Here is a 62854-nt window from a genome sequence, read left to right as displayed (position 1 = left end):
GTAAACTCAACCCCAGTGAGAAGAATACTCAAATGCTCGAAACACCAGCAATAACATTCAGACAGCATTGCCAAAAACCCTTGAATGAACAGCCTGTCTTCCAATCCCATGATAGCTTCTGTGTCCTTACAAAGAACCAGTACAGGCTGAAGCAGTTCTGCCTCTCTTTCTGGGATACAGAATCTTCCCTTCTACTATCAACATCAGGGGCCTTCCCTCCCCACACAACAGAAAGTACAAACCTTGCAGATATTCACTGGGAAAAGTCGGACCTGATGTATGGATTTCCCGTTTCTGTTGCTGACCTGCTATTTTCACTAGTCTTTGCTATTGTCCAAGAGATTTTAGGTCAAACAGATTTTGCAGCCATTGCTTTGGTATCTAGATATGGAGGATTTTATTAATGATTCAAAACTTAGTGATACACATAGGCCTTGGAAGTCTGTTCTGTTAGAAACAGCAACAACAACAACTAAATTAAAATTTTTAAATTTTCTTTTTAAAGGAAGTGACCCAGAGAAGCATTACAGGACTTAATTCCACAAAGAGGAACATATTTCAAATGCTTTTATTACTATTAATTAAACATATACAAAAATAAAAACTTCTATCAAATAATGAAACATCAAAAGCTCTAAGAGGTTTTAGAAATTCTCTGGCTTTTCAGACCATCAGAATCATCTACTGTTTTGTGGTGTCATGTAGAAATATGGGCTTCCACCTTCAAGAGTGAAAAGCCAAACTACAAACATAACTGTGTTCTGCCAAACAGAACACAGTCTTAGGAACCTCTGTGGCCAAAGGTTTGAAAACAATATTATGAATTAATGTCCAGTTCCATGTTAACCATTTGGTGAAGCAAATCATAAGGTCTAAAAAACAATACAAATTTAAAAGATGAACTTAGTGCAAGTGAATTATTCCATGTGGTATTTATGCTGAACAGAAAGCAGGCCAACATGGAAGAGATTTTGAGCAATAACTCAAAAGTGCTGTATGCTGTAGATTACAGGCTATTTAGACGTATGAGGTCAGAGAATAGCAGGTTTATCTACAAATGGTCCCTAGAAATCTCAACTGTTCCAGTGAAATCAGTAGCAGGTATGTTAAAGCCAGGATTTCCATATTAATTAAAAAAAAAAAATCCTACTCTACTCAATGTATCTTGTTTGCTAGATCTTGGAGTCCTTGCCATGATTTCTTCTGGTCTGACACTTCCAGCTGGACAGTGTATGTAGGCAGGAGGATCTGGCAGCACAGGTCAGTGTCCAGGAATTCAGCCCACAAACATCCAGGTGAGACATCATGGGCATTTTCTATGTTTCATCCTTCTTTACAAGTAGAGCTCAGCACTTCTATTGTCACTCACCTGAAACTTGCTCCTCTGCAGCAAAGCCAGCAAGTAACTCAGTTTGCTCTTAGTCTAAGCTTTCCTCAGGTAAAAACAAAACATTAGTGACCTTGTTTACTCCAGCTGTCAGTGGTTAGCATGTCTTCTAGCCAGTGCCCTCCAAGACTTTACCAAGACTTGCAGAATATTTACATTCCTTAAATGCAACTCCTCTTTATTATGTATAAATTATTTTCCTGGAATTAGATACTTTTTTGTTTACTTAATTGTTAAGCAAAGTTTCCTGTCTGACCATCCCCGAATCACTGTGGCAGGCACACTCAGAGCACATGAGCTGGAACAGAGGTCACTTCACAATGGGTGGCTCCAGTGAGCTGAGAGGTGCCCTGTTTGACTCCCTACCCACCCCACGCTCACCTAGTCACACCAGGTTTCCTTACTGGCTGGACCCCAGGTTTCCCATGACAGAGTCTCAGACTCCTGGAGCAAAGCAAACCCCAGGCTTTTATACCCTCACAGTCCAAGCATGTCCAAGTCTGGGGTCTTCCAGATGATCCATTGGCTCCTGCTGTGTCTCTCAGTGTCTGCTCACCTAGCTGGGCCACAGGGTACCTGCACCCTTTGTTGGCTCAATGCCTGTTCCTAGCCTCTTATTCTGGCTCCTGCTACCTAGAGCTCAATATGCAGCTCCCACTGCAGCTGTACCCCGACTACTTGCACTGAATGTATTCCTCAACATTATTCAGGCTCAAACTGTACACTGTTCTACTCGGAACACGTTGGACACTGATAAGGTCTCCATGGCAGTCAGCTATGGGGGTGATGTAAATTATGTCCTCTAGGATGTCCTCTACTCTGATAGTGTTCTTTAATACTGACGTCATTATATTGATCTTGACCAGCTTGTAAGTAACAGCCCGTTTCTGCCAACAGCCAGGCCAGTCAGCTCTCCTCCTGCCAAGAGGAACAACAGGACGTCCCACTCCTATTGCACTACCACGAGGATGAGGATGCAGTCCTGTGTGTCAGGTGGTGTCCCGAGTGAGACCTGTTCGCTTCTGGGCCCAGGCTTCACTGACAGCACCTCTGGACTTCTCCGAAGCCTGAGCAGCGCTCGGGCTGTGAGCACGTGGTGCACTTATGGCCGGCACAAGGCACATCACTGCCCATACCCTGCTGCCCCTGTCACAGTGCCCGTCTTTGCGATTACTCTCACCGCAGCAGATCTGGCCTTGATCTCGGTACCATCCTCACCCCCCACCCCTCCCCCCTCCCCTCCACTCCTCCCCCCTCCCCTCCCCTCCCCTCCACCCTCCCCTCCACCCTCACAGCGCTCCCTGTCCTCCTCCTACATCCAAGGAAAAGGGCTGGCCGAGGAAAGCAGCGGCTCTCAGCGGGGCCAGGGCTGCGGGCGGGACGGGTGAGCCCGCCAGCTCCGTATCCCCGCCGCCCGGCTGGCCATCCGGTCGCTCGTCCTCCCTCCCTCCCTTCCAGCCTTCCGCTCCGGCGGCTGGCGGCACTCCGGCCTTGGGGCGCGGGGCGGAGCTCGCCGCCACCGCCCCTTCCCTCTCCCTGCGCTCGGCGGCCTGAGGGCGAGCAGCAGCGGCGGTCTGTGCTCCTCACTCCCCGGTGAGTGCGGGCCCCCGCCGCCCCGCTTCTCTCCCGCCCGGCGCCGGCGGCTCGGGTGCCTGGGAGCAGCTTCTCCTGCCGCGGGGTGCCCGTTCCCGGCGGCCGGGCCGCGGGGGAAGGTTGTGGGGTGGAGGGGCGCCCCTCGGGGCAGAACCGGGACGGGTGCGGGCCCGGGCTGAGGGCGGGGACCGGTGGCTAGCAGGGCCCGATGGCAGGACGGGGGATCCTGACGTCTCCCGGCCCTGGCTCCCTCGGTGGAGGCTGGTAAGAGTCGTTGGATGCTGCGGAGGGAAGGCGACTCTGGCGGAGCAGCCCCTGCGAGGCACCATCTCGTAGCAGCGGCGGCCTGTGCGGCCCCCGCCGCGGCTCCGGGGCCCGGCTGGCGAAATCTCCAACACCCGGCTTGGGGCCGACTCACAGCGAGTACAGCGGGCAGCTTTTACAGAGCGGAGAAAGAAGAATAGATTTAGGTCGAGAAGAGCGGGCGTGGAAGAGAAGTTGTGCTGCTCTGTCTTCATGTAGGTGAAGCTTTAACATTGATTTTCCTCCTGGAACTGCTGGAGCCTTGTCTGTTGGTGTTTTAGTAGTATTTAAATAGTAGAGGATAGTGCGAAGTATACGTATCAAGCACACAGCAACATCTCTGTGCTGGAAAAAACCTCAGTAGATCTACAACATAAGTGGGACAGGGAAAGGATGGAAGAAAATAATTGGAAGGTGATGCCTATAAAGTATTGGATTTTAATAATTTTGGGTGACAAAATAATATGCTTCATGTTCATGGCACAGACAGCAGGTGCAGGTATTATGTAACATTCCTGGAGATCATAACACAGATGTGGGTATTCGCCTTCTAATTTTACGTGACTTAGGACTGTGGCTGTGGAGATGTCCAGTTTCAGTAACTAGATCAGGTATATGTTCAGATCAGCCCCTGTTACTGTTCAGTATGTTTCCACATTTCATAATATCAACACTGTTCCTGTTTATTTTTTAAGTGGAGGTTGTACTTTGATATTTAGTTTCCAGCTCTAAAGCTAGTAAAGGTGGGGGGAGGGGAATAAAGGGAAAGATGGAAAGATCTGGGCTTTAATATTTTTTAGTATCAGCAGGAAACTTGGTCTAAAACAGAGGATTCTCTCTCCAAACAATTGGAATTTAATTAATATCTCTGAGCACTTAGTGCTGTTGCAATTGTTCTGACTGGCTTTATCAATCTGCAAAACCGAAGTAAAGGAAGACCACCCTAGAGAAATACTAACACTGGAATGTTTATTTAGTAATGCTTTGCTTAAAAGCAATTGTGCTTCATCAGAATGTCCTAATAAACTTCTGGGGATTTTTACTGCTTCAAAGAAAGTAAGAGGAGTGTAATGGGCAGAGAGTAGGAGGTACAGCTGAGTTTTGTGCCTTCCAGGATCTGTGGTATGTGTGAAGATTTATTAGGAAAATTATCAATACTTTACTCTTCTCAGACTTCATAAGATAGAGGACATTCCTGGAGAAGCTTTCCATGTAAAAAGAAGTCTGATCACTTAGTGCTTTACAGAGTACGTAATGCAGACTATTGCTGACTTGAAAAGACCACAGGGCTTTAAAACTGCAGGTTTTTGTCATATCATATTTGTAATTTAGCACCTTTCTTTCTCTCTGGTTGTCTTTGGCCAGAGGATGATACACTCCAACTGTGATACTATTTGTTTTTATAGTAATAGTGGAAGAGCTAAAACAATAAATGCATAAAATTAGAGAAGAAATAACATTTGAACAGTAAGAAATTGAACAAATCTCTCTTGCTAGTGTTTTCCAGCATAGACTCTGTAGGATTGAGAGTAAGAGCTGGAAATTTGCTCCCTCCTTGTAGTAACAATCTACTTAAGCTAAATGGAAAGATGTGAATTGAAGAGTGGTCCCTTTGTGTCTTGGAATATAGGAAAGCTAGAGAGGAGTCTTAATTGTGTGAAAATTAGATAAATTTTTTGCAGGGATTTTGCCTTCACTGCTGCCTTAGGGATAGATTAATTCAGAAGATTTCCTCTAGGTATTTGGCACTTCCTTGAAAAAACTGGGACATCCCACAGCTGTAAGGTCAGGACTTCAGATGCTTCTGAAAGAGGGTGTTAATTTTGGTTGTTTGGGTTTTATTTTGTTTGTTTGTTTGTTTGTTTTTCCCTACCCTTTCTGTGTGAAAAGTGTTATGAAAAAGGTGATTTTAAAATGTTTATTGGAACTTAATTTGCTTCCCCAGGGAGCTTGGCCAGTAAACTCTGTTAACAGCTAGTTGGAGTTCATGAAATTGTATCAGACACACACACTTGTTGTCCTTACAGACTGAAGCTGTGGGTGTTTGAAAGCTGGATTCATCTACACGAATAGTTGAATAGCTGCTGAGATTGCAGGTAGAAGTTTTTAGTGTGAGAAAATTATCTTTATTTCCAGACAACAAATTCAGGATTTGTCTTGAAATAGTGTGAAAAGTTAGGACTCCACAGTGTCAGATTATTTCACAACAGAAGTAATCCTCTCATCAGTTTTTCATCCTGAAAGGATCCTTCCACCTACATATCTTCATTAGCTCTGAAACAGTTCAGATTTCACGTTGCAGAAAAGGAATTTTAAAGGTGCAAAGAGAGCAGTTTATGAAGGTGGTATAATGGTAATGGCATGAGTACAGACCTAATTCACAATACTGTCATTTTGTTTGCCTTTCCCATGCACCTCTGCTGCATTTCTTCACCCTTCACAGGAGTCTTTTAAACTTACAGACCAATACTGAGATGTCTTTTAATCCTGCCTTTTGACACTGAACCAAAATTTCAGACCAAATCTTTGTACACACACTCTGTATTCCACATTTCTTGCAGCACTTCCATGTTGGTTTTATATTTTTTCTAACTAACACTGAAAGCTAGTTCTTTGTTAAAACTCTTCCAAGCTGCATATTTATTAATGAACAGTCTAAAAGTACTAGTGTAGGGTAAAAAAGCAGCAAGCTTGTATAGAGGTAGAAAGTAGGTTAAAGTTCAGAGCTGCTCTCTCAGGAGGTGGGAAAAAAATTTCAACACTTCATTTTTCAGTGTTTGGTAGTCTCCAGATAAGCTTCCTTTTATTCTCAGGTGTAATGCTGCTCATTTTCCTGTAGCAAAAAAGGAAAATTAATCTCTACTTTTATCTGGGACACTCAGGGGTGAGTGTGCTGAGAAAGCATTCCCTTAACAATTACACCTGCTTAATTATGATCTGGATTTTGTTAAGAGTAGATTGCATTTCAGAGGCTGTCTGAGAGCACACTACATATGTGTGCTTGCCTGGATTACCAGAGGCTGGTGAGATCTATACAAGAGAAGTGTTTTGACTCTAAGCTGTAATACCTGTGTTGAGGTGAGAGAGAAGGTAGCATTTGGCTTTCTGGAGGGATGATGTGAAAGCATTTAATATCTACATTTTGGAACTGGGCACCTAAACTTCCAGCTTACTTGGAGTTGGCGTTACTTTAAGACCTCAATGTTCGATTTCACAAACTTGATCTCTGACCTAAACTTTCAGTTCCAATATGTGTGATACAGCATTGCTAACAAAGTGCAATGTCAGAATAGTTATGACAGCCTATGAAATATACAGATTATGGGACTATGCAATTAGCAACCTGTTTAGTGTGTTGGAAGTTTAGCACTTTATGGATCTGAATAAGTATTTTTAACATTGCAGTCAAAAATTCCAGGCAGCCAGAGAAAGCAGGAGCATCTGCAATCCAAAGCTCCGTTCTAGTACAGTGTTTCTCTGGAGCATTAAAGTTGAAAGGGGTTCCCTGAAACTTTGCCTAGAGATTGTTTTAAGAAACCTTCCTTTTTCTATTACTGCATTTTTTCCAGTGTGGAATACTGATGTAGTTTATACCGGCGGAATAGTTGCTCAGTCATCAGATTGTTAGTGGACTTCTCTTTAAGGATCTATATGTAATGATGGACCTTTCTGTGTAACGAAGAAACACAAAGATTCTTTCTCCAGTTTCTTTAACCACTGAAATCTCCTAGTGTCTGTTAGCAGCAATGGAACAGTGTATATTTGTTACATAGTGGCCTTATCTGCCACAGGCAGAGTGTTAAATAATAAGACCTGCTCTAAATCAAAAGAAGAAACCTGTGTTTATTGCAATAGTAGTTGCACTCATCTGTTCTTTCTACATCCACGAGTAATTATAGCATTTGATATTTTTATAAAACAAGACTCTGCTTGTTCTACTTCTAGTATTGAAGTCTATCCAAATGCTGGGGGCATGGGTGGGCTTGAGGTATTTTGTGCTTATGGTTTGTTTGGTTGGGTTTTGCCGTTTTTTTGGTGGGTAGGTGGGTTTTTTTGTTGTTGTGTTGTCATGTGTCTGGTCATGTCTATCTGTCTGTCGATTTACCCAATGTAACAAAAACATTTTTGTTAGGCAATCTGAATATTTAAACTAAAAAAGAATTCCTGCCACACAGATATATTTATTAGGATTTTCTTTCTAACCCGACTTGAATTATGGATGGATTTATTTAGCAAAGTTTTACTACTTTAAACACCTGACTGATACTGAAGATGTTGCCTTTCCATATCAAAAATGCAGCCTTTTGTCAACATGCTTAACATGGGCATTCTCCCTTCTTGGTTTTTGGGTAAGGTACACATGCACAGAACATAATGCAATTCCAATATGATGGAAGTTCCTACATGCTGGACCTGCTTAGAGATCTCTATTCATGGCTATGCCAACTATAACTTAGGTAAACTGGAATTAATCATCAATTTTTTCAGTGGAGGCTCCCTGTTGAGTAGAATGTGAAACCATGAGAAAAGCTATGTAAATTTTAGAAGCTCAGAGCAATTATTAATTGTCCTTTAATAAACATCAATAGCTGTAAATTAAGGAAGTGCTGTTCAGGTATATGTAACTGCTTGTAATGTCACAAAGTGCATGCTCAATGTTGTAATAAAGCATTTATAACTCAGTAGCTCTGCTGCAGCTTGGCTTAGATTTTTTAAGTTGCTTGCTTTTGCTATTTGGAGGTGCTTCATGCAAACTTGGCAGCTAAGTACAGATAGATACAGTGGCACTCATTTGAGTGGGCAAAATCACGGAAAATAACTTTTGAGCATAGAAGTGATAATTGGAATAGAAGGTGGTAAGATCAGATTCAGCCTGAATGAAACATGTTGCATTTTTCAAGCTAGGCCATGGATATTGCCTATGTCCTGCTTTATCACCAGGCAAGGAGTTTTACCATGGTGGTCCTGCCAGCTCACTTCTTTTTTTTCCCAGTTTTCAGATGGAAGTTTCATCACAGAAACATCGTATTTTGTCATATGTTTCTTCACAAATTTCCTTCAAGTACCAGCAAGTCTGAACCTTCCCCTTTTTCTGGATGACTGATAAAATTGCATCTTTGCTTACGTGTAATCTTTTTTACCACTTCTAGAGTCTAGGTAAAATGTTCAAATTAAACTGCTTCTTTGATGAGTGTGTGCTTCCCAGCAATGGCCAGGAATTTACCCATATTTCAGGAAAAAGAGCATTTACTACTTGAAATCTGTTTTAGTTAATATACTAGGTGTTTAGTTTTACAAAGAGATGTCTAAAATTAACTCCTTATCATTAATAACATAGACACCCTTTCATAATTGGAAAGACAGCAACTTAGAAGCAAAGGTGGAATAGAAAAAGCAGTTGTGGAAACATGTTTCTCCAAGTGAGATTAAATGTATGTCTGTACTAAAGTGCTGAATAACTATTGCTGTTCTGCTCCCACTTCATGGCCTGAAGCTTAAACAGAAATTTTCTCATCCAGAGACTTTTTCCCTTCTGCAGGTCGAACAATCTGTGTCTTCGGTTTATCACCAGGTACTTCTGTAATAAATGATTATTACTAATCATGAGTCTTTTGTAAACATTTGTGTTGTGTACTACAGAAAGAGCATGGTTTACTGTCAGCATGTATGTAGGAAAACCACTCCGTGTGCTACAGTTTTCTCTTTTTCTGGATGGCGAGAGATGAGTGGGATGCTCTGATATCCCTAAAACCCCAAAATAATACATATTGTTGATAGTATGGATCTGTTTACAGTCAATGAGTATAAGTGCAGCTGTTATTTAAAAATAATCTCTTTTTTTTTTTGTGATGTGAGATTGCTGTTTTTAGTATGACTAGCTGTGTTCAGTTTCACCTTCAACTCTAAAGAGAGTAGAATAGTATGTTATAAAGTGATGTCTAGAATAGTTTTCAGACTTTTTCTCAGGTATAGCAAGAGACCAAATACTTTTTTTCCCTCTATGATCTTCATGAGATAATTTATGTAAGTGCAAAATTGCATTATATATTATGATGTTTTCTTAATTACATTAATTTCAGTAAAATTTATTTGTTGCTGTTGTTCCAAGTTACAAAACTGCCTCTAAAGGGATCTGTTATAGAGTCAAGGAGTCGCTGTCAATAAAGAATGTGGTTTAAACTCAACCAAGTCCTGTTCTAATCATTGTTGTTGTGATGTGACCAGTATTGTGTTTATCTTAGATACTCCAAAATGTGCAACAGCTGAAGATTTGAAAGCACACATACAACATATGTTGAAGTCTCCTGTGAATGTTTTTTTTTTTTTTTAAATAAAATATTTTACTTACTTAAATCCTTTTTATGGAGATCCACATGAAACTTTAATATACTTTGAATGTATCTGATGTAGTTGATTAATGAATAAGAGATGTCAGGGAAAGAGGATGGACAGACAACTTTTTGCTTCTGTCCCCTTGGACTTGTGCATGTTTCTTATGTCATGATCATCAAAGGGTGTGTCCTTCAGGACACCATAGAGATAACCACAGACAGTACAGCCAGCAGGCATCTTTGCAATGATGTTTTAGTGCTAGTGAACTAGGTCTCACGGTAAAAGCTGTTTGCTGGCACACTCAATACAAATGAAGTGAGGAGTGTTGTAGTAGGATTTTGTTTGTTCAGAAAGCCTTTTTAGAGTATCAACAGTGCAAAACTTGTGTTTCCATAGAAATTTGAACTGTGTCATATATAGGGATGCAAACAGCAAGAGACAGCTGTTGTGGGCAAGGGTTCATTCTCTACCCTAAAGGGCAAAATGTTGCATTTACAAAACATAGCTTTCTTTTTTTTATATTTGGAAAATTATGGCCTTATCCAAATAAATTTGCCCCTCCTGGTATTCATGGTTGTAATCTTTCTGTACTTCTGCTTCTCTGAGGGACAGGGAAAAAACAGAAATCAGACTTTCTGTGGTGAGCTGTTGTGCAGTCTGGGTGAATTGAGGTGCATTCTAACAAGAGATTGAGTGTGGTGGCACAGTAATAAGCTACTGCATTGATGTAACAAAGTGAGTGGAAATAAATATTGATAGGAAGTTCAGATCCATAGATGATCAGCATTAGTGTGGGCCGGATTGTGGGTGTTCTCAGAATTTTAAAAGTGGGCACTAAGGAAGGGTTAAAATAAGGCTGTTTGTCTGGTACACATCATACAAGTCATGCAACCCTTTAAGAAGGTTCCAGTACCTTGAGATTACTTTGACCAGTTCCATTGGTCAGAGCATGGCACTAATAATGCCAGGGTTGTAGATTAGAATATCATATGGGCCATTTACTTGGACTTAGTGATCCTCTTGTGCCTTCCAACTCATAATATTCTGAGAGTCTGTGTCAGTAATGAGATGCTCCATTTTTAATCCTATTCTGCATTTTCAGGTTTGAATAATCCATGGGTTTTTTAATGTAATCTCCACACAAACAGTTTAAGGTTGTTGGGCAGAAGATCAAATGCTTGTTTTGGTATGTCTGAGCAGGTATCGATGTGGTCGTGCATTGGCCATGGTCAGCGTGTGTGACCCTGTATGCTGCACCAGTTCCAGGCAGACAGATGTCTGCTCCCCCATGTTTGCATATTTGCATTTCAGTGCCTGCAAAACATGAATAAATATTCCTTGCTGTAATCTCAAGTTAATAAAAAAGTTAACCTGTATCTAACACTGGTATACTCAGTGTGCAGAGTATTGCCCCCAGATTTTTTTTGGCAAATCACTAGTTCAGAGTTCTGTGCTGTGGCCACTTGGTTTATAATTTACTGTAACTACTACAGGAAATAGTAGTTGCTATGACTGAGCTTCCCTGTCTCTGTGAGATTTACTACAGTAATGCTGCTAGTTGGTATTTTTTCTAGAGATTTTACCTCTTTTCAAGTATTTCTGAATGGCTTCCAGGTTTGTAATGGTGTTGTTCATATCAGTGTGACCAGGCCTAAGAAAAGAACTTGTGATTTGGCCTTGGTCAGCCCACAGTTTGGCTTATTTATGTAACTCACTGATGAGAGGAGATCTGTACTGAAGCATCTCATACTATGAACTAAAAAAACTCTAGTCAGGGAAGATGGTGATGTCTGATAAAGTAATGTTAACATGTAGATAATGTGTCATAACATCTTGAATTTCTTCTGTGATTTTCCAAGGCATGGATTTGGATGGAAAATGTTCAAGCTGCAATTTTATACTGGGATGAGAATATGTGAACTGAGTACAGTGGACTCATGCTCATATCAAATTAATGATCTGCTTTATCTGTCAGGGGATATCCAAATATTTTCTATCTATGGCTACTCTTAGACTTTCCCATGAGAAATTGGTATGAATAAAATAAAGTTCTCAAAGTGGAATGCAGAAAGTAAATCTTAACAGGAGGGTAACTGGCAAGAAGAGGAAGGAAGAAATTAATTTTGATCATGCTCAGTTGTAGAAGCACATAGTTTGCTTAGAGGAATAGCTAGTAGTTCATGCTGATTAAAAATCATGACACCTAAAACTTTAGGGGCTTGTGTACAGGGTGAGTATCTGCAAAGCTGGGAAGAGGAGTTTCAGAAAATAACTTGTCAATGGAAATGTGAGAGGTGATAGATTTGAGGTTGTGTGTGTGTTTGCAGTCGGTTCATTTGCTGACCTTCCAGCTTCCCTGGACATTGAGCTTTTTATCTAGAATCATCCGTTGTTTTCTTTAAAAGAATTCTGGAAATTTTTCTTTCTCTACGTTATCTTGCTGCTTTACACCCTGGACCTTTTTTTGTTACCATTTCTGCTATTTCTCTTTGGGTATCTTCTAAATACATGAATTTTGAATTTTGAAAATACTGGAATACTTTAAAAATCCCCCATAAATATATTCCACATAGTAGTATTTCCTGAACATTGCATGAAACTAGCAGATGAGATAAATAAATTAATTCTTTGGCCTTGCTGGTTCCAGTATTTTTAACAAATACTGGAGTTTGTGCATCCTTTTGCGCCAGTCTCTGAGGCCTGTCATTTTGTGCCTTGTTGTGAATTTTCCTTGTTTGAAAAACTGGGGCAAGAGAAGATAATAGTATTTGAATGAAGATGGGAACAGTATTCTGGGAAAACAAGGGATCTGAAAATCAGGCCTGTGGTTATCTCTCTACTAAAAAAAATTTAATCGTGACTGGGAATGCTGCCAGGCACTGCAAGAGAATTGTTCTCACTGTTAAATTGTTAGCTTGATCCTTGACATGCGTTGGCCTAAGCCAACGCTTCCAGAAGAGCCTTGGGCAGAGTTCAGCTCTTCAACGTGTCGTAGGAAGTGTTCCATTAAGTAGTTTGCATATGGTTAACCTTTTCTGGACATTAAGAGATATTTCTGTATTGAATTTAGGTCCCCTGCTGCTAGTTGGCCTTGCTACAAGGAATATCTTAGGATTTTTAAATTTCTATATGTGAACCTAAAAGTCCTAGGTCCCAGAGGAATGCTTTATCCAGCAAACCATTAAGCCACAAAAACCAGTAAATCAGTAAGCAACAACAACAACAAAAAAATCTCGAACTAAAATGATGTTTACAATACGGTCTATGTAAATTTTCTTTTTGTGGTGACCCTAACAAACCTTTCTGAAATTAGGAGAGTTCTTTTCGTCTCTGATAGCATTTGTAATCTTAGTCTATAATACTTTCTGTCTCAAAATAATAGTGTTTTCTGGTTTTGTTAAATTGTTTTTAAGTTTGAATGTAAATGTCTGATAGTTTAGCTTTAGATCAATGCCACTTCTGTTGGTTTTGGCTGGGATACAGTTAATTTTGTCCCTAATAGTTAGTATGAGGCTGTGTTTTTGATTTGTGCTGGAAATACGTTTGATAACACAGGGATGTTTTAGTTCCTGCTGGCAGGGCTTACACAGAGCCAAGGCCTTTGCAGCTCCTCACCCACCTTTTACCAGCGAGGAGGCTGGGGATGTGCTCCAGGGTGTGCCTGGAGCTGGGGGGGGACACAGCTGGGACAGCTGACCCCAACTGACCCACATGTTCAGCATATAGAGCTGTGAGGAGAAGGAAGAGGGAGAAGTTCAGGGTGATGGAGTCCGTCTTCCCAGATCACCATGAGGTGTGATAGGGCCCTGCTGTCCTGGAGATGGCTGAACACCTGCCTGCCTGTGGAAGAGGTGGATTTTTGTTTTGCTTTGCTTGCAGGTCTAGCTTTTGCTTTATCTATCAAACCATCTCTATCTCAACCCATGAATTTTTTCATTTTGCTGCTCTGATTCTCTTCATTTTCCCACCAGAAAGGAGTGAGGGAGTGGGTGTGGGTGCCTAGTTGCTGCCTGGGGTTAAACCACAACACACTTAAGAAATGGGACTGTGTTGTCATGGTTTGTAAATCACAGAGGCACAAATGGCTGTCTAGAAAAAGCATAAAGAAGAGAATAATGAAAAAAATAGAATTTGTGAAATTGTGTCCACAGGAGGGCAACAAACACCGTGAAGGGGCCAGAGCCCAGGTTCTGTGAGGAGTGGCTGAGGAAGATGAGGTTGTTTAGCCTGGAGAAAAGGAGGCTCAGGGGAGACCTTACCATTCTCTACAACTCTCTGAAAGGAAAGTGTAGCCAGGTGCAGTCAGTCTCTTCTCCCAGGCTGCCAGTGACAGAATGAAACATGTTCTTAAGCTGCACCAGGGGAGGTTAATATTTGATATTAGGAAAAATTTATTCCAGTCATTGCAATAAGCTGCCCAGGGAAGTGATAGATTCATCATCAAAAGTTGTGTGCGTGTGGCACTTGAGGACATGGGTTAGTGGTGGATACGGGGTGCTCAGTTAACAGTTGGACTTGATGGTCTTAGAGGTTGTTTCCAGCTTTTAATATTCTATGGTTCTAAACCACTTGGTGTATCTATATTTTTCACAGTACTGCTATCTTCCTTCAGACCTTTTATCTCTGAGGATGTGTTACAAGTAAATTTGTGTTGGAAGGGGAATGACTGACAGTACCTTTTTCTCTGGTTCAGGCCTTTGTGTGTGGGATAGATACATTGTAGACTGTGGGACATGTACTTTGTATGAAGGACAGATGTCATGCAAATGTCCTTGAATTTTCTTTTGTTTTAGGGACACTAACTAGGATCTTCAACAACCATGAGCAATCCTTTCGTACAGATTGTGGAGCCACTGGACCCGAAACAGCCTCTGAAGAAATTCTTTAATCTGAGCAAATTGGAAGATGTGAGATATGGTACATTGACAACATAAGAGAAGCATTTTGTTAATACTGATGAACAGAACCTGAACAGACTTGGCCACACTGGATGATACTTGGTCTCTGGCGAGAGCTATGAATTCAAAAGGCGGATCTCGAAAACAAAATTTTAGCAAAATTTAATTCTTGAAATTTAGAATGACAGAAATATTGGCAAGATCGCAATAATATATTCTCAGCATACTGTGCACACAGCAGTCTTGTTTTTGCTGAGTGGGTGAGGGGAGCTAGGCAAAACTAAGAGCACAAGTCTTCTTATACTGCTAAAGGCTGGAAAGGATCTAACACTGATAAGTATGACTGAACAAATCAGGAAGATTTTTCAGCTTTGAAAACAGTAGTGGGTAAAGAATCCTTTCTGAGGAGGCTTTTTCTTTAGTTCTCTGATATTTCCCCAGTCTTTCAGTGGTACTGGTAAAAATCTTAGTGTCTGTGTCATTGACTTAGAAACTTGAGTATCTATACCTTAGAGTTATCTATGGTGGGTGTTTGGTGTTTCAAAAGGAAACAGGTGATTAAGGAGAATTCAGGGAACAAGAGGAGGAACATTTTCTCTGAATGTCAGCAACATATATCTATTACAGGCTCCCTTATGTGAGCAGTCAATTAATGTCAGTCTTGGTCAATGAAAAGCAGAGAAAAGTCTTAAAGAATGGACAAATATATATACAGTGTTACCAGTTGATCCATTCCAGGATTACGAGAGTGATAACCTCCAGATCCTTTAAAGGAAAAAAGATGCAATTCTCACTATCCAGCATAAAAAGGGAATAGCTTAGCAGGGAAGGGCAGGAGAATATTCTAAAAAAACCCAAAACAACAACAGTAACAATAACCCCCAAACTCCCAAATAAACAAAATCCCCCAAAACAAAACCCGCAACAACAACCAACCCAAATTGTTCTGAATTACTGTGTCCTGAATAATAGATGGAGGGTGTTTTTTACAATAGCACTAATGAGGTCTCACTGAGATTAAGTGACATATCTTGAGGCCAGCCCTGTGTAGAAACTTGGAACAAACTTCTCAAAAGATTTTAAAATGTGAATATTCTGAGAGGCAATCAAACGACTGAAACATGTGTGAGTTTTTTCTTCACACCCATTCCTTGTAGTAGAGCAACTGTTGGAGTTGTCAGGACAACTCCAATAGTATTTTGTGTCATCTTTAAATATTTCTGATTTGAAGTAAAAGAAGGTTGATAGATGCACAGTCTGACTTTCATTCAGTTTCATCTTCCATGTCCTGAGACGAAGAGACTGCATAAACCACTAAAGTTGTACCTTCCAACATGGCAGGTAGAAAACTATGCTTTTCCTGGTACATTTATATGTCTGTAGTCAGTGACAAAGAGAACAAACTGCTGAAAAAAAGGTGAGCACAGCATGTTTTCAGGGTTGCTGTGCTATGGAGGATGGAAAAGTCCCTCAGCAAAGATGTCTGCTGTGTCACAGGAGCTGAGATAATAAACCTGCTGAAAGCATCAAGTAGAACAGGTCAATTAGTACTGATCTCCTGGCAAAGCTAGAGGTGGGAAAAGAGGTTTGGATAATCAGAATAAAGCCTTGTGAGAATATGGGGACCTGTCTGCCCCAGGCATGGAACTTTGCACTTGCTGACGTATGCCCTAAGGTAAAAACTGAGTTTGTTTCTTGCCTCTTACCCATGCAGCTCGCCTGCCATTTTCTATTCGAATCCTCCTGGAAGCAGCGATCCGTAACTGTGATGAGTTCCTAGTGAAGAAAGGAGATGTTGAGAATATTCTTAACTGGAAAGTGATGCAACACAAGAATGTTGAAGTGCCATTTAAGCCTGCAAGAGTTATTCTGCAAGACTTCACGTGAGTCTGATGGTCTCCAAAGCAAGGAAGAGGGTCTTTTGAGAGTGCAACAATACGCAGCTAGGGGTGGAGGGGTGAGCTGAGGGGAAGAATAGCAGTGAGATATTTGGAAAACCCTTTTTCAGCTTTCCTGGATGTCATGCTACAGACAACTCTTGGAGAGGCAAACACTCAGAGTAGGGGCATTGAAAAAAAGTTTTCTGAGACAGCGAAGTAAATATATTCAGAAAACTTCAAAACAGGGGAAGAAAATGGGATTGATAAATTACATACAATTGAGGAAGTTTGGTGCTTAGAAGTTATTCTTTGAAGGGGTGGTATTGTCTGTTCTCTCTCTTTCTTTTTTTTTCCTCACTTTTTTTTGGTTGTTTTTTTGGTTTGTTTGTTTTTGTTCCCCTGGGGCTCTTGCTTTCAATTTTCTAGCTATTTCAGTTCTCATTTATAACTAATATAATTTCTTCCTCTTCTAAATCAGTGTTATTATAAATATATTTTTAAAGACTTCTCTGCTGTTGAAAAAATGAGCATATTATTGTCATGGTTTGACACTGGCGCAATGCCAGCGCCCCCATGAAAATACACCTTCCCAAATAAATGCTGTGAGATGTTATCAGGAGCAGAGCAGGCCCAAGCTTAATAACAAAGGAAAAAAAAACTTTATTAAACTACTACTACTACTACAGAAGACACACACACTAAATCCAGGATGAAGACCTTCTAAAACACCCCTCCTCCTCCCATTTTCCAAAACAACCACCATGAAACCTCACCCGGGATTCCTGATCAAATTACCACCCTTCAGATAATCAATACTCAATCTATCAAGGGAGAGAGAAGTATCTCTTGCACCATAGACACCCCCCCAACCCAGGAAACACAGTTACCACCTCCTGTGTTTCCCTGTCACACATGGCAACCGCACAGAGAAAATCTGCCAGTGTGACACTCTCCTTTCCATGTCACAGTGCTCTCACCACCGTGCATGGACAGACTGCTCATAGGGTTTCTTTTCAAGGATGCTTTGCAAAGGACCAAAGAAAAACAACAGTTCAGTTTCTCATTTTGGGACCACAGTCCCCACCATTGCATCCCCCTGGGGCCGAGGGTCCAACAGCTTTTCCTTTTTGGGACAACAGTCCCCCCCATTTTCTTCCTCCCCTGGGGCCGAGGGTCCAAGAACAGAGATCTTCTCTTCTTCTTCTCTGAAGACAGAGGGCATCACCACATCCTCCTCAACTTTTCTCTGTTCACTCCACTCCTGTCACTCTCAGCTGCTGAAGCAGGTCTCTTGGCTCACCATTGCATCCCCCTAAAAATGCAGTCTCTGTTGCAGGAGAATTTGGTTCAGTCTATGGCTAACAAGAAAAGTCCAGCTAAAAGCTACTCCATCATCTCCTCCTACTTAAAAATTTCTTCTTCTAACATCTCAGGTCCTGGACTGTCTCTCTTCCACTACAAATTGAGGAGGAGTAATATTTTACAAAGCACTCATTTCCCAGGAAAGGGTTAAAAGGTCAGACTCCCTGGACAGCTGAAATCTCTGCCCAGCATTCTCGACTCCCACAATGGGCATCATCCCCCCTCCTTCTCCTCTGCCGGCAAATTTCCAGGTGCCGTCAGGCTCTCTGTCTCTTTCTCTCTGAGGGGGGGACAAAGGCATCTCTGCTTCTCTCCACCCTTCCATCCGCAGGAACTGGCTCGGTTCCAGACCTTCAGCCCCCTCAGCCTACCTGGACAAAGCCGCATGACTTCCCCTCCCCCACCCAGCCTAAGGCTGGGCAGGGGAGAGTCTGCACTCTCTGACGACCGGAACCAAAGAGACAGTTCTCCTGGGAGTTCTTGCTTTTAACCTGCTGTGTTCTCAGAGGCGTGTCCATACTTTCAGTGGTCACTCCAAGTGCCAATATCCAAACCTGACCACTGATTGGTTTGACCCAACTTCCTGAAAAAAAAATTAACTTCCATGTCAAACCATGACATTGTTTTTCCCAGAAACACAAATTGAGATTCCTACCTAATGGACTCTAAAAAATGTTATTGCAGTGAGTCCTCAGGTGTGTCAGTAATAATCATATAATAGTCCCTGTTCAATGAGGAAAGTTAATTTTCAGGTGGAACAATAGCATCTAACTGTTCTAATACAGTATTTGACTTGCAAGTCTACTCACTGTTCTTTGTATCTTTGTTCTCTGTCTTTATAAAATATTTTAGTACATCCACAGTAAGCCCAGTGCAACTATGCTGCCAGTTGATATTCTTCCTCAACCGTAGAGTGTCTTAGCTGTCATAACCTCTGTTTTGCATTTTCACAGAGGTTTTTAAAGTGCTAGAGACCTAGTACAGCTCAGCTTAAAGACATTAGAAAAAATTGGCAAAATTCAAATGAAAGAAGTGCTGATTTCCTAGCTATTTTTCACCCATTAGCTGTTGTTAATGTTTTGAAAAACTGGAACAGAGAGGAAGCTGAACTTTCAAGCAAACATTGTTCCTTCTCTTACTGCTCTTCTTTCTTGCCCCCTACTCCTGCTGAGTTTGTGCCTATAAAATGTGCCTATAAGTCTGCAGAGCAACTGCATTCCTGGAAAATGAGCTCTTGGACAGGCCTCTGAGGACCTTTTTGAAAAAGGCAGCTTTGGCAACTTTCCAAAAGCTTTGCAACAATTACATTCATGTTGTCCTGGTTTAGAATTCTCTAATATTCTGTATTTATCTTGAGTTGTTCTAAGATGGTAGAAGGATATTTTGTCTGTTCCATATTGATTGTACAACATTCATAAGTTGGCAAAATAATTCTTCTGCTGTTTTCCTCCTACCCCCCTCTCTCAAAATCCCCGAGGTAGCATAACACAGAATTTCCTATTTTTCTTATAAAAAGCTTATCCAGGGATGTCAAACTGCTGAACAATAGCAATTAATTCTGTTTAGGTTAGATAATGTGGATCCTTTTTCCTGTTCATTTTTTGGTAATTATTCAGGATTTTCAAGGTAAAATTCAGTAGGAACTAAAAAGTCTTTTACTGCTGTTGTTGCATTGTTTCTGATATTTAAAAAAAATGTAATAGTGTCCTTATGGTCAGAGTTAAAAACATAAACCCTTACTGCTTTGGGATACTCTTACAGAAATGTAGTTTTTTTCAGTGGGTTGTTCATTGATGCCAGATCCTTATGAGCACGTCAGAGAACTCCTTTTCTTTTAGCAGCCAGCAAAATCAGATAAGTATGTAAGGGTTTTCCAAGCTGCTTGAAGATATTATGGTAGAACATCCATCAGTAGAAAACTGAGAATGTGTGTGCAGAGAAGCATCAGAAGCTGTGTTAAAAGAAAAGTGTGTGATCTTGTAGATAAGTCAAGCGTTGAAATGCCTGAAGTTCTGGTTGCTACTCATTATTTGGTTGCATTGAAAATGGAGCAGTGCAGTTTGCTTTGTATGTGACAGTAGCTGTTCGTTCTGTATCTCAGAATTGGTTTTTTTTGGGTTGTTTTTTTCTCTTTTTCAAATTGTTTCACCATGCCCATTTTGTTTCTGTTGTAGTGGGGTGCCTGCTGTGGTTGACTTTGCTGCAATGCGTGATGCTGTGAAAAAACTTGGTGGGGACCCAGAAAAAATAAATCCTATCTGTCCTGCTGATCTCGTGATAGATCACTCCATCCAGGTTGATTTTAACAGGCAGTAAGAATAAAAAAATGACTCTTTACTTCTTAATGGTAGTAAGTAAACTGAATCCAGTTACTGGTCATCAAGGTAGTTCTACTGGTGATACTGTTAGCATTTGTACAAAAACATTCCAGACATTAAGAAATTTTAAAATTAGACTGTATCAGCTGTGATGAGTTGGGGGGAGAATTTTCTCTATCTGTGGTGCATCTCTCAGCAGCAAAAGCCTGTACTAAATTATTAATAGAAATAGACTCATTCCAGGCCTGTGTTTATTGTACTTCTGTTTAATAATGCTGCATTATTATTAATCGCTCAGAAATGGCATTTTTTCCCACATGCACTTTTTTGACACTGTAAGGGTTTTTAGAAAGAACAAATGAGAATATTTCCTTTCTTCCTCACTTCTCTAAGAATAGAGGTGATCTACTCTAGGCTCAGTTCTGAGGAACTGCTTTCTGCTTCAGTGCCTCCAAGCAGAAGAGCATGAGACATTGCTTACTATGGCCCCTATGAGTTCTGGAAAGAAATATAAGGCTGTTCAGTCCTCAGCATGCTGAGACAAAGATACAAAGACTCGATAGGAGTCACTCACTAGACCTACAGTGAAATAAATGACCTCTGTATACAGGTCCTTCTATCCTCCAAGGTACATAAATATGGGCCTACTGAACTAATCTTCTAAACAGATCCTGCAATCACATATTTTATGATGGTTTCCTTCCATCTTCCTGAAGTTTTTTGGTATGCAGTTTTTGTTGCAGCCTTATTTTATTGCTATTAGGCTCGTTAACATATGCAAGAAAATAAAGATTTTTCTCTCATATAGAGAACATTGGACAGATTTATGCTTCAGTTCTTTCAAACTCTGCATGCCTAAGCTAGGCAGCTGATTGAGAAATTTAACACTGCTTTGAAACACAGAGGCTGCAGACAGCACTCTGTCATAGTAACAGTCTTTTTAAATGAAGTTGCAGGACAATTGTGTTCCAGTTTCCTTTACTGCCTTCTGATTTAGGTGTTGGAAAAGTCACATTTCGCTAACATGCAGTGTTGCTTTTCTCAGGCTACAACATTTAGACCTGCAAATGCAAATTAGTAATTCACATTTGAAGCAGATTTCGGGTATTATCTCTTAAGATTTCTTAAATAATTTCCATTGGTTGCCTGTAGTGATATTAAAATGGTGCAATGGATCATCATGCACATTAGCTAATAAATCTTTCTTTCAACCTTTGACAAGATATAAAATTCATGTGATAATTTTGGTTCTGACAGCTGATTATTTTCACTTGCAGGTCAGACAGCTTGCAAAAAAATCAGGACCTGGAATTTGAAAGGAACAAAGAAAGATTTGAATTCTTAAAGGTACTGACAAAAATAATCTTACTTGCATGAAGAAAAGTGCAGTAAATGAAAGTTTTTCCAGTGCTCATGTTGAAAATTTTTTACTCTAATTCCTTTTGTTTCAGTGGGGCTCTCAAGCTTTTAAAAACTTGAGGATTATTCCACCGGGCTCTGGGATCATTCACCAAGTGAACCTGGAGTACTTGGCAAGAGTGGTGATGGATCAGGATGGCTACTACTATCCAGACAGCGTGGTTGGCACTGACTCACACACCACTATGATAGATGGATTGGGAGTGCTTGGCTGGGGTATGTACAGCAGTGTATTGTGAGTAGTCTTTTGTCTCAGCGAGCTAGCTGTGTTTTGGGCTCTGGTGAGTTGATCCTGGTTGGTAGATCACCCCCACCCAAACACTTCCTTCCTCCTCCTGCTGGCACAATGCGGGAAAAGAACTGTTAGTCCAAATGCAAGATTAAACTGATGGGTGAGACAAAGTTTAAGTGAAGAGGGGTGAGTGTCAGGAAAGGAAATTAAAGAAATGGTGCAAGGACAGTCAGTCACCACCTCCAATCAGCACACCAAAGCCCACCCAGTCCCTGGGCAGTGGCTACTTTGGAAAGCCCACCTCCCTAATTGGTGATCAGTCTTATGTTTTATGGCGTGGAATATCTCATTGTTCAGCTCTCGTCAGCTGTCGTGGCTGTACCTCTCATGGTGTTTTTCCCACCCCAGCTTACTTGCTGAGGGATAGGGTAAGAAACAAAAAGTATTGATGCTGCGTAAGGACTGCTTAGCAATAGCTTAAACTCTGGTGTGGTTTGGTCACAAATCTAAAACATGGCTTTGTATGGGCTGCTGTGAAGAAAAGTGATCTCTGTGCCAGCTAGGCAGTTACACAGCCTAATCCCAAATGCAAGTAACCTGATAAAGTCTCTTACAGTTATATAAGACTTTGTAATTAAGATCCCCTTTCTGATAACTGCCTCAGATGTTTTCTGTTACACATGTTGTTGGCTTTGTTTGGGTTTTTTTATATTTTTTATTTTTTTATTCTGCATTTAAATCACAAGGAAGTAGATGAGGAAAATATTAAATTAAAAAAGGGAATTGAAGTATCACTCACCATCCAATTTTTCTTGTGTCACTTCGCTACTTTAAAAGTGTTGGATTATCTAAAAAGTACTGCAAATACAAATCTATTAGATGGAAGGTGCTGAAAATTAAATCTGAGTGACTTAAATATGGTTGGAAAGGATATTATGTATATATTATATAAAACAGAGCTGTGATGTTCTAATACCAGTACTCTGCACAATATTTTGTTACAGGAATAGATATAAATAATTTATTTTTCCTTCTAGTGGTGAACTGAAGTGCTTGAATTATTGAATGAATAAGTAACTATGGAGTGGAAGTGTTTGTAGTCATCCCATACAGTAGTGAAGACTTCAGCTGAGCCTATATTTTCCTGTGATATGGTGATAGGACCACTATTGAAACAGCTGTTGTACAAATATGGAACACACTGTGTTTTTAAAGAGTATTTGTTAGTTGTTAATGAATGTGCTTGTGAAGTTCTGAGCACCACATATGATAGGACTTTCTGATTTTAATAACCCACCTATTGTACTGCAGCAGTACTGATTGAGTGAGACTTTCTGAATCAAGGGTGAAAGAGTTCCTGGCTTAGAATACAAAGGTAAACAAGTTCAATGTATCTAAAGCATGACATCTTTGGGATTAGACACATCTGTTATTCTATATTTGGTTGTTGCATATGCATGGAGTCATCATTTAAATGAAGTTGTAGCACTAAAAGCTGTTTGGAAAAGTGTGACTCTTAGCCTCAGTTTTTCTCCAGAATATGAAAAGTATGGCTGGACACAGTCTATAGCGTATGTGCTCAAAATGCACACTCTTGGATCCAAGAGGTTTTTTTCCTAAGGCTGGTGAAGTTGAATTTGATTCGTGACTGTCAGTGGTAGTCAGTCAGTTATTTTGACTTACTTGAATATTTAAAAATGATTCAACACCCAATGAAAGGAGCCACATGATTGGATCTGTCACAGCATTATCTTCTAAATTAACACAGGTATATCACTTTGAATAAAAGAAATTAGAAATTATTTTTCAGAACCATTCTTAGATTAAGTGGGAAAAAGAATTGGAATAGTGATTTGGCATTCATAAGCAGTTATTTCAGGCAGTTTTTTCTAGCTTAGTATTCATTAAGCTAAACAAAAGGTAGGAGATTTCAGAGAAAAATATAAATATACGAGTGACTTTCTACAGGCAGAAAGTTATAAAACTGCTTAATGGTTTGGCTGCTTAATGCTAAGTTGCTAGATGATAAATGTAATGGCTTTGTTAGATTGCATATGACTATGACGTCTTGATGTGTTACCTTAATAAATTAGCAATATTAAGTTCTAGCTAGAATTCTGATAGTGAAGGTGTGCTTATGCAACGGTTCCCACCTACGCATTCCCAAACCCTGTTGGAACATAGTGGACATAAGGGAAGATATTTCTGTCTTAACAAGTACCTTTTATGTTAGCATTCTTTAATAACATTTTTTTTCTTTCAAAATAATTTCTAATTTTTTGTTTGGTGACCAACAGTCATGGTCTGCATATGTTTCACTCACAGCACATGTTCAGTGCCATGTCAGTGGTTCTTGGTTTGTTGTGTTACATGTTTAAGATATTAAATAAAACTTTTACATCTGTTATTGTAAAAGCCAAGCATCCTTAGAGTAAGTTGCTTAGATTCGCCTAATATCCCATCTAGTGGCTTAGGAACAAGAAGAAAATATGAAACAAAATGAAATTAAAAAACCCAACCTTGCAGGAACAGCAGCAAGATGAGGAATGCCTCTTAACAGAAGACTCAGACTGTCTGCTTTCTCTACGCTTTCACACCTTAAATAGAGTTCTCATCAGGCAATTGACTTCACGAGTTTGTCTCTGACATGTTAGTATCTTTCTGAATAGTCACATTGTATCCTCCTGTTGTGTGCAGGTGTGGGTGGCATTGAAGCAGAAGCAGTGATGTTGGGACAGCCGATCAGCATGGTGCTTCCTGAGGTGGTTGGCTATAAGCTGGTAGGAAACCCTCAGCCACTGATAACATCCACTGACATTGTGCTCACCATTACCAAGGTAAATTACCAGGATTTGATATTTTTCCATTATTGCTGAGAGATAAACACATTCTGTAGGACAGAGCCATTGTACAGAATGTTTAAGAGCCCTATGTATGCTTCCAGGTAGTAATTTTTAATTTTTAAAAAGCTTTATCGCTGTCTGTGGATTGGATTCAGCTCATTAAGGAAAATTTTCTAGGCAAATCTGTCTCCCAGAAGCCACACAAAATATATGTTGGGATATTTTGGAATTCAGTAATGTTTTGGAGCAACAGTGCTTTTTCCTCTGCCTCAAAAAAACCATGATGACTTGTTTTTTGAGGTCACTACTTAAAATAAGACAATATAAAATCTGGAAACCAGACAGTAAGCATTGCAGTCTTATTTCTTCCATGTGCAGGTGTTTGACTCTTGTAATATATTTATAATATGTTTACTGACTCTGTACATTGTCACTGAATTAAGAGTATTACTGGGTCAGCATCAGTGTTGTTGGAAGTCAGAAATCTGGTAGAGAAGTTCATCATGGAGTGCTGTCTACAGAGAGACCTTCAAATGGGGAAAGCCAACATTTTTTCATCGTTTTATTCAAATGTTATGTGTGTTCAGTTTGATTCATGTACTTGTGCAGTTGGTTCTCCCTATTTTTCCATCTTCCTGGGTTTACTGTGTGAAGGCTCCCCACACAGTTGTCTTCCTCTTAGAACATCATGTTGAGAAAAATGCAATTGTAAGACAGTCTAGTTTAAATGAAAGGAAGAGCAAGTTTTAGAAGAAATACAGTCCTATGTTGTACCTTATTATTGAAACTTTACCTCTCTCTGTCCTCATCTTCATGATTTAGTTTAGCAAAAGCTTCCTGGTTTCAAATGGCTGTAGAAAACTTCACAAGAGATTTCTCTGAATCAAAGGCTGGACTTCATAAGAGACATGCTCATGTCATTTGACACATAACAATGACACAGGCACTGTATTTTTATAACAGCATCTTCGCCAAGTTGGAGTTGTGGGTAAATTTGTGGAGTTTTTTGGTCCTGGTGTTGCCCAGTTGTCAATTGCTGACCGAGCCACCATTGCCAATATGTGTCCAGAGTATGGAGCAACAGCTGCCTATTTTCCGGTGGATGATATTAGCATTGGGTACCTGATACAAACTGGTGAGTATAAGAAGAGACCACATATAAGAAGGGGTGATTGAAAGGATGCCAGGTCTATATGACATTAGTAGTGGGATTGAATCAAGTGAAGTTTTGAGCTTCAGTTCATTTTTTTATTGGTATTTACTTATTAAGACTAGTTTTTGCACTTAGGATGCATGTTTAGGAAGAGCTGAGTGTTGGAATTTTGGCAGCCTGCCAAAAATCTGAACCTAGATTGCCCAGGTGACAGAAATAGGAAGCTAAAATTTTGTTTTGCAAAAGCCACTAAGTTTGCTCAATTGGTTTGTTTTTAGCGGATCTCTAATATTAGTCTTGAAAGAGTCTTGTAGTGCTATTGACAGCATGTCTGTTATGCACTTTTTTTGTTCTGTCAGATGGTGGTTCCTCTGTTTCCCTTCCATTTTGGTTTTGCTGTATCTGGCTTTCATTTTAGGCCGTGAAAAAGAGAAGGTTATGCGCACAAAAAGGTATCTTGAGGCTGTGGGAATACTAAGAGATTTCAAGAACTCTTCTCAGGATCCAGACTTCACACAGGTTAGAAACTACTCTGTTTTCTGGCTCCTTGCTTTGTGCCCTGTCCTGTTCTATTGTTATGATTGTCTGTTTTTCACATAAACTATGAAATAGTCAAGGGATTCCTTGTCCTTTGCTTTGGTCTGCACAGCTGTCTTATTTTAAGGCTCAGTGGAATGAGTCAGCTGGCTCTTCAGGTGTGAAAACTTGGATGTAGGTATAGACTGGCTCTCAAATGACCTCTAGCTGGTGCAGATTCTTTAGTTTGTTCGATGGAGCTTTGAGAAGTCCTTCCGGACTGAAGGATACTCTGAAGTGTAGCTATGGAGATAATGTGGATATTGTGTGTGTAAGCCCGGTTTGCAGGTTTTTTTTTCTGTTCAGCCAGTTATTTTACTGTGTGAATCAGGACCCTTAGAAGCCCTGTGTGGGTAACCACAGAGCACACAAGTAATTTTCTGTGCAAGAATATTAAGATCTTACTCTGTGTCCAGGAAACTCAAGAATATTCCTGGTTTTCCCCAGTATAAAATCTTATCTTGTAACTTGTGTTTGCGTCTGCATGATTATTCAAAAATCTTTGTAGATTTGGAAGGATGTAGCACATTGTGAAAACAAAGTTGGAAAATGGGTGAGGAATAGATAAATAATACCAGAACAATAGTCTGCTTTGTTTTATACCAGTACCAGTATTTCTTCACATCATTTTTTAACCTGCTTCTAGCATGTGAAAAGACAAATTAAAAAATAATCTATAATGCTTAGATGCTTTAGTTACATTGGGTTTTTCAGTAACTTTAGTACTTTTGATAGTACTGTGTACTGATAGTACCTGTGAGCTGGCAGCGTCTAAAATTAGAAATGTTCCTTTTCTTCTGATTTTCCCATTCTCGTTAGTCTTCAATAAATTCTGCAAATAAAGATGTGCAGACACAGCATTGATTCAACAGCAGAGGTAAGCATACCTGTGGCTTACCTGGCTTCAACTTTTCAGGCAGTGCCCAACCACTCTCTGTTTATCTTACTTTAACAGGTTGTTGAGTTGGATCTCCATACTGTTGTGCCTTGCTGCAGTGGACCAAAGAGACCTCAGGACAAAGTTGCTGTGTCAGATATGAAGAAGGACTTTGAGACTTGTCTGGGAGCTAAGGTAGGTACTAGGAACATTTGGGCAAACAAACTAATTCATACTTCTAAAAGCTGTCTGGTGTTCAGGAACTATGTTCTGGGGTTGTGTGTTGTTTGTTTGCCTACTCAAAAATAAATAAGGATATTTGACTGCCATTTCAAAGGTGACAGAAGCAACAGGTAGTTTAAAATTGTGATGTTGCTTCTCTTTCATGAAAGTGTTCATGTCCTGTTGGAGTAGTATTTCTTTCTGATCTTAGGTCTAACAGGGTTTTGACATAGACTAGAGATTTCTGAACTCTGCCACGATGGGGGGTTGTTAATAGACGGGACAACATACCTACTGCACTGAGTTCTGAGATAACTACCCAGCTCTTCAGCTCTCCAAGCATTCCAAGTAGCTTATGCCCTAAATCCACAATGTAATTTTGCACTAAGTATTGAATCTGTTCAGCAGAACAGAACTGTATGTGACTCTTTGATGCTGGTCGTAAAGACAGAAAACAATTACTGCATTCCGCATCATCCTGTCAAAAGTGGTCATTGAAAGAGGAGCTAGATTTATATTTGAATGAACATTCCTGGATACTTAAGTTTTCTAAATCAGTTTGAATACCTGATACAGTAACCATCCTTGTTAAAGGCATTACAGAACTCCAGTGATGTAAAAGAAACCTAAACTACAACAGTTCCCAATAATACTTGGTTTGTTACATTTTCCAAACTCCATTAGGTGATTTTACGCTTTCAGGTCTCTAAATGTAATTTTTCATGGCATGAACAGTGCCTACTTGCTCTTTGTTTTTTTTCGACTATCAGACCTTTGCCTCTCAAATCAGCTCCTGGTATATATTCAAGCTGTTTGATAATCCTGGCTTAAAAATTTTATGCTAAAATCTCAGGACTAGATTGTGTGCTAAGATTGTGTGTGATCAGGAATCTGTAACATCCAGGAGTAAGAAGCATCTGAGAAATCCAAAGAAGGATATATCCATGCAGGAAGACAATACAAATATGTTTCGCTGCAAAGACTGCCTGTTTTACCAGTAAACAGAGAAGAGGAGAAACTCCAGGAAAAAAAAAATTATCCATCATTTTGGTTGACCAGAGATGCAAGCCTTCACCATCAGACCTAAAAGCACAAGCATGGATGTGACTAACAGTTGCTTCTTACTGGTGAAAAAACAGCCCATACTAATGTTCAGTTAAAATGTTTATGTTAACCAGTCCTTTTGATTCTTACTTTCTCCTCCTACAGCAAGGATTCAAGGGATTCCAAATTGCACCAGACCGACACAACAGCGTAGTCAAATTTAATTTTGAGGGCCATGACTTCGAGCTTGCTCACGGCTCAGTGGTGATTGCTGCCATTACAAGCTGTACAAACACCAGTAATCCCTCAGTTATGTTGGGTGCAGGTAAGCTGATTTGCTTAATGTGCAGTAGTTTCTCTATGGCTCTGAATGCGTGTCCTAAAGACAACAGCAACACTGATGTAATTCAAGGTGTACAGTGCTGGTTTTGTCATTTGGAGTGTTAAAACTGAGCTTAGTTTCTAAGACTAGCAAAGGACTTGTGGAAGTGGTAGCTAGAAATGTAGGTTGACAAAAATGTATTCTTCCTGCACTGTCTTTTCTACAAGGCAAGCTGGAACTTAATTAAGCAACACTTTTGGCACTTTTTCAAATGCACAGAAGCTGATACATAGAGATAAGAAGAGGCTGTTGAAAGTCAGAGCCAGAAGAGGAACAGTGAAGAATGGTCTTTTGGTGCAAGTCTGAAGGTGCTCTGATCTGTCAGCAGAGTGAAAAACACACATTTAGCTAGAGGTTGTCCTCTAAAGTTATTACAAGAGTCCGGAGGCATGGTAGGTGTGAGTTGAGGAAGCAAATTGTATTCTCAGGGATTGCCAGCTTTCAGAGCCTTTTCATTTATATCTTAACTGCATCCAAAGGAAGCCACTACAGAACAGTCTGACTTGGTTGTATAAAATTTCAGGTCAGGAGATTGTTCATTTTTAATATAATTAGTCCAGGCAGAAAATTTGTCATTCCTAATGTGTGCTTCTGGCAACAAAGTAGGAATGATGAATGTCAGTTCAAAGGGTTCAGTCTATACTGGACAAGTTTGGCCCAGTTTTCCAGGTGCTTGGCTACATGTTTGCATATTTCTTTCTCTTCTCCGCAAACATTCACATAGATGGTATCTGTCACTGTATGATAATTGCTGTATAGAGGCTTACTAGTCTGTCAGACTGTTCATGTGGTGCAGATTTTATTCCTACAAAGGTCAGAAGGGATGTGCACTGGGCAGTACAAAGGCCCTTCACCAGAGCAGATTACTTCCTGGTTAAAGTAATATAATTTCTTCTTGTTCCTGTGTGGTGCTAGGAAGCTTTTGGGCTGTCAACATTCTCTGTCAACAATCACTTTGTGTTTGGCTTTTTGATGTGATATTTATCACTTGTTTTTAGACTAGCATCTATTTTTGCATACTTTACATATCTATCAGCAGCTCACCACCTCCCAGGCCAAAGGTCTTTTAAACTCTAGCAACAGGTTCGAAGTCCATCATAAACTAAGACGTGGGGCAAAGGAGAAGCAGAGAAGAGACCTGCTCGTTTTCTTACCATTTTGAGAGGAATTGAATTGAGTTCAAAAATTGAACAAGGTGAACCAGTCCACTTGCCTTTAACAGCATACCTCTTTCCTCAGGCCCATTCTGCATTATCACAGAAATATATCTGTATTTTTTTCTTCCAAGGATCAAGAAGTAAGTTTTCTCCAGGCAGACTCTGTTTGCCTTGTCTATTCCCTCAGTTCTAGGTGGATGTATCCCTCAGTTGTGCCTGTTGAGAATAGTTTTCTCTAGTTTTGGCTCTCAGACTAATGACATTCATTTTTAACCTTCTCTGAAGCAATAGGGATACTGAATGCACTTTGAGTGCATTCACTACTGTGTAATGCACAGCACCCTCAAGAATGTAGTCCTAAGGATTTGGTGTATGTGCTCAGATTTAGTGGCTACTCTCACCTTTGCTGCCTTTCTGTACAGCAGCATTTATGTTTTGACCGTAACAAGGAAGGAAAAAGTAATTTGGTCAGTCTCTGATAACTGTTGGTAAACAGCAGTGTTGAGAACCTCTGAGATACCCACAAGAAACACAATAGTTTGGCTTTCAAGATGAGGTTTCAAATGAAAGTAAATAAACATACAGTGTTCCCAATTAAGTAACCAAGATAAAAAAATCCAGAATATGAGCAGTTGTTTCAAACTACTGCTATATATCCTGTGCACTATGCATCTTATGAGTGCATCTCATGGAATGCAACTTCTGTCAATTTTCTAGTGGAACAGAAATTGCAGGCTGGATGTACAGTTCAACAGAGCACTTGTCCTCTAGCTGGTTGTCACAGAATTAGTGCTGTTGGTTTGCTGTACCATTTCGTTGTTAGTGCCTTTTCTGTTCCCAGTTATTTAATGGTATTTCTCTTAACATGCTTATCCACCAAACAGTCTCACTTCCAGGAAAATCTGCAACTATCCTCTGTATTTTTCAGGATTGCTTGCTAAGAAAGCTGTTGAAGCTGGTTTGACAGTGAAGCCATACATTAAAACTAGCCTGTCCCCAGGAAGTGGGGTTGTCACTTACTATCTGAGGGAGAGTGGAGTTATGCGTTACCTTTCTCAACTAGGGTAGGAGTGCTTCTCTTACTGTTGTCCTATGGCTGCTTAACTAAAAGCTTTGTCAATAAGTGATGCAATAGAATAACTATTTCTCTGTACAGCTTAAAAGATATCGCAGGTACCTTATGGTATGATCCTGCATGAGTGAACACATTGCTGTTGTGCTGGCTAGCTTTGTACCAATGATGAAGGCCTTCTGTAATTTCTTGAAGACTTATGTTCTTAAGCAGGACAATGGGTTATTTTCAAGACTAATTGTTTTGAAACAGTATAAATGACACTACATTGCTGTTCCTCTTGCTAGGTAACACATTTCCCATTCTGTGTGCATGGACAGTCACTGCAGTGGTAAAAATAGAGCATTTTAAAAATGCTGTTCTCCACAGCATTTCATTTGTTAAAACAGTATTTCTCCTGAAAGTAACAATTGCCATCTGCTGAGTGGTTAAATGTCTTAATCCAAGGTAGCTTTTTGTTCACCATTATTTTTATACTTTGTATAGGTTTGATGTGGTGGGTTATGGCTGTATGACATGTATTGGCAATAGTGGACCCCTACCAGAGTCTGTTGTTGAGGCCATTACACAGGTATGCAGTTTTTCCTGTGCAGTTCATTATGTAAGCTGTTCTCTGCTGTGTGCTGTTCTGAGCTGTTTTTATACTGTGTGTTCACTCTTCAGCTCTGTACAAAGTAAATTCAGTCTATATTCTTTTCTGTGGGAAGTGTTTTGGGATTGTTCAGGAGACAGTTCTGTGACTGGTCATTGTTGCAGTGCAGTGAGGGTCTGCAGACTTGCTGTGTGTGTGGATTCTGCAAGCACCTGACCTATCTTTGTCTCAAACTCCATCTTACAGGGAGACCTTGTGGCAGTGGGTGTGTTGTCTGGCAATAGGAATTTTGAAGGGCGTGTCCATCCCAACACCCGTGCTAATTACCTGGCCTCCCCGCCGCTGGTGATAGCCTATGCAATTGCAGGGACCATCCGGATCGACTTTGAGAAAGAGCCTTTAGGTAAGACAGTGTTGGGATGCTTCTTTTCATGGCTTATGAACTACACGGTTTGGAATTAAGCACTTCAGAAACATTTGGCCTAGAGAAGTGCTTTAAAGTACTTCTCTAGTACTTCTTCGCTGGGAAACAAATTATGAAATTGTTAAGAGTCAGAGATAATGGAGTAAGAATAATGCTCACACTTGGCTTCCCCCTAATTCCATATTTTTGGTCATATTTTTGGCTATATCTGGTTGATAGTCTTTCAAGAGCCAACTTGAGTTAGTAGATTTTCAAAGACCTTCAAGGACCTTCAAAAATCTGTTCCAGCATAAATGATTCTATAAATTATTCTGGAAGGCCATTGGAAGTCACAAAAGAAGGGTTATGTACAGGTATTACCAAGTTTGTGACTCAGTTTTCTGTCAGACCCTTGCAAGTGAAAGAAAGTGTGTCTTGTGAGTGTTACAAGGAACACATAGCCAGAGAACACAGTGGTAAACTTTTCTTTCTTCTTAATGAAAAAATTATGCAACAAAATTGACAATACCATTTTATACAGGAATAAATGCTTCAGGGAAGAAGATTTTCCTGAAAGATATCTGGCCAACAAGAAATGAGATTCAGGCTGTTGAGCGTCAATTTGTTATTCCTGGGATGTTCAAGGAGGTCTACGAAAAAATAGAGGTGAATGAATCCTCTTGGCAGTAGTTTGATTGATGTACTATGCTATTCTAAAGATAATGAAATTAATTTTTTTCATCTCTAGGTTTTGCTCTTGTTGTGATAGATATTCGGATGAGTTTGTTTTTTTTTTTAATCTTCTGGATAATTAATTCATTCTTTCACACAGTCATGTTTTGAAAATTGTTCCTTACGATATTTTTAATGTAACGTGTAGATAATGTGTTTTCGACAACCATCCCGAGCTGATACTAGAAGGTGGAATATTCCAGCTTCACAGATGTTTGATTTTTTTCAGCTGACATAAAATACCTTTGCATTAACTAATAGGATTGATACCAGAAGAAAGACTTGTACTTGGTAATGTCTTCCTGCAAATCCTTCTCGAGTTTTGAAACAAAATATTCTTACGGTTTTTATGTTAGGGAAGCTTCTTAAGATTACTTAAAAATATAGTAGACAATTATAAAGTGTTACCTGTGTACATAATACAGGTTATTCTCAAAAAATAGGATGAATGTCTCTTCTTTTGTAATGAAATTAGGATTTTCCTAAGTCTTTTAATAGATAGAATAATTTAAAAAACACACCCAAAAGTAATGTAGATAGTTATGTGCATTTTCCAAAGTGCTCTAAGAAATACTTAAGGCTTTTGCTAAAGTCTAATTTGTAATTTTACCTGGATTCTGAAGTAATTATGTTGCTTCTGAAAACTTAGAAATCAATGAAAGGATTTTTATGTTTTTCAGACAGTAAATAAAGCTTGGAATGCCTTAGATGCTCCTTCAGATAAGCTGTATACTTGGAATCCCAAGTCTACTTATATCAAGTCTCCTCCTTTCTTTGATGGTCTGGTACGTACATGCTTTCCCTTTGAATCAGGCCAAAGTGTGCAGTGATCTTGATTCATATTGAAGGAGAAGGAAAGCCACTTCAAGGGACCTGAGAGGATTCATAAAAGCCTATTGAGGCCTTGGTTCTTAAATGTTACACTTGGTTCTTAAGTGTTCTTAAATGAACACAATTAAATGTTAGAATTGTACTATTGTGTTCATTTTAATACAAAGGTGTGAGTGAATCTCAAAATAGTAAGAATTTCCTTTCACTTCAGGGCTCTTGAAAAGTCTCCTTTTCCTTTTAAGTTGAAATCCTTCTAAATGGTCACAAAGCAAGTGAAGAAAAACAACAGGAAATTAAATGCACTGTTTTGCCTGCTTGTATGTTGCACCAAATAGTTCAGTGTTTGAATTGCTAATTCAGTGCCATTTGAAAGTAAGTGGAGTCTTTCATGCATGCACATGTCTAGGAATTCTCGATTTTCATTCATGTATCACAGGAAGCCTTGGCTGGTATTGCCTGTTCTACTTTCTTCATGCATGAGCTTCTGGCAGACAGCCAGGGCACCGTATGTTCAAGAACATAAAGATTTTTAATAGGGTTGGATTTTTTCTTTCTCCTAACCTGTATAAAAAGGGAGCCTTTATTTTGCAATTTGCACTTTTTTGAGAAAGATAAAGGTATTATTTTTCATACATTAATTGTTTTGTTTGTATTTATGATGGCTTAGACTTTGGCTCTTCAGACCCCGAAAACAATAGAAGACGCTTATGTCCTGTTGAGTTTTGGGGATTCTGTGACAACTGACCACATATCTCCAGCTGGTAACATAGCAAGAAATAGTCCTGCAGCCCGTTATTTGACCAGCAGAGGGTAAGCACTGCTTATTGTTCTTGTCATACATTGGGAAGAGAAAACAAACCATAAGTGTTATGCCATGTTACAGGCACACATACCTTCTGTCTGTTCACATACACTTGTATACCCTGACAACTGCCTGGACGACATATAAAATGAGAAAGAAATGCATTTCTCTTTCTGCTACTTCAGCAGCTCTCACTAAATGTAAGAAGTAGACTAGAGTGTGTACATCTGTTATCCCTTTAGAGTTAAAGACCTTTTTATGGAAATAGGGGAAGAAGATGACTTACTGAAAAACTAGCCTGTACATTTATTCATAAATAAGGGAATCAAGATTTGTCTCCCTATCAAAGCAAAATGACCATTTTCTTTAGTGCCAAAAATGGGGTTTATATTAATTTCTTCTAGCACATAGAACTATTTCACATATCTTGGCTCTTAGGCACTACAGAACATCTAGAAGTTTAGGTTTCAGTGCAGCAGTAATAACTGGAAAATCTGTTGTGATTGGAGTCTTGTAAAATGTTCATCTTTTTCCATGGCCAGTCTGTCAGTGTAGTACTTGGGGTTCAACCTAGGGCAAGACTAGGACTTACCAAGTTGATCTATTCAGACTTCACAGGTAATATAATGTTTTTATTCTCTGATTTTAGCACTTCTTACAACTTCAGTGGTGTTTTGAGCAACAGCACTAATATAAAAAGTCCTAACTCACTAGACCTAATAATTTTGGAAAGAGAATGGATTAAAACAGCATCATATACTGAAAACCAACTGCTCTGGACTCTCTGACCCCCTGCTATCAGTTACTTGGAAATCTGAATAGTCCTACGTGGCATTACAAAACGGATGCTGTATGTTATGGTTGTGGTTTGGATGTAGCCCAGTGCAAACAGTCTAATTTTCTGTAGCATTCTAGTGCAATCTTTGTTTTCTCGTTAGACTGGAGTGTCCCCTTATTCTTATATTTCTGTTTGCAAGTGAAATTTTTCTTGCAGCAGAGAGTCTTGCTGCCTTTTAGATATTTAGCACAGTACTCTGGTGTTGTTCTAGATGCTATAGTAGTATGAACAATGAGGATCTTCAGGCATCAGCTATTAAGAAAAAAATTGTGCTGCATCTACTGTGAGTTATATCCTTGCATCACTGTTGGATACTAGGATTTCTAGGGCAAGAGTTGAGAATATTATGGAAGCTGCTTTTTCTGACCAAACTGTTGCTATTTGTAAATCATTTTTCCTTCAAAACATCTCAAAGGAGAAGTATTGGCTAATTGGATGCTACTGCCAGGGTGGGAACTACACACATACCTACCTCAGAAACACCAGTTTATTACTTTTTTTAGAGCAGAGTGCTTTTAGTCTAAAAACAACACAGTTTCTTCTTTTCCCTTAATAGCTTGACTCCTCGAGAGTTCAATTCTTATGGCTCCCGCAGAGGGAATGATGCTGTCATGGCCAGAGGGACATTTGCAAACATTCGCTTGGTCAACAAGTTTATTGATAAACAAGGACCTCAGACAATCCATTTCCCTTCTGGGGAAATTGTAAGTACACATGCTGCTGTAAACTGTGGCTCACTGTCAACAGAGTGGATTAGTGCTGGCTTTCCTTCTTACCAGCTTAGGTCATTTACTTCAGTACCTTTTACGTAAAGCTAATTGAGGGGGCAGGAGCTGACTCAGGTAAGCAGTCACATGTACCTATGCAATGTGGTGCTTTCAGGCATATCAGTGGAGAGTGTAACTACTGTAAAAGCATCAGTGGAAGGTGGAGATTTGCACTGGGTGTGAGATCAGACTAGAAGCCACAAAGTACTGTATGGTCAATATCCTTGAAGTGCTACTTGGTAGACGTTGTGGGCTTCAGTTGTTTATGTGGGAACACTTTTTCCTCCTTTCCCTGGAACTGTGATTCCACTTGCAAAAGGTTTACGAAGCGTTTGGTATTTTTATTCCAGCTGGACGTGTTTGATGCTGCAGAAAGATACAAGCAGGCTGGTCATCCTCTGATTGTGCTGGCTGGGAAGGAATATGGTGCAGGAAGTTCCAGAGACTGGGCTGCTAAAGGACCATTCCTCTTGGTGAGTGGCTTCAGTAATCTAGGAGGATAGTATTAACAGTGCATTTATTTGTCAGTAAGACTAGCTTATGACCAAATCCTGGGTAGCTCATTCTCACTTTTGGTAGCAAGAGATATTTTGAAATCTCAGCTGCTTCCAAGAGACACAGTAGAGTTGCAAAAGCTATTTAATATTAATAGATCTTGTTCCAACTGGAAAGCTTGACTGATCTTCATCTAGAAGTCCACAAGGCCACACTAGAAAGGCCAATTTCTTCCACTTTCAGTAACCCCATAAACTATAGGTCTGCTTTCAGCAGCATCCTTAAGCTCACTTAGCAAGGAAACTAGAAAGTGTACACTAGAAAGTGTAAGAGAAGAGTATCAGTGAAAATTAAATTTAGCATGATTTCACCATGGGAGCCAAATACAGATCCACATACAGTGAAATAACTGTCTCTTTCTTTGTCTGTCCATTCTTACACTGTTTACAGTAAGAACTTTGATTGAAGCTTTCTTGCATTACTAGAAAAATGTGCAAGAGAGTTGGTGTTTAAGTTCATCTAGGTTTTTGCAGTTTTCTTCCATCAATGAGTTTTTGTGTTAAATGTATTAACATGTAAAATTTTCAAAATTAATTAAACTGCATGCTGGTGCTTATAGGAGGGCAACACTGAATTAGGAAGACTAATGGAAATTACTAGTGGTGCTCTGCATAAGACATGTTAAAGTAGATGCAGGATTGCTGAGAAAATGTGTTACTTTTTTGAGTCAGGCTTCTTTTAAAGACGTGTGAAAGTTAATGTACAGTCAAGTCATCCTGGACAGTTTGCTGTCAGACAGACCTGCTGACTCTACCAGTAGCTGGTAAATGAAATGGAGGGGACCACAAAAAAACAAATTTTCTTCTTGTGAGTACAGAAAGACTGTTTTGAGCTATGAAATAACTCAACCTGTTGTGCATTTCTTAGGGTGTCAAGGCTGTGCTTGCTGAAAGCTACGAGAGAATTCATCGAAGCAACCTAGTAGGAATGGGAGTGATTCCTCTGCAGTATTTACCTGGAGAGGATGCAGGAACTTTAGGACTCACTGGACGGGAGCGTTACACGATTATCATTCCTGAAAAACTTAAACCACAGATGAATGTCCAGATTAAGGTATGAGACACCTAAGAGCTGAATTTTCTGAATCACTATAATTTTACTCAAAATTAATTGTCTCTTCAAAACATATGCTGTGTCATATGGCAGTAAGATTTGCTTAAAATAGGGAGAAGAATTGAGATGGTGAAGGAGATTAAGACAGTTATTCTAATAGGGGTTAAACTGAAGGAGGGTAGAATTAGGTTAGATACAAGGAATAATTTGAGATGAGGCACTGGAACTACTGCCCAGACAAACTATGGATTCCTTCTCCGTGGAAGGGTTCAAGCTCAGGTTGGATAAGGCTTTGGGCAACCTTCTCTAGTGGAATGTTCCGTGCCCATGGCAGTGGGGGTTCAAACTAGGTGATCCTTAATGTCCCTTCCAGCCCAAACCATTCTACGATTTACTGTGACAGGATATAAAAGCAGGATGCTCAAACTGTTTTAATTAACAGAAAGCCATCCTGAATTTTGGACCAAAATAGGACAAATTTTGGACAAAAAAGGACTCAAAAGTCCACTATTAATTTCTCAGTTATAAATGAAGCAGCAAATGCAAAGAGACTCCATACTGTGTTTGTTATGGTTTGTTTTAAACCACTTTCCTCTCAAGCAGCTTCTTGTAGTCTAGTGTGCATAGAAGTATTGATGCCTTTAGCTTTCTATCACAATTTTTTAAGATAGCAAAACTATCCTAGTAGTTTATTTTACTATGATGTCAAATAACATGTGCAAGGTTCTGCTGCTTGAATGACTTTCTTTGACCCTAACAGCTGGACACTGGGAAAACCTTTAATGTCATCATGAGATTTGACACTGATGTGGAGCTTACTTACTTCCACAACGGAGGCATTCTAAACTACATGATCCGGAAAATGGCATCCTAATCAAAAACAATTAAGCAAAAAGGTCCAGGTACAAACCTGCTTCTCCTGAGCACAATTAAACTATAGTAATCATGCATTTCAAAGTGTGAACCATAAAATGAACAATTTTTTTTCTGTGGATTGTATTAGAAGGCTTGTTTACAGTGCTGAATTTTTCTGTGTATCAGGAAACTGGACACACCCATATAAAGTAAATAGCATTTAATAACTGTTTTGTATGGCAGTTGGCTTGACTTACCTTAAAATACAGTGCAAAAGTCATTACAATACTGCTGGCATCTGTAGAACCATTGAAGATCATGTGCTGATCACTTAGTTTGGCTCTTAAGTTCTATACTCATATCAGTGATCTAGAAATTAACTGACAGTATAAAAACATTTTTATTCCTTCTTGATTACCTGACATTGACTTGCTTTCTTATTCAGTTAAACAGAATCTGAATCTAATATTGAAATTATTTAGCTGTTTATTAATTTTAAAAAATGTGAACTCTGTTTAAAATCTAAGCCTTTGTGGAAAAGTGGACTTATTGGGGATATTTCTAATAGATAAAATTAAATTTATTTTTAAAAAGTTTGCTGGTTCTGTCATTTTATCCTTAGTGTTGTGATGCAGAGCAAAACTTCGACTTACACTCTTCTCTTTGTCCCTGTAGGAACAGAATCATATGAGTCTTGACTTTCCATGCTTTAATTCTAGTTTCTTTGACAAGTTTGCATGAGCTAGAACGAATACAAATACTGTCAGATACTGGCAGTCTTCTGTAACCTAACAGAATACTGGCATAATACAATTCCCTCTGTTTTGTGCCCTCAAGAAAACAATCTCCGCACTTGCAAGATCCTCATCAGCAATTTCTATGTCAGTTAGCAACCAGTAATTACATTCATGCACTCAGTGCAGTCAGTGACTGCCCAATCAAAAATGCCGTGTGACTCCATTTACAAGGATAACAAACAACTCTTACTCAGAAATAAAATTCTCACTCTTAAGTGTATTTACAGCAACCACCACAACAATTAACATAGTGGAGAAATTACTTCAAATTTCCTAATGTGTTTTTTTGTGCAGTCAAGTCTGGCTGTTTCTGGATAAAAAACAAGTATTAAAATAGTTATGAAAGAAAAAACTTCAGGAGGGCACTGCACTGTACCTGAAACAGGCTATTGCTTGATTGTGACAGAGCTCCTCTAGTAAATCCATCAGAGGCCCACCATGATGTTGCAGGGTCTGAAGTGTGTCTCATGAGAAGCTGAGAGCCAGGACTATTTAGTCTGGTGATGGGAATGCTCAGGGATATCTCTGCTGTTTGTGTACTAATATCTGAATGGAGGGCACAAAAGAATATGCAGCTAGGCTCTTTTCAGTGGTGCTTAATGATAGCAAAAAGCAGTGGGCACAAACAGTGTGAAACACAGAATGTTCCCTGTGAACAACAGGAAACACTTCTTCACTCTGAGGGACCAAGCACCAATGGGAGGAGATTGCCAGGAGAGGTTGTGGTGTCTACATCCTTGGAGATGTTCAGATGCTGTCTGGACATTTAGACATTGTCCTGGGCAATCCCTTGGGTCACAAGATGACCTCTAGCTGTTCTGTGATTCTGTGAACAGAGTAGTTAATATGGTAGCAATCTTAGTAAGAAATGTGCAATTTCAGCTTCAGGATTTAAAAAAAAAACCTAGATATTCTCAAAGGCCAAATAGAGTGCTGATGTTCTTGCCCACCCTCCCATCTTTACTGAACGAGTGTATTGAAGGAAAGGCTTCTTGTATCAAACTGAATTCTTATTATTGTGTTACCCCATCAACCTTTAGTATACGTTTAAACTGAATTGCAAAGTTGTTTTAGTCTGAAATGCTTGTGTTCAAAGAATAGGAAAATACCAGAACCTTTCAAGTTCAACTTCCCAGTAGTTATTACTATAAACTGGAATTTTGGACTGATTATTTTTTTTTATGCCAAGAGTCCCAAAGCAGATGGTCCTTTCACAGAACAATTTGATACTTAAGAACTGTGTTTTTTCCATGTACTTTTAAACTGACAATTCTAAATTAGCCTTTTTCAAAAGTATTTTGCTCCTAGTATTTTTGGAGGGGAGGCATTATCTAAACATAAATCATCTTAATTCCTTGTTCTGTGTTTCCTTTTAGGTAAAAACTAAGTACAGAGGAAGTTACTGTAGGACTGAGATTCAGCCTTCCTGTACAGTGCATACAGCTTTCACAGTAAAAGCCATGGACTGAGGTGGAACATGAAGCAGTGCTTACAAAGTTCTTTTGCTTTTAAAGTCACACAACACTTTACAAGAACACCACAAGCTTCACTGAGTAGGATTTAGGCAGTTTAAATTAAATTTTTGAACTCATAAATTTAGGTTCATTCTTTTTAACTCTTAAATTAGGTGTGTGGGGCGGGGGGGGGAGGTGTGCTTTGGTTTGGGGGATTTTTTTATTAGTTCCAGTGTTTTGTAACATAATTCTTGCACATACATACCTTACCACATTGTCAAATACACAAAGGAACTTAAAATGCATTTAGTTTTGGTTCCAGAAATACTGAACACTAATGTCATTGAAGATGTGTGGAATCAGCGGGTGCTTTAAAATGTTCAAGTACAACATTTCATAACTCTGTAGGAATTTCTGGTTTTCACAGAGAAATCTGGAATCTGAGTAAAGAGGACAGATTTGAACAAACTAATGCCTAGACTCTGTAAGAATGCTAGATCAGCTCTGACAGGAAGCTTACAGTATTTCCAGTGTCTTGAGAGATTTTAGGTGATAATCCATGAAACAGGGCATCCAGGTAAGTGCTAATCCCCATCAAAACTGAACCTCCTCCCATGATCCAGGGTACGTTGTCCCTCTTAGGACTTGCTCAGTTCAGCAACACAGGAGGATGCCCATTCTGCAACTTGAGCAACAGCAACTTGATCAAGGTGCAGTGATACAAGAAAGTGCTACCATTTTAATTACAAGGATGAATCCCTAAGAGGGCTTTGCCCTACTGCATTTCTTACTGTTGCAGAAGCATTTCCTATTAAAGATAGATTTAAGAGATGTAGTATCTTCCTTACAGAAAAGTTACTGGACATTCTTCTTTCAATTTTATATATCAATGTCTAGAACATTAAAAGTAACACTTAAAAAAGTTTCAAAAGTAGCTAGAGTACTGCCTGAAGTGTTAGTAAGCCATGTTGTTTGCAAGGATATGCAATCCAGCAACATGTTAGTGGTACCAAAGAAGATGCTGATTTGCACCTCAATTCTTTGCATCCCAATTCAAAGTCAACTAACTAATCATTCAACTTGATCTTCTTTTTTTTTCAGACCAGGTTCCTCATAGCCATAATGATTTGGATCTAGACACCTAGGCATATATTTGTCCTTCTAGTGAAACTTCTGGTGAAGTATTTCATTATATAGCAAATATTGGTTTTAGTAGCTTTACCAGCCTTTTATAATCTAGCCAGATGCAGGTGAAGGGCCTAGCATAAAGAACAAAGGTTTTTATAGAAAATTGATCATTGATCATTGCTGCTATTTCAGCATAGCGCACTAGAACAATATATCCATTAAAATGTTGAGTTCAGCTGGATGTTTCTTCATCAAAATCCTTCAAAGACAAATTAATACTTTTCCATTTCTGAAAATCCATTTGTGTCCCAGTTTCAACATCCTCTAGTACAAAGCTTCTGATTTTGATCACGGGTAGTTTATCGAATATCTTGTACTTCACTATGATCCCCCAGTCATGCAGGCACTCAGTATTTCGGCAATGCATCTTGCTTTTTTTCACAAAATCATCAAACTGAACTGGTTTCCTATGGGGCTTTGTTGTATAACGCTCCTGGAATACGTCACCTAAGACAATGTGATGAGATCCCTGAAACAACACATGCCAGAAACACTTAATATTAGAAACAACATTCCTCATTTTTCCTTGTCATTCCCCTTCCCTTCTCAAATACATGTTCTCCCTGTTAAGGCATTTGCTGTCATCCAGGAGGCTCACCTTCCAGCCTCTTCGGCTCATTGCTCTTTTTTTTTTCCCTATTAATGGAATACCAGGTACTAGAAGGACCCAGGCCTGGGCTTATCAAAACGTATCAGTCAACAGCTTACATATATTTGAACTTAGTAAGCTTTTTAAAAACTGTGTTTGCTGTATTTGAGCCATGTCCATGAAACTAAGAGAGTAATTCAGACAATGGACAAGTTTGAGAGACTCCTGTTTCCCATGAGGGGTCATGCAATTACTTTGGAGTGGTAGAAAAAATAACCCTAATAAGATGAAGGAGCTATAGTTATTGTTTATAACATATATAATAAAAGATTAAAGAAATTAACAACCTTATTTGAAAGCATATTTACAATCTGAGCTTGAGTCTGAAAATGATAGATCCTCCTGGAAATGCAGTTTGTAGGGATTATTTTAAAAACTGAGGAAGTTATTTGCAGAGTACTAAGCAAAACCACTTACTGAAGAGTTTTCTGAACTCTTGGCTCTATTTGCACAGGTATAGGTGATAAGCCAGGAGCACAAAAGAGTGTAAAAGTCAGAGGTGCTTTAGATAGCCCTTGTTTTTTGTCAAAGAAATGTAACCCAAGTTTTCACAAAGTTGAGCTGTTCCCAACTCCTTGCAGAGGAGTAGTAAGCACCATCTACATTCCAAAAACAGCTGGTAAAAACAAATAAAAATTTGGGAAGGGCCTGAAGGCAGACACAGTAATGCTCAGCTGTGGCCTGAGGCCCCTCATCACATTGCAACTGCATTTTTCAGAGCATCACAAATAGAAGCAGCTTCAAAAGAACAAAAAGCAGAACTATAAAGGCTCAAAGTGCTTAGAAGAGCCTCTCTTCCATGATCACCACTTTCCCTGTGTAAAGAGTATTGCTTTCTTTTATCTATAAAGAAAATATTCATGTTCAGAAAGAGTACAATCATCATGTCCCTAGGCTATACATAGAAGCAATGTGAACTACACCTACAGAATAGAAAACAAAATAATACTGAAGAGCTGTAGGGCTCTTCTTGTGGAACCATGGTTTGCCCTGCTTTTCAAAACTCAAACTGACCTATAAGACAAGGAGTTTGTAAGCTGATCCCAGTACTTCTTGTAGATAATTTTCAGTCAACAGAAATTGTAGGAGAAGTAACAGCAGAGAGACTTCCATCTGATGCTGATCAGGAAAGTAAATATCCAGCAGTAACTCTAGAAGGTTATGTAGTTGAAGATCAGGGGGTTTTCAACAAAATTTGTCAGAAGGGCTTCAGGAAAACTGAAGTGATTCCTACCGTATCCCATATTTTCACACCTTGGACAATGTCAACTCAACTCATAGTGTCATATCATCATGTCATACTACAGAAGTAGTCACAACTGTTCCTGTGGTTTACTGATTTACTCAGAATTTCTGTTCTCCTCCAGTTTGCATAAAATAGTCCACATCCACACTGATAAACAATGCAGTTAGTTCAATAATGCTGACTTCCCTGGTGGTCATGGATATAGCTTCCCATACAGAAACATACCTTTATAATTCTGATGTCATCAGTACTGCAGACATATGCTTTGCATTTTCCACACAAAAGATTTTTTTTCCCTTCCACTATTTCATGTTTTATTTCATTCTTCCTGGAATCTCGTAGCATCTTTTCCTTCATTTGCAGGCCACGTATCTGTAATAAATAAATAAAAATCAAGATCATTATGAAATGAAGTCCCAATGTCAGCTTAAATGTGAGCTTAAATGTGATGTAACATCTAGGAACCTATTACTTAAAGCACACAAAACAAAACACACCTTCTGGCAACTCATACCAAGAAAGAACAGGGTACATTTGTCAATTTATAATGCAGGGCTAGAATGTGACTATGTGATGGACAGCATTTATGCCTTTTGCTCCTGCCTCCCTTCTAGCCCTCAACAGCCTCTCTGGTCTTAAGGCTGGTATGTCCATGTGAACCCTTAAATCATGTGAAATCCTATAGCACAATTAACGCTGCTGCTCTGGGAATCTCATGGTTTTGAAAGAAAGCTACAAAGACCACAGAAACTGCAGGTTGAGAAAGAAGCAACAAGGCACAGCCTGTAGCTGAGAACCAAATGCAGAAATTGAATCCTCTGAGAAGAAGCAGGAGAAACTGCACCAAGCCTTGGATGTAGGAGAAGAAACGTCACAAAGGCCGAGGGGCCTTGGGCACCCTTTGTTGCACAGCTCAATCTCTGAAAGCTTGTCTGGAAAGACTGGATGATCTGTGAATTCAAACAGTATGGGAGAACTGTGTACAAAGCTTTTTTGTTAGTAGTGCCTGCCACTGGCTTATTCCAGGCTTCCCTGAGCCCTGAGCCCTGGGGAACACCACTGACACCAGCCACCAGCTATATTTAGCTCCAGTCACTCCCACTCTCTGGGCCCAGCCATTTTTTTACCCAGCAATGAGTGCACCCATTCAAGCCATAAACAGCCAGTTTCTCTAGGAGAATGCTGTGGGAAATGGTATCAAGGTCCTTACTGAAGGACAGACACCAACCACAGCCTTCCCCACACATCCACTAAGTGGCACACTGTCACAGAAGAAAATCAAGCTCAGGCAGGACATGCCTTTCATAAAACCATCCCACGTGGGCCTGATCCCTGGTTGTCCTGTACGTGATGGGTAATAGCACTCAAGGTGATCTGCTCCATAATGTTCCCTGGCACTGAGGTCAGGCTGATGGGGCTGTAGTTCCCCACATCCTCCTGGTCCTTCTTGTAGATGGGTGGTCACACCGACCAACCTCCAGTCACCTGGGATCTCCTTGATTATCCAGGACTGGAAAGTGCTGGAAAGTGGATTGATGAGCTCTTCCACCAGGTCTCTCATTATCCTTGGGTGGATCCCATCTGCCCCCATAAACTTGTGTCGCAATGGTGTAGCAGGTCACTAACCAGTTCCTTTTGGATTATAGGGCCTTCATCCTGCTCCCCTATGTCCAGGGAGCTGAATATCCTGAGAACAACCAGTCTTACAGAGGCAAACAAGGCATTAAGCACCTCAGTCTCTTCATTTTTGTCCCTATGTTTCCCCCCATAACCAATAAAGAATGGGGATTTCTCCTTAGCCCTTAGTGGTGGTCCATATGAATATCCAGCTGGGCTTTAACCCTCCTGATTTTCAGCTGCAAAACATCACAATATCTTTGTACACTGTGCCCAAGATGGCCTCCAACTCTTACATCACCCATGAGTCCTTCTCTTTTCATAAGCAACAGGTCATAAATTTTACCTCATGCTCTTAAGTTTTTTGCAGTTACTGTACAGTTGACATTCACAAACTGTCAGTACACATTATCCCTTCTCTGCTGACCTAGCCTTTGTCAGAAATCAACTACAATGAACATTTCCCTCGGGTTATCACTTGGCCCTACATAGAGCCTTAGTAGGTGAAGGTAGATACAGATTATGCTTTAAAATTTGGGTATGAAAACTGCACAAATCACAAACCTTTCTTGCAAATGTTGTTTCATCCCAGTTCTGTAGCTTTTCAATAGCTGCATTCATCATTTCTTCCTTGTAACTGTTTAGTTTTTCATTCTCAACCACTTCTGTTTTGCTTGTCACAAGGATGCACTTGCTGTCTCTTGCCCTTCCACGACCTATACAGCAACACATTTATGCTCTTTAGTTACTCTTAACAACATATGCAGAAGTGACAGGTCTGCCATAAGACTATTGAGGGCCTCCTGTATGTCTGCTTTTGTTTGCAATGTTCAGATTCAGATAATGCTGCTTCTGAAGAGCATTCTTCAATAACAAACCAGAACAAAATGCCCCCTTCCTGGTATCCTCATGGATATACCCTAGCCAGTACTGTATTGCCTGCTTCGGTGGCCTCCCTGTGCTGAGTTCAGGCATGCTTTAAAATACATTTTTTGTGTAGCATCTTGCTGTCTTCTTCTTGTGTAAAAAAAAAAAAAAGTAAAGGAGAAAAGTTCATCTTAGTCTTTCTCATTAATTTTCAGCCCTGCTAATTGGTGTCTAAAAATACCCCAAAACCCCATATATCACAAAAACCTAAGGAACTGGAAATATTGTGCTGACAAGAGCACAGACAACAACAGCAAGCACCTTCTCATCTACCTGACTATGCCTACTGCCTGCCTGTTTATTAAAGCTGTGACACAGGCAAACCCAGAACTGCAGGGATATCATACCAGTTTAGCAGTATTTTAGTTATAAAAAGTGTTCACACTTTCTTTTAAGCTTTTACTCCACAAAAATCATGATTGTATGTGGTTTGAAACTGACATAACCTTTTTTTCTTTGCACTTTTAATAGCTTTTTAATAATAAACACAATCTTTTCATCCATAAAAGTCAATTCTGGGCCAGTTATTTTATTACAAAACACAGATAAGAAGGTCACAACATACAAACCCTGAAAGTAGAGTACAGAGTAAGTACAATGAAAATCACTTCACATTAAATGATGATGTTAACTGCTTGGGAAATATGAAAAAATATTGCAGATGCACCATTAGATGCAGGCAGTTTTATGCTGTTTAGGAATGTGAAGCAGAAATCAGTATTTAGTTTGGCTGTTGATTCCCCTCTATTGGCCATACTGTAAGATCACCAAATTTAAGGCCAAAGTCATGACAGACTTCTCTGGACAAGCAGGGAAGACAGAAATAGGGTGTCAACAGGGTGTCTTTCTTTTGGTCCTTAATATTAGAGATCTGCACATGTGAAGGCCTCATGTATCTGGGAGTAGCTGGGTTGGTAATAAACCACCAGGCTGGAGAAGGCCTTTGGAAGCCAAGGCAATACAAGAAATTCCATTGCAGCAGTCCTTTGTAAATTGTCACAGAATGATTTGTAATATTTCTGACAATAGTTCTTCTAGCCATAGTTCTGCTTATATGTAATTGCCAACTTGATGTATCAGTCCTCAACAGTTCAATAACCTTGTGCAGCATAGCTAATTTGCCTGTTGTGAGTCAGACAACATCAAGGACTTGGCTCTGTGAACAAATTTATCATGTCTCATCATTCACATGACTTTGCTCTAAGGCACAGAGAAACAACAGCAAGGCATGCACATATTAACACAGTATTTCCAATGTGCCATTTAGTAGTATTTCATGTCCATTTCTAGGCCAAAACAGGTTTCTACAGTAATAGTTCTGAAATTCCATACCTCTGACTTGGATCATTTTGGTGACATTACCAAAGTATTCATAGAGCACCACAAGGTTGCACTCAGTAATATCAATGCCTTCATCAGCAACAGATGTAGCAATTAGCAGTCTGATGTCTTTGTCATTTCTGAATGCATCCAGGACACCCTTCTGCATTGGCAGGGTCATACCTACAGTACCAAGAAACTGTGTCAGGAAAAGAAAACTGAAGAGCTCCTTGAGCAAGATATCCACATTTGCTTTTACTTCAGTGATTAGAAATTAGTACATCCTTTTGATCTGGAACTACTTCAAGTTTGATATGCAGCTGGGTGTATATTATACCCACTGACCAGGGATTCGTGTTGATGTGTCACAGATATTATCAACTTGAGAAACACCATTTTAGACACAACACCCACATGATCTTTACTGGAGACACCCCATGCATCTTAGTTAAAACCCAACCTAACTCTGAACTTAAGCCATAGGTAATTAATTTCAGCTGTAGCTTCCATTCTGTCTTAAAATGTCTTTCTGCCATCAAACACAAAGTAAGAGAGGGATCACAAAGTAACAGAGATAATACAAGAATTAATCACAAGAAACTATGATAGTGAAGTTTCTAAACTGCTTTTGAACCAGCAGAAAAATCCTGCAAAGAAGTATTGTTGACAATGTTACTGCTGTTTTAACTAAAGGCTCTGGACAGAAAATGCAAGCATCCCCTTAGGATTCATTCAAGGTCTTCCCAATATGGAAGAATGCAAGTGCAAATCTGACCTTCCTCTGTTTAAGGGCACAGAAGATGAACACAGGAAAAGCGGAACAGTTTTAGCAGCATAGCATAGCCACTACTGGTTTAGCATATCTCAGTGCAAATCTGCATACCTGTTTTCTGATCTCTTCTTCCCTTACCCATCAACACATCTGGCTTTATGTGGCTAAGAAGAGGATTTGCTTCTATCCACTTCTTCAAAGCCTGGAGAGCAAATCACAGAGTTAAGATTCCCTGTGCAGATGCAATGCTAGTTTGTGATAGGTAGCAACTTAAAGGCTGGCTAGAGGGCAAGTAGCTTTTCACTGCTAAATATTTTGCATTTTTCTCTTATAAACTAACAGGCCACTGAATGCTACACCTCTGGCATCAAAGGAAAGTAGTTACTATTTACAAACTGGGTTTCCACTACACAGTGACAGTAGTACATTCAAACTGCTCTTACAGAAGAATAAAATTCAGCCAAGCTACTGTAGGCTTTTAAATCTAACATGCAAAGCTGCCAACAGATACTTGTTGTTGTTAGTTTGGACTTTAGTCTGCTTTTAAGTTTTTTCTGGTCTGCAATTCATCCAGCATGTCTGAATGAAAAGTATAAAAAGGGGGGCTGGGTCATTCAGCTGATAAATCTGTTTACAGTAGACAGAGACAGCTGATATTTGCAGTAAATGTTTTAATCTACTCATGCTAATGATTAGTAGTCCATTAACATCAACCATAAACTTTTTCTGGGAGCAAGGTACTGTAAAGGAAAAAAAGCATCATCCAGCCTAAATTTTTGATCATAGGCAAGTATGAAATAGACCAGTGATAAGAAGAGTCCAGGGTACATCTGCTGCACAAACTTTTTCCTTTTTCTTGATCAAAAGCCGGTGCTAGGGCACAGACCTTCTTTAGGTCTATAGGAATCCTCTGAGAAATGTATAAATACCTCCTGATGTGCAGTCAGTAATGGAGTAGAGCTGCTGATTCATAACACCTTAAAGCCAAAACCCTTAAAACACATCTTGTTGTAACTGACTTTAGGCCTAAAATAAAAATCTAATGGCTTAATAATCAACTACAGCATGTAGTAAGACATCATGAAGGACACCATAGCTGTACTGTAGTTTTCAGAAAAAGAAAAAAACCTCACTCATCCTGCCTCAGAGCATCAGGGATTAGGTAGACACAGTAAAATAAATTAGAATGATCGAATACATGCACGTTTTTCTATTTCAGATCAAAATGGGAACGGTAATATGATGAGTAATTTTATTTTCCCACTTCCCATTTTAGGAGTTTTAAAAAAAATGTCATACAGCTACTAAGGCTCTTGTCTTGGCAAAGAGAATAGTGCGAGTCTGTGGGTTATAGTGGTATGCTTCGTCCAGGATGCAAGCAAGCTCTTCCAACTTTGGATTCTCATTTGACTCATCTTTTGAAAGGGCAGTCAGCTCTAGTTCTTTCTCTGAAAGACATAAAAAAGGTTTCTTGAAAATTTTACCTTTTTTAAGGCAGAAAGCAGAATTCCCACACAAACCTACTTTCAAACAGTACACACATTATCTTCTTTTTTTATTTTCTATTCCATTCTTTCAGATGCAAGCAGGGAAATCTGCTTAAACACAACAAAATCCCCAGAAAAAAACAAATTATGAATATCTCACATTTTGTAGCAAAGTGACATGAGAAATTCTGTGATATACTGTGTGTCAAAAGAAAGCAACAAAACAAACTCAGCTCTTGTGCCATTTCTTCCAAGAAAACAACTGACATGCAAGGGCAGACAGACCAGTGATTTAAAATTGCAGTCAGCACTGCAACACACCAGAGCACAGGCTGAAATATAGCCCACTGCTAACTAAATCAGGTCACAGAACAGTGACTTTCAATGAGAAAGGTACAGGAGCCACCTGCTTCTCCCCAGAAGACTGGGACTGGCCAGGAGGTTAGGCAGTGCACTGAGCATCGAGTGTATGTTGGCTTATCTAATGCTATCAGCACCCATGATGGTAGACCATCCCCGTACTTGTGGGGCACAGCCACAAGGGCACTGTTGCCTTATTTCCAAGCCAGGCATGTAAGAACTTACTATATCATCCAGCTACAATCATTACTATTTTATCAGCTTCTGCACTAGAAGTTTACAGTCCCAGAAATTTAGTGCCCCCACCTGCCCTAACACTGCACTTGCACCCATGCAGTCACCACATCTTCTGGAAAGTGCAGTTTCTGGAAAAACAACTGCACTTACTCTGAAGAAAACACCTGGACCATCCTACCATAAGCTTTTGTCTCCCCTGCAGTTGTCACAGGTACTATGGCAAATACCTTGAAATTTCTCCATCAGCTGCTTCTCTAACTCTGTATATGGTCCGTTTTTTACATTTGTGAAAAATTCATTTAGATAGGCTAAAGCATCTTCGATGCGGGCATCTTCACTGATAATGAGAGCATCGTTGAATTTCTGCTTGGAAAGAGACACAAGCATTTAGGCCTCATTTTCCACAGCGTGGGATGAACACAAATTTTATTTAGTTAGATTAAGTGTTGCAAAGTTGTGGTGTTCTTCCATTTCCATGACAACACAAGCACTGCAAAGTCTCCTCCTAATCTGTCCCTGGTGAGTATCACAGAGACAACTCTTACATGCCTTATGCTTTAGCCTGTGTCAACTTGCTGCAGTCTTCAACATCCTCACTTAGTGGAGAGGCAAGTACAGATCTCTTCACTGTTGTGACCAGTGACAGGACTTGTGGAAACAGCCTGAAGCTGAGTCAGGGGAGGTTTAGGCTGGATATCAGGATTTCACCCAAAGGGTGGTTGGGCACTGGATCAGGTTCCCCAGGGAAGTGGTCACAGCCCTAGCCTAACAGAGCTCAAGAAGTGCTTGGACAATGCTCTTGGGCTCATGGTGAGGATGTCCTCTGCAGGGACAGGAGCTGGACTCAGTGATCCTTGGGAGTCCCTTCCAAGTCTGCATTTATTCTATGATTCTAAATAGGACAATCGGTTCAAAATCTGCTTCTAGGTGAACATACCTATATCAGAAGGAACAGGATGACTCTACCTTTGTATGGAAGGAAAGAGGATACACACTTACCCGCAAGTGTTCAGTACAAATGAAAAGGTCTCTACAAATACTGCTCTCCTTCTCCTTATCTTCCAGTTGCAATAGTCTGCATTTCTTCTGAGTGGAAACTATCCAATGTTCATATCTCTGTGTTCCAAAGTAATTCTTGTTGATTTGGGAGATGATATCTATTATAGGAGAGAAAAAAAAAAATGTTCCTCTAAAAATAAAAAGCATTAGCTAGAGGATAACACATTTCCCACTAATATTGACTCTAAAAAGCCTTAGCAAAAGAACAGTTTTATGATACAATCACAGAACCACTGAGGCTGGAAGGCACCTGTGGAGGTCTTTAGTTCAACCTTCTGCTCAAAGCAGCTCACCTAAAGCAGGTCACTTAGTTCAAATGGGCTTTGAGTACTTTCAAGGCCAGAGAGTCTACAACTTCATTGGACAACCTGTTCCAGTGTTTGACCACCTTATAGCAAAAAAGTTCTTCCTATTGTTTAAATATTTCTGTTTGTGCCCACTGCTTCTTGTCCAGCCTCTGGGAACCATCTGTGAAGACTCTTACTCTGTCTTCTTCACTCCCTGTGTTTCCCAGGGAAATGTATACGTACATGAAAAAATGTATACCCAGATGTTAGTCTAAAATTAACCTAGTACAATTCAACTGAGGATCTGTGTTGATCTGTGTTTATCACACACACATCTGCAGGGACTTAGTAATAAAATTAGAGCCCACTTATCCTGTAAGAAGCCTATGGTATTCAAAAAACTGCATGTACATTGCTTCTTGAATTACCAGATACTCAATAGTTTATATTCATTCATGAAATAGTCTAGAAGCATATTGTCCAAGGGGCTGTCCTTGAGGCAGAACTAGGCAGTACCTCTTTCCTGCATACATACTCTGCCTGAGTGCTTCAGGGGCTACAGTAACCACAGGGTGCACATAAGGGAAGCCACTGCCATTCATGCAAGAGGAACTGTGATGCAAAATAAGTTTCAGAAGTGTTTGCTTAATGTAACATGTATTTTGAAAATCTCTGTTCTTTGATCAGGCTTCTTGGGTTTTGGGTTGTTTTGTTCAGGTGTGGGGGTTTTTTTTGGGTTTTTTTTTTTTTTGGGGTTTTTTTGGTTTTTTTTTTTTTTTTTTTGGTTGCATGGGGGTTTTAATTCTCCCTTCCTGCCCCAGAATATAGTTCACTCTCAAATATCTGGGAAGTGGACAGCAGGGGGTAAATCTAGAACTGAGGTAAACAGGTTCAAGGCACTGCAGTCAGTGTGCAAAAACCAGTCTAAACACAGACAACGTCCTTTAATCCAGAGCTGGAGAGACCAAGGCTTATCCTGAATATATCCATTCATGGGTCTCTGCTTTGTACCCCTTCTGCTCTCCAGTTTTTTATTAAGGCCGCTTACTGGACATCACTTAGGAACTCTGCAAAAGCAGAAAAGATAAATTTATTTCTGAAGGGTAATAGAATTAATCTTATGATCATGAGACCAATTTTCTTTTCACAATCATGCATCTCCTCTCTGCAAACATTCCCACCAGAGCAGCTCCCAAAGCTGGAACCCTACTGATAATTGTTTCCTTTCTTGGGCAGCCATATCCTTTTTCCAGTGATGTTTATGTTGCACAGATCCTACTCTGAAACATCACCTCAAAGGCTTTTCAAAGGAAAACAATGGACACCTGGTAAAAAGTGGAAATTGGAGTACCCAGAAACCTAAAGAGGAAAAAATGCTGACCAAAAAAGGTGGCCAGGGCAACCCTAGAAATAACTCTGAGTGCAGCTTGGAGACCAGAGAAAACACAAGAAGTGTCAGAGCAGCAAGTGTGAAAATTAAGTTTTGCTGTAAGGGAAAAATTACAACATTCAGAGTAATGCCACTGTGATGTTTCTTATTTCCCTAACAGGACAGATTGGGTGTGAAGGATTTGGAGAAATGTTTAAATAAGAACATACAGGTATCTCTCATCAATGAAATCAAGCCCTCTCCATTTTGAATGCAAGCCCTTTTGTTTCAGATTCTTTAAACTCAGAAGCATTTGACAGTGTCAATAGCAGACTGTTTTTAGTTGTATGTGACAGGCTGAAATTAAAGTAAAAATGGTTATGATTGTCAAACTAATCAGGTATAACAGGAAAATATTTGATTCTCTTATCTGTAATCTCTTACTCAGGAAATAAATGCAACTAAAAATGAAGGAGAAAGGAAGTGAAAAAAGAGTGTCTGTTCCAGCAGCTATAAGGATTCACATTGATTTAATCAAATACTGAACTCCAATACAGGCATATTACAGCATCTTACCCACTGAGTAAATCTTCCTCATCAACACCTCTGTCTCAGACATCAGACCTGAGATAATGTCTGCAAAATGATTCTGAGCTCGCATTTTAACCCATCTGATATCTAGAGAAGAGAAATACAAGTCAGTGTGCTGAATAAGTAAAACATTTCCTCAGGAAGTACAGAACAAATTCTTGTCTATAAGAATGCTACACTTCGTGCTCTATGCAATCACAATCAGTTTTACTGTTAATGAGCACTGCAGGTGCACAGAAATAAGCAGCCCCCAGTCCTCACTGGCAGAACTGAATTAAAACTAGCGATGGTGCATCAACAGCAAAGAGAAAATATGCCCAAGTGGGCACTGCCTTACTGCAGGACAAGAGATTGCAAGCCTAAACTTCTTTCAAGCTAGCAGGAAGGAAAGCTCCAGCTTAGTTTCAAGCTTTTATCTTAATCTAAAAAAAGGGGAATTTAGTAGCTGCCATAATCATGGTGCTTTGCTACTCACAGGAAAATAAAAAGAAAGTGTGCTTACGTGTTTCTGGCCTGTTTCCAAACCTCTGCAGATCTTGTTTGTTCTCTCTGACAGTGGATATGGCCTGTATGTCAAGGTAGGAGCAGAGGGTACAGACGTGCTCTACAGTTTCTTTAGTGCTCTTGGCATTACCAACTCCAACAGAAGCAGTTAAACCTACAATCTAAGCACACACATTAATAGCAGTTGTTACTACTTTGTCACAAACAAAATAAAACGAGGAGACATTGTCACTTGTCACTAAATTGCCACCATCTTCAAAAACATGGAAACAAAACAGGCAGAAGTAAACAAGAAGCAGGCACAAAAACTTAAGAACCAAAACCTGTATGTACTCATGCCTACTCCATGGTGCTCAAACTTATTTAAACTTAAAATAAACTATCCAGCCACTTAAATCCATAACGAGCTGTATCTGTCAGTGCTTATTATACAGAGGAAGAGCAAACCCACACCCAGACCCATCCTTTGCATTCATTCAGAGATTATTTTCTCAGCTGGATGAGAACCTCATGCCAGCAGAGGCAGTGCCCCCATTTTATTGGGCAGAAAACAACAACAGAGGGCTAACAAGATTACTAAATTACATGCTTTCTTCCCAGTTCAGTTCTTCCATTTGCTCTCAAGTACTCCAGTCTTTGTTATGCTTGATCAGTCTTCCTTGGTAGCTGCAGGGAAGATGTAACATGGGAAAAAAACCTGGAAGTGTCCAAGAACAAAAAAATGTTCCAGATGCTACCACTTCTATTTGCAGCTGTTGTTAAATGGGAGTTTGGACTGGATCAGCACAAAAGGCAAGACTTTGCTGACTGCATTGCAAAACACTTTCCTCTAATGTTTCCACCACTGATGGGCTGGGCCTTACCTGAGGCAGCTGGTTTGCAGAGGAGTCAAATTTTTGATCCAGGTACCTGGTCATCAACACATTATAAGGGTGGTTGCCTGTAGTGTTGTGGCACTCATCAAAAATCATGAGAGTGAAGATGGAAAGGGAGCTAAGGATCCCTTTTTCCATGCTATTCACAAGAATCTGGGGCGTTAGCACAATGATGTCACTGTCCTGTATAATATTTTCTACAGAGATATTTGCAACTGTTTCACCACAAATTCCTTGAACAGAGTATCTGGAAAGAAGATGCAAAAAACAGGGTAAGAAAAAGGATGCCTTGCAGGTCAAGGAAAGCTAGAAAACTGGGTTTTTCAGCGAGCTTGAAAGGCAGTTACTAAGTTTCAAATGTCAAAGAGTTGGAGGTGGCAGTTTGACCACAGAAGCTGAGAACAAAAAAAAGAGCTGAAGATAAATAACTGGATTTTCAACTACCATTAACAAAAATATATTGTATTTGAGGAGTGATTAACTTGTACATTTTAGCTGCATTTGTCAATTCACATGTAACATCCCTTTTGTGTGCATGTCTGGCATCATGGGACTGTTTCTGCCAAGCAGCCTCCTTTTCCCATAGCTATAAGGATACATATGTGGACGTGAGTAACCAGTTCCCTCAAAATCCAAAGATATAGGTTGTTAATGCACCTCTAAGCAATTCGCAGTCCCATCTGAAACGTGGACTATCATTTTCTGACTAGAGGTTGAAAAAATAAAGAAGTCTGGGTTCTTCCATTTATAAGAGACTCTGAGAATGGCAAGAGGAATCCCACTGCTACTGCCAGGAACTACCTCAGCTTTAGAAGCAGGCGTGAAAGGAGTCTCAAGAGAAAACACACCTCACTCTTTCAGTACAGAAATACTTTCACCATTTCCACAGATGTGCAACGAATGCTTAAACTCTCCAGAACCAGATTTCAGATTCTCCAAACAAAGTCTGCCATGGCAATGCCATTCTTGCAGCTACTCATCATCCTGATGTTATTGTCAAACACTCTTGTTTACCAGTGAACATGTTACATCTTGCCCTAGCCACAGCTGACCTATAAGGCAGTTTATTTTCTGTGGAGGATGCCACCAGGGAGAATGACACTTACCCAGTTCTTTCAAAATGCTGCCTGAATACATTTTTCTGTTGCTCATACACTGGCATTTTGGTTGCAAGGAAGACAACTTTTGCCTTTCGTCCTGAGGGAATATTTTGCAAATGATGTTCACAAATCAGAACTGCCACAAAAGTTTTTCCAGATCCTTCAAACAAAAAACATGAATGGTAAAGGACAAGCATGAAAAGGTGCATTTGTAAGCAGCAGCTTGTCTCATCTGAATGCCTTGTAACAAAGGGGAGCTGACAATGGGGCTGTTACACTTACAGACTTGAACACATTTGGAACAGATTTGAACACAAGCATGTTGCTTACTCAGGTGGGGAATCATCCCTTTCTCTCTCACAGTCTCAGTCTGTAAAGGCCATTAAGCAGTCACTGGGAATTAAAATCCATTTGCAGTTGTATTTGAATTCTTTGAAATCACAAAGTCTGTTTTTCACTCTTAGCAGGTGCTCTCACATCAAATCAGACTATGTACAGACACCAGGACCTTTCAGCTTCCATCCTTCCCCGTGCAGCCTTGCTCCTATCCTCTGGTTTTCCTTTGGCCCTCAGGCTCACTGTGCCAGAGCTCTTCTCTGTCCCTGTCTCTATTATCCCACTTGCCTCCAGGGCTCAGGGGAAAATTAGGCTGTCTGGATGTTGTAGGCATTGCAGTAGAGAAGAGAGTGGAGCCTCAAGCTAACTCATCCTATTTTTCCTTCAACTTGCAAGACAAATTTCTTAAATATCAAGATTAGTGACTGGCTTAAAACTGAAAAATCCACTCTGAGGAGTGAGAAAGCAGAAGTCAGAACACGGAAATGAATGCTGAATGTGCTGAATACAAGCACTGATGTGCCAAGCGACTTTTTCTAAGAAATATCTGTCTCCTTACCTGTGGGGGCACAAATCAATGTGTTTTTCCCATCAATAGCAGGCTGTGCAAGCTCAATCTGATAGCTCCGAGCCTTCTTTGATTCATAAACAGATGAAGACTCATAGATGCTTTCTGGGATAAAACAATATTTTTGTGAAGAGTAGTGCAATAAAAATGAAAAAAATATGTTGTGCCCCATATAGTTGTAATCTAAAATGATAAAGGTAGAAGAGTCCTTGCAGTCCACACAGAACATTCTCTGACAGACAAGCCTTTTAACAGGATAGATGCACCAAACAAGAATTTTGTGTGAGTTTAATGGCACAGTTTTGTTAACCCTCAACTGTGATTCATAAAATGTACTCATTTTAAGGTCTTGGCTAACAATGCTCGCTTCAACTGGTCTTTTTTCAACTCAGAATGAAAACACAAGGGATTATTTTTCCCCAATACATGCACAGGATTTATTTTAGCCTTCTGCTCTACAGACTTTTGAAATTATTACTCTCTTAACCTGTGGTCTTGTCAGAGTGTTTGGACTTATGGAACAGGAACTAGAAATAACTGGTGGAGCAAAATTTGCCATGACAGTCACTGCACAGATCCTTTGCAGTCACATTCAGTTCTCTAAACTGGTTAATATCAGGTCATGTGTGAATTAATTATATCAGAGAAGAGATGCATAAACAACATGCTGGTGTTTGGGGACCTTTTTTAATAATGTGCTGACAGAACAACTTTTCACTAGATGTGAAAAATGAGGGGCAAGCCATAATATGTGCAATGCCCAGCATGAGATCCTTTAAACATTAAAACAGAAGACAGATAAATCAAGTCAGAGATTTGCACTAATTCCTCGGTACCTCCCATTGTGGCATACTACATCTGTGTCCTTTGGGAATCTAAGGAAATGGAAAATAGCAACCACAAACATTTAAGTTCTTAAGACTTACCTGAAACTGAAGAGAGACTTTTGCTCAGATTATCACATTCTGCTTCTTCAGAAAATGCCATTATGGTTTCAAAGTAATTCTCAGAGGCATCTGTCATTTCGCCTTCGATATCTTTGCCATTATCTGTGTAAATGGAAAAAAAGGCATGCTATTGATCCTTAAGATTTTAAAATGTATTTGCTGTGACAACAAGGTGAGGGAGTTGGTTGCTGGAAGAAAAAGACTACATAAAATGATGCTGCACACAGGCTCCTTTTCAAGGAAGATGGACAACACTGAGAATCTTGGGTTTAGCTTTGGTGTTATAATTAATACTTTCTCAAAGAACTGTCCCAGGGCCCTGCATGAAGAGTCTCTTTGCAAACAGAACATATGATCACAAAGCACTGCTTTTGGAGTGGGAGAAAGAACACATCTGCACATCAATCCAGCTCCAGAAAGCACACAGTATCTGCAATTAATTTCTGGTACCGACTCTTAACTGCCAGCAGTAAAATGTTTCCAATATGGACAATGTTTCTTCAGTAAGCTGACTTTGGCTTTGCTGAGTTAGATGTTCAAGGAAGCTGCCCCAAAAGACAGTGATAACTTTAACTTAAAAAATGTAATTGTCAACAAATAGTATATCCACTAGCTACACAAATAGCCACCAGCTACACAAAATAATATCTATATACATATAGGTATTACTCCTATGTATTATTTTACCTGTATTTTAATAAATTTATTAATTATGTATGCAAATTTATGCATATATATTAATTAATTCTCCAGAAAAGAAATTACACCCTTTGATTGCAGTAATAAAAAAATTTCAAAATAAGAAATATAGTTGAAGAAGCCACTTAAATATAGCTTATCCCGTTGCTAACTAAAAAAACAATTCAAACAAGTACCTAGGAAGACAAAAATGTAGATATGAAGATACAGTCCAGTTTATTTAAAATCACATTTTTAGTAGCAAAATAATGTATTCTTCTCTAAATTCTCCTATGCTGCAGGTTACTTATACAAGTATTTTTCAAGGAGGGAAAGGTAAATTCGATGACAAAGGCAAAATCTAGGAGAGACAATTTTGCACTTTTACAAAATATGAACATTATAACTTGGGAAGGGCTGCTTATCGATTTCTCGTAGAAAAAGGTATGTGATCTGCTCTGGGGATCATAAAAGTCTGGGGATCACTATCTAGACTATCACATTACTAATCATATTTTATCAGAAAATATTGCATCTATCACAACTCAAGCAACCAAAAAGATGGCAAAAGTTGAATTAAGAAGAGAAGAAAGAAGATAACTATTTGGCTATTTTTATGCTTTCAAAGCCTGTGCTGCCTGATTCTCCTCACCAAAAAAAAAGTACCATGCCTAACCATTTGGGACAAAAAATAGTCAAAAAATAATTTCTGCCTGTTTGTAGGATATTATTTGTATTTAATTTTATATTAAAGACATTTAAAATAAATTTTAAAAGGTTTTTCTTTTTAGATCACAAAGTAGTCTGATGGTATCCTTCTAACTAAGTCTGATTCTCCTGAAAAAAAAATTACTGTCTGGTACAAGAACATGAAAAGAGCATCATAAAATCAATTCACATTTTACCTTCTCTTATATTCCACAGTTCACTTGCATTGTAATATCCTGCACTATCCAATGCCAGCTGAAGACTTTTGGGCCAGTTTTCCTTATCCGAGCGGCAGAGGCATTCAATGAGTTTAGTTATCCCAGCTGCTTTGCTTCTGTATTCACTGATCTGCACACACCACAAACAGAAACTGCTGTAGATTCTGAGCAATCAAACCCACTGCTCTTTACTTAGTAGGTGAATTTATTATGTTTGATGCTCAGTTGAAAACTGCATTTCCTTCTCAATGAATAAAAGCTTTACAATAAAATTCAGCCATTTACCCACTACGGCTTCAATTCTGCCAGTGTAGTTACACACTAAACTTAGCTGGACTATAACAATAGGTAGGCTATTTGTTTGAATATTTGTAAATGGTGTGAAACATCACCGAGCTATTCTGTCAATTTCTGTCTGGCAAAGTCTAATAAACTCTATCTGCCATAAACCTCTGAGGCTTTCCATTGCAGAATAGGAAAGGAAAAAATTATAAAATTATGGCAGACATGTGGCCAGCCATCCTCCTCACCCAGCCACTTGTTACACAGGCAGTGATTCATCCCACAAGTGAGGGGGCCAGCACTTCTCTGACGCAAAACTAGGCAAATACCAGGATTTTACCATACCTGCAGGATCTCATCACACTCCCTCTCTATCAGGCATGTGTTTATGTATGGCATGATTGCTACAGGATCAATTTCTAGCATTGTTGATTCTATCCGCTTCAACAGCTGCCTGTGCAGCTCCAGTTTTTCCAATTTGCTGAAGTCCCAGTTTTCGATTGCTTCTGCCAGTCCAGTGTAACCTTTCAGAAAAAAGAGACAAATCATTACTGTGAATTTAGTCTCCAGCTAGAATAGGTAGGAACAAGCTGAAAAAACATTTTCTCAGCCACACTGGAGAAATTAAAATTATTTGTCCTGTAAATGATAAAAATCTAGGTGACCCACACACAGTTTTTATCTAATAAGTGACTAGTTTCCTTTTTAGCACTTGTATGTCTAATATGGAAAACCCTATGCTAAAAGAGCAGTAGCACCTGCAAAAACAAGAAAGAGCCACACTATGTCACAGGTCATATTACCACATCACCAAGCAACTATATCCACTTCTGTCTTTCAATCATACAATCCTTGGAATTCTTGCATTCCATTATACTCTTTCACAGGACTCCCAGAGCAAAGAACACTACACAGAATCACAAGATGCTCTGGTGGTCTTTTATTTACTTGCATTTTATCTTTTACTCTTGTCTTTGGCTCCACCCTCCTTCAAAAATCCCTACTGTACTGGATTCAGGACAGTCCCCGACTGAAAGCAGTACAGACACCTGCAATCTAGACAGTCATCAAACAGCTGAAAATATGGTCCTGGAACAGACAGCGTCAGGGAAGCATACTTTAAGGACTTGTGTGATTTGCTGAGTAGGCTTCTGAAGTGGAAAAAAAGCAGATCAGGGTCCCCAGAGGACCTTGTGGGCAAACAGAAGGAATTTGCCTAACTTCTTATTTTCTTTTAGAAGAGCAGGAGAGTGGTGTGGATACTTACCACCATAATGTCTTTAGTCTAAGTATTACTTATCCCTGCATCCGCCAAAAAGAAGAGTAATACTAAATTCTAGTCTCTGGCCCAATTAGCAACTACTTGGGATAGCACTTTGAATCAGCTGGCTAACTGTCTCAATTTTTTGCTGAAGATACACCAAACTGAACACTACTAGCAGGCTCAAAGTAGATTGTTCTGCAATTCAGGAATCAGGATTATCACAGACTGGTAAAACACTGCCCTGGACTTAGTACTTGCTTTAAGGGATAAGTGGGCCTCATCCAAGTGATAAGAAACTGTAATATTTTTTTCACTGAGATAATTATTCATAATTAATGGAGAGGGGATGAAAATAAAAGTAGCTTATGGAATGAGATTGTGGGGTTCAACATATCTAATAAATCACCAAGAAGGATCTATGATACAATACATACATATAGAGGAAAGCTGGCAGATGCTGCTAATTTTATACCTTCACAATCTCTTCTCTTCCATTTCATACAGGAAATTGGATTAGGAATTTACACATGAAGTAGTTATAGCTACTGTGGAACAATCATCCCTACAGACTACTAATGGTTACTTACTTCTTGAAACAGAAGACTTTTAGTGCCAATGAGTAATTTAAAAAAAAAATTTAAAAAGTCATTTAAGACTCTGTCGTTGAGTGAAGTTATCCCACGCTACCAGTCCAGCCCCACGCACCTCCTGAAACCTATTTGCCTTTCTGCTTCAGAGGATTTAGCCTTCTTTCATTGTATTTGGTGAGAACAATGGCTGTCTTATTTCTTCTCTAAAGGCTCTGAGACAGGCAAGTCTTCTGCCAATGAGGCTTTCTACATCCTCAGAATTGTTCCAGCTGCTTCACCTCCCAACAGGCTTATTTCCAGACTGTCAGCTTGTCTTTTCCTACGGCATCTGACTTCGTGTGACAGGATGGGCGGCTGAACCCACGGCCGACGGAGCGCCCCTGCCGGTCCCGGGAGCGCCGGGCGGCTCCGCGCGGCTCCCGCTGAACGCGGGCGGCAGTGCGGCTGCGCCAGATCGGGGAGCGGCGGACAAAACCCGCCCGGAGGTGGCACCCACCTGCTGCAGCCAGGGCATCAAGGAAGCCCCGGAGCCAGCCCTCCGCCTCCAGCAGCAGCACGGCATCCAGGAAAAGAGCGGCGGCCGCTGTCACCCCCTTCTCCTCCTCCTTCCGGACTCTCTCCTTCACCTCTAGCAAGAAGCCAGCACAGGCAGTGAGGGGACCGGGACGGGGCAGGGGCAGGGGCGGGGGCGGCGGGCGCGGGGGCAGCGCCGCTGCCGGCTCTCACCGTCGGACAGCCATTCCGTCATGTTGCTGAGGATGTACACGGGGTTCAGGCTCCTCTCGATGTAGCGCCTGTAGCACCGCAGGTTCCGCTTCTCCTCCGCCGTCATGGCGAGGCCGCGGGCGCACCGCCGCCGGCAGTCCCGATCCCGCCCCCGCCTGTGTGTGCGGAGCCCGCCCCAGCCGTGGTAGGGAGAGAGGGGGTAGGGAGTGAGTGGGAGCC

The 62854-nt window shown here is 39.9% G+C and overlaps 2 protein-coding genes across 5 annotated transcripts; one reads left to right on the top strand and one right to left on the bottom strand.

The window, feature by feature from the left end:
• The first annotated feature begins 2738 nt into the window (after positions 1-2738).
• Positions 2739-39075, top strand: ACO1 (aconitase 1). 2 transcript variants are annotated; one of them, XM_054002705.1, is made up of 21 exons: positions 2739-2980; positions 14410-14533; positions 16229-16397; positions 19931-20068; positions 21352-21421; positions 21526-21709; positions 24423-24562; positions 25532-25703; positions 26140-26240; positions 27253-27369; positions 28606-28765; positions 30908-31043; positions 31538-31622; positions 31890-32046; positions 32588-32712; positions 33459-33563; positions 34277-34419; positions 35806-35953; positions 36367-36489; positions 37439-37624; positions 38385-39075. In XM_054002705.1, the coding sequence occupies exons 2-21, from the start codon at positions 14437-14439 to the stop codon at positions 38496-38498; spliced, it is 2670 nt and encodes an 889-aa protein (XP_053858680.1). In that variant the 5' UTR covers positions 2739-2980; positions 14410-14436; the 3' UTR covers positions 38499-39075. The 2 variants fall into 2 exon arrangements, with proteins under 2 accessions (XP_053858680.1, XP_053858681.1); XM_054002706.1 differs by lacking the exon at positions 2739-2980 and adding an exon at positions 3180-3498.
• Positions 39076-42064: 2989 nt separating this feature from the next.
• RIGI (RNA sensor RIG-I) lies at positions 42065-62741 on the bottom strand. Of its 3 annotated transcripts, none has more exons than XM_054002701.1 (18): positions 62636-62741; positions 62406-62537; positions 60401-60579; positions 59753-59903; positions 58149-58271; positions 57214-57327; positions 56325-56478; positions 55207-55465; positions 54315-54504; positions 53825-53926; positions 51533-51690; positions 50761-50896; positions 49749-49897; positions 48561-48651; positions 47690-47860; positions 45995-46146; positions 44039-44185; positions 42065-42387 (listed from the first exon to the last, which is right to left on the bottom strand). In XM_054002701.1, the coding sequence occupies exons 1-18, from the start codon at positions 62739-62741 to the stop codon at positions 42091-42093; spliced, it is 2811 nt and encodes a 936-aa protein (XP_053858676.1). In that variant the 3' UTR covers positions 42065-42090. The 3 variants fall into 3 exon arrangements, with proteins under 3 accessions (XP_053858676.1, XP_053858677.1, XP_053858678.1); XM_054002702.1 differs by having other exon boundaries at positions 54342-54504; XM_054002703.1 differs by lacking the exon at positions 57214-57327.
• Between the last annotated feature and the right edge of the window lie 113 nt (positions 62742-62854).

The sequence above is a fragment of the Vidua macroura genome, chromosome Z (assembly GCF_024509145.1).
Source record: "Vidua macroura isolate BioBank_ID:100142 chromosome Z, ASM2450914v1, whole genome shotgun sequence".
In the NCBI taxonomy this organism is placed as follows: Eukaryota; Metazoa; Chordata; class Aves; order Passeriformes; family Viduidae; genus Vidua; species Vidua macroura.
The sequence above is the reverse complement of the archived record's forward strand: the minus strand, read 5'-3'. Positions and strand labels throughout refer to the sequence as shown.

What these genes read in the sequence shown, in the direction of transcription:
- RIGI (XM_054002701.1), bottom strand. Translation starts at nt 62,741, where the DNA reads ATGACGGCGGAGGAGAAGCGGAACCTGCGGTGCTACAGGCGCTACATC. An exon ending in GACGGAATGGCTGTCCGACG is followed by an intron (nt 62,538 to 62,635) that starts GTGAGAGCCGGC and finishes GCTTCTTGCTAG; the next exon opens with AGGTGAAGGAGAGAGTCCGG. An exon ending in CAGCATTTTGAAAGAACTGG is followed by an intron (nt 55,466 to 56,324) that starts GTAAGTGTCATT and finishes TCTTCTTTCCAG; the next exon opens with ATACTCTGTTCAAGGAATTT.
- ACO1 (XM_054002705.1), top strand. Translation starts at nt 14,437, where the DNA reads ATGAGCAATCCTTTCGTACAGATTGTGGAGCCACTGGACCCGAAACAG. An exon ending in CAGGTTGATTTTAACAGGCA is followed by an intron (nt 20,069 to 21,351) that starts GTAAGAATAAAA and finishes TTTCACTTGCAG; the next exon opens with GTCAGACAGCTTGCAAAAAA. An exon ending in TTGTGCTCACCATTACCAAG is followed by an intron (nt 24,563 to 25,531) that starts GTAAATTACCAG and finishes TTTTTATAACAG; the next exon opens with CATCTTCGCCAAGTTGGAGT.